This window comes from Vigna unguiculata, chromosome 10 (assembly GCF_037176805.1).
Source record: "Vigna unguiculata cultivar grain cowpea cultivar isolate G323 ecotype 2 chromosome 10, ASM3717680v1, whole genome shotgun sequence".
NCBI classification, from domain to species: Eukaryota; Viridiplantae; Streptophyta; class Magnoliopsida; order Fabales; family Fabaceae; genus Vigna; species Vigna unguiculata.
Window position 1 is genome coordinate 33,997,309 of NC_140801.1, and position 72,089 is coordinate 34,069,397.

The 72,089-nt window shown below is 33.2% G+C and overlaps 3 protein-coding genes and 2 non-coding genes across 5 annotated transcripts in view; 3 read left to right on the plus strand and 2 right to left on the minus strand.

Moving 5' to 3' along the window:
- Positions 1-2,072: 2,072 nt before the first annotated feature.
- Positions 2,073-5,051, minus strand: LOC114167372 (omega-3 fatty acid desaturase, chloroplastic). The gene is made up of 8 exons (XM_028052444.2): positions 4,258-5,051; positions 4,043-4,132; positions 3,859-3,925; positions 3,662-3,754; positions 3,374-3,559; positions 3,208-3,288; positions 2,613-2,750; positions 2,073-2,518 (listed from the first exon to the last, which is right to left on the minus strand). Exons 1-8 carry the CDS (start codon positions 4,770-4,772, stop codon positions 2,333-2,335), a joined length of 1,356 nt encoding a protein of 451 aa, XP_027908245.2. The 5' UTR covers positions 4,773-5,051; the 3' UTR covers positions 2,073-2,332.
- Positions 5,052-40,068: 35,017 nt separating this feature from the next.
- Positions 40,069-40,150, plus strand: LOC114167997 (small nucleolar RNA R160). The gene has a single exon (XR_003600595.2). It is a non-coding gene; the product is annotated as a small nucleolar RNA R160 (small nucleolar RNA).
- Positions 40,151-40,364: 214 nt separating this feature from the next.
- Positions 40,365-40,443, plus strand: LOC114167996 (small nucleolar RNA R160). Its single transcript, XR_003600594.1, has one exon. It is a non-coding gene; the product is annotated as a small nucleolar RNA R160 (small nucleolar RNA).
- A 12,000-nt stretch (positions 40,444-52,443) lies between these two features.
- On the plus strand, positions 52,444-55,231 carry LOC114165834 (selT-like protein). Its single transcript, XM_028050429.2, has 4 exons — positions 52,444-52,718; positions 52,833-52,906; positions 54,471-54,786; positions 54,883-55,231. Exons 1-4 carry the CDS (start codon positions 52,563-52,565, stop codon positions 55,018-55,020), a joined length of 684 nt encoding a protein of 227 aa, XP_027906230.2. The 5' UTR covers positions 52,444-52,562; the 3' UTR covers positions 55,021-55,231.
- Positions 55,232-70,516: 15,285 nt separating this feature from the next.
- LOC114165948 (beta-conglycinin beta subunit 1-like) overlaps positions 70,517-72,089 on the minus strand; it is a 2,012-nt gene continuing 439 nt past the window's right edge. Inside the window, exons 2-6 of the mRNA XM_028050590.2 lie at positions 71,880-72,055; positions 71,715-71,795; positions 71,328-71,621; positions 70,947-71,241; positions 70,517-70,855 (exon numbers count right to left, since the gene is read on the minus strand). Of these exons, the coding sequence (XP_027906391.2) occupies positions 70,653-70,855; positions 70,947-71,241; positions 71,328-71,621; positions 71,715-71,795; positions 71,880-72,055 (1,049 nt within the window). The 3' untranslated portion in view covers positions 70,517-70,652. The remainder of the gene's footprint in view (positions 70,856-70,946; positions 71,242-71,327; positions 71,622-71,714; positions 71,796-71,879; positions 72,056-72,089) is intronic.

The window sequence follows — 72,089 nt, forward strand, 5'->3', positions numbered from 1 at the left end:
ATAATAATAAAGAATTACATGAAAAGAGTAATATAATAATAAAGAATTTAGATTCTTGGTTGGATTTTTTTTATTATTTTTTCTATTATATCTTTAAAATACATCAGTGGTTACTGATTTTAAAAGTTTGAAATATATTAAAATAATTTTTAATATATCAATATAATATATTTTTAATGTTCCAGAAGATAACATAAAAAAAAATCAATAAAAAAATTGAACTTATCAAGTATTCCAATTTATTTTAGGTATTAATAGTAATGCATAACGACTCACTTATAATAATGATCCTCCTTAACATTCACATCAATATGTTAGAAGGTTAATCTTTCAAATGGTGATACTTAATTTTTCCTTTTTTATGTCGGGTTCCTATGACACTTTTTTACGAGATTTAATATATTTGGTAAACAACGACATTTTTTATGTACGCATGTCGACAAAGGTTCGATTCTTTGACTATGAAAAATACTTTATTATTAGAAGTAAAACTCATTTTGATAATCTCTAATACATCTTGAAATATTAGCCTCATTGTTATCTTATTAGTGTCGTGAGTATTAGATAGAAATACTATTACATTCATATGTTAATATTTCTTATAACAAAATATAATTTAACCAAATATTCAATAAAGATTGTGATGGATTTTTCATAATATATTGGTATACAAAAACTTTTGGGAAATCGAATACATAAAATATATTAACATTAAAAAATATATATTTTTATTTATATACTAATTTTTATATATTTAAAAGAAATTGGTGGGACCAATTTAAGAAGATAACTGTAATTAACACATCAATGTAAATTAACAACCTTTTATTTCATTTTAAGCGAAGATACATAGTCTATATAGTCTGTTCAGTATAATAAATATTGAAATATTTCATTTTTAAAACAATAAAACACACAATCTTAATATAAAAACTTTAATTGTATTAATTTTGTTTGAACTTTATAAATTAATGAGATAATTAAGCGTATATTAAATCTTTAAAAGTTGACACATTTATTAAAGAAAATTTAACATTAATAGGTACAATTTTGATTGCATATTAACATAAACACAGCTGTAATTATTGTACTAAATTGACTATTCACCTTCAAGCAAACACTTTTTCTCAAAAATAAAACAAAATTCTGCATTTGTGTGGTAATTTGGTGGGTGCATATTGTGATGGAGATTATGATAGGGTTAAGATATGAATGGTGGAAATTTTTGAAATACAACTAAGTCTGGGTTGTGAGGTTGTGGTCCCATTTCTTCCACACAAGCATGTAGCATATGGGGAAATTGACTATTCTCAACCATACTTTTTCTATTATTGCTCACTACAAATTAAAATTAACACATGGACACTGATTCAACTTTCTCAGAAAAGAGACCCACAATTTGGGTTCTGTGGCTCTCAGCTATCACATTCTGAATAATCAAAACGTGAAAAATGTACCTTAGTAGAAAATTATTCCCTTTAGTTTTAGGATTTCAAGACACTTATCTTAATTGGCCTATTCTCAATCCACAAAAAATTAGTGCATCTTCTTTCCTTTAGGAATCCAAAATTTCTATTTTGAAACATCCTTTTCAGAATGAAAATGAATGTTAGATCTTCTTTTCAGGACGTGTGGTTCTACAATAGTAAAACTACAAGCTTGTTTGGTTTTGTCACTGTTTAACTTTAAAAACTCTCCTTAACAATTTCACAGTACTAAATAATGAACTTCTCATTCTAAATCTATTAATAATTTTGATGTCTTGATCAAAATAAATGTTTCAAAAACTAGGAAACAAACAATTCAAAGATGTTTTCTCATTTTCTTCTGTCTTCATCTCGTTCAATCTCTTTCAGTTTCAGACTTTTCGCCCATACAATTCACAAACTCAACTTTATTAAAATTATCACATATAATATATTGTATAACTGGACCAAAATAAAAACAACCTTCAATATAGTGTATAAGAAGATTACATGATTTGAGACACTATCTAAAGAAATATCAACAACCACTAAACGAAGAGGAATACAAAAAGAAGTGATAAGCAAAAGACAGTGACATGACATCTGTTGATACAATTCTATTCAATTATCATTCATCATTGGTGTTTGAGTTTGAGCAAAAAATATTAATTAAATCGATGAAGACAGCATACCCTTCATCAAGAATTAGCAATTTACAGATTCCTTGTTCTTCAAGGAAGAAGTTCATGTAGACTCACTGAGAGCATAAGCTCTCAGACAAAATCTTCAGAGTTCAGAAATTGTCATATGCAGCAGCAACATATTCAGTGACTTCTCTCAGTCTTCAAGAGGGAAAAATGGAAGTTTCACTGTGATGTGGAAGTGTTACTAATTGTAGGATCTGTTTGATAGTACACAATATCCCCAGTGTCACTCACAAAATGGTCTTTCTTCATGCTTCTTAGCAATTCTCCAATGAGGTAAAATGGAAGAGGGCTAGATTTCTTTGGCTCCCGGTAATATTGACCAAGAACTGGTTTAGCTGCCTCAGTCTGTAATGAAGCAAAGACAAATCCAAAAGGGTATGCAATTAATGAAAATTACCATTCCTTTAATTCATCAAAAAATGTGCAGAAGAATACTTACTGCTTCTATTAAGTGATAGTGTGGTATTTGAGGGAAAAGGTGATGAATGACATGGGTTCCAATGTCATGGTGAATGTTATTGATCCATCCATAGTCACGATCAATAGTTGTTAGGCCACCCCTAAGGTAGCTCCATTCCTGTTCAACACAGTGAAGAATGAAGCTTAGAAGAAAAATTGAATTTAAGTCACTTCCAATTCTAAGTCATCACAAATAAAGTCAATTCATAATATACAAGTGAGTGCAAACCTCATCTTACAAGCTGATTTTTTAAGGTTAAACTAGATTTAAAATCCACTTATTAACATTTATCTATGAACAAAACATAGACACAACTTCTTATGTGTCTTTGGTGTTGTTCTTAAATCAAAATTAGAGGTTTCCAACTTGGAAACCTGTGCCAACCTTTGATGCAAACATATATTATGCAGATGAAGAAGGTAAAATTTCAACTTTAACTGGATAGCATAGCAGAATCAGAATACATAAGGAACTACTACATCTAAGTCTTGTTCTTGATTCTAAAGGTGAAATGAAATGACCAAGTTGGACGAAAATTTTCTTGAAAATGAAAGAAAAGGGAAAGAAATGATACCTCTCCACGATACCAAGGTAATTTGTCTTCGTGGCCATGGTGATGCAAATAAGTCACCAAATCCAACCACATAACAAAAAGCTGCAATTACAGAAGTCAAATTAGGATTTGGTTGTTAGTGAGAAAGAAAGAAAGACTCATAGTTAAAAAAAGATAAGGAATTTACCACATAGGGAATGCCATAAAGCTTAAGCAATTGAATTGGACCCATCACAAATCCCAAACCTACAAGCAAGGCAGCCATAGCAGTCCAACAAATTGTTGAAGTTATAACATCTTTTCTCTCACTTGGGACAAACAAATCACTGTTTGGATCAAAGTGAGAACCAGTCTTCCCAGGACTCCTATTCCACTGAAATTGAAAGATCATAACAAAGGTCAATAATTCCCACACCAGCACCACTAGCAATAAATGTTTAAAGTTATGCCGAAACTGTTAGGTACTGCAACTTACAAGGTAGATGGGATACGCAAGCAATGGAAAAGGTACTTTAAATCTTAAAGTACGTGTTACATTGTCCATGCTGTTGAAAATTTTCTCTGGCAACTACAAGATTGACATTGAATATTTTGAATTAGACCCTTTGATATAAACTATTGGAGCCAAAAGCAGATTTCCCACAAGAACCCCAACAAAGATGATCATCTTACCGGGTGCCAGGATTCATCATTTTCAACATGGCCATGATTTTGGTGATGTGTTCTATGACTGATTCTCCTGTACAATTCATGAAACTATCAGTTTCAAAACATAGGCTTAAAATAATGAATTTTAGGATATAAGCAAAGAACAAAAGACAAAAGGGGGACTAGAAGAACAGCTCATCAAGCATACCATCCATGATATGGAACTAGAATTGATGAATGCAGCAAGTGCCCAGCAACACTGTTCAGCTTGGGATCGTTTGAAAAGCTTCCATGACCACTGAAAGATCCAAAACACCAACCATGGTTATTATAACAAGCTTTTGAAATCCAACTTTGCCACAATCAAATCTAGATCTGCATTAGTAAAACAAAATGGATACATAAACAGGAAATTGCTATTACCAATCATGACCAAGAACAAAGAGGGCCCAGAACATTGTTCCCTGAGCAGCCCAATAGAGAGGCCAAACTATCCAGTTGTTGAGATAAGCTGCAGCAGCAGCCAAACCAAAAACCACAATGACATCCCTCACTACATAACTCATGGATTTCCAAGGGTCCTTCACCCAACAGTGTTTAGGAATGGCAGCTCTTATATCTGCCAAATTGAAGGGTGGTGGTGCACTAGGGTCAAATTCAGGTACTTCCTCTCCAACCCCATTAACGCCATTCACACTTTCTTCTTCTCCCTCGCTGGTGGCAACCCTCACCGGTGCACTCACTCCCAATTCCCACCTTCTCTCCCTATAGTTGCAACTTGAAAATCCTCTTGGTTGGAGCTTCAGATCTGCCACTCCCTTATTTGTGCTAAAAAATCTAAACTTTGAAGGCTTTTGGCACAAAATGGGCCTTGTTGGCCGTGGAAATACAGGAGGAAGAGGCCTTAAACCACATTCTGATAAAACCCAAGTTGCCATTGGAGAAAAGGAGGAAGCTTTGGTTTGTTTTTAGGTCTGTGGCTGATTATTTCCTTACCACTTCATAATCCCAGAGGATAGAAAGGTAAAGTTATAAGAGAGAGAGAGAGAAATATGTGTGAACCAAAATTTATGCATGCAACTGAATCTACAACTAGGACAAACAAAAGCACAAAGTTGAGAAAAACAAAACACTTGTGTGTTTCAACAAGAGCCTCACATTTGTGCTTTAACTTTCTCTCTCCTAGGTTTCTCCCTGTTCTATCCCTTCCCCCACCTCCTTCTTCACAAATCTGAGAGAAGCAAGGTCTTGGCTATAACAAAAGGGTATGCAAAGGCAAAGTTGCAAATGGTGGGGTTCTGGTTTTATGTCATAACCATAAGAAATTATTCTTATCTCAAATATAATGCTGTTGTTATAGGAATTTGGACATGTTTTTCCTCTAGTGATCACTTTTAAATTCCACGTTCTTATGTTGGGTTCACATTCTTCAATGGAAAGAAACTCCAATAACTCTTTGTTGCCTTTCCCTTCGGGTTTTGACCCCTTTGGTTGCAATTTGGGAAGTGGAGACTCCTATTTTCTTGCCTTTGCTTTTGGTGACACCTTATTACGCATCACTGTAACCAACGCCGGATAATAGTGAAGAAATATTAAAAAGAGTTTATGAAATCTTGATGAGAAAATATATGATATCATTAAATTAATTACATGAGTAAATTAATTACAAAACAGGCCCAAGCCCAAAAGAAGAAGAGAGAAGAAGAAAAAATTACTAAAGTGTATGAAAGGAGAAAGTGGAAACCCATTAGCTTGGATCCACTGGCACATATAAAGGCGGTGAGGTTGATAATGGTATTAGATGAGCTCGCAAGAAGAGAAAGAGAAAATAGAATTATGTAGATCTTTTTGTTGATGCAGGAGATGAAAGAATATAGGGGGAAGACGGATGAGCAGAGAGGGGGGGCTTTTGGTTGGTTTGGACTGAGGTGGTAGTATGCTCTCTCTCTCGAGAGTCATTGTTATGTTTATCTTTCTTTACAGACTAATAAAACAATATTCTCTATATCCCTGTTGTCCTTTTTTTCTTCTTAATTTTCTATTACTTCTAGGGTGTAGTATCAATTGGTATCACAACACAAGGCTTTAGGGTGCATGGTTCTTACACGGAACACCATTGAAAGACGCATCGAAGGAATTAAACTCCAAATTTTAGAGTTAAAGAATCTGATACTAGCCAGAAGCCTTTCTCGTAGGGGACGTTCCCACAAGCGACACTCACTCAGAAGAAGGGGTATGAAGGCGACCAAAGACGGTGAGGTGGAGAACATAGACGACGATAGTGATACGACCTACTCGAGTAGTAGGGAATCTTCACGGGATTTTGGGGGACAAAAACTGCGAATCCCCATTTTCAGTGGAGAAAATGCTTATGTATGAATAATCAAAGTGGATCAGTATTTTAAGTTAAACATGCTCGAAGAGGAGGACAAGTTGGACGCGCTGGTAATAGCGTTAAAGGATCAAGCCCTCAATGGTACCAATGATGGAAGGAGCAAAACTCAGAGATAAACTGGAAAGCTTTCAAAGGTGCTCTGGTGCGACGATTTCAACTTTGGGTAATCCAAAACCTCTTTGGACCATTATTGCGCATCAAACAGATGACAACAATGATGAAGTATCGAGAAAAATTCGAAAGAGAATCAACCCCCTTTAAAAAAAGAAGAAAGGATCATGTCGAAGGGCATTTTCCTAAACGGGTTGAAGGAGGAAATCCAAGCCGAGCTTAAACTAGATGAACTAATGGACTGTGCATTACTAATAGAAGAGAAGAATCAAGTGCTTCGACGAGTGGGGTTGCTAAGTCTAGAAAAAAAAAACGCTGGAATAACTACTAACGAAACCAAATAGAGGGTTTACTAGGTGGGAACAAGGAGAAGGGAAAGAAGGGAACTCTAGTAGGAGATTGGAGGTCGAAGGAGGGGATAAGAAAATCAATGGAGGGGGCGGTTATCCCAAGCTGAGCTTAGAGAAAGGAGTCCTAAAGGGTTATGTTTTAAATGTGGTGAATTGTGGGGTGGTGAACATGTCTACAAGATGAAATACTTACAACTTGTGCTGACGGAAAGGACAGAAGGTGCGAAATCAAAAGATAGCAGAGAGGAGGAAGTGAAATCGGAGATGCTCTCAATGAAAGTCTTACAAATCTCCTTGTAGAGTAAGGAGGTCCTGACCTCTAACCATTCGTTCAAGGTGAAAGGAACAATTAATGATGTCGAAGTGGTTGTACTGGTAGATTTCAGAGCTACAACAAATTTTATATCCCGAAAATTGACACGACTTCTTAATTTGGAGGTCCAAAATACTCTAGAGTTTGAAGTGGAAGTGGGCATGGGGGAAAAGGTGAAAAACAGGGGAATTTGCCCGCAATTGCGATTAGAGGTGCTGCGTATTACTATACAACAACGTTTTTTCCTCATGGAGTTAGGAGGATCAGATGTAGCATTGAGACTGGAGTGGCTGGCGGGTTTTGGAGAAGTGAGAGCTAACTTTAAAAATTTGAAGTTAGCATGGGGCCACGGGAGAGAGAAAAAGAAACTAAGCGGTGATCCCTCTTTGTGCAAGTCACAAACATCACGGAAGGCATTGCTGAAGGCTCTTGAAGAAGAGGGGTTCATATTTTCGTATCAAGTCTTAGAAGCCATACAATAGGAGGAAGAAGGCGTCTATGATGGTTATATTAGAAGAATTTGCTGAATTATTCCAGGAACCACATGGATTACCTCCCCCGAGAACTTGCGATCATGCAATAACATTAAAGGCAAGATCGACGGTTCCGAACATCAGGCCCTACAGATATCCTTACTATCAAAAAAATGAAATTGAGAGATTTGTGAAGGAATATTGACTATCGGTATTATAAGACCCAACAATGTAAGACTCGAGGAATTTAAATAATTAATTAAATAATTATTTAATAAATGCGTATAAGTCTTTATGATGTAGAGAAATACTAACTTAAATGGTTGAGAGTACTTGGTTGTGTTGAGAGGACTTGGGTTCGAGTCCTATGTATGCTAAATTTTGTTTGAAGTGTTACTTCAATTGCTTGTTATTTTAGTGATATATTTTATCATGATGCGTGATATTAGATTCCTAGAGGTGTAGGAATTATCACAAAACATGAATTGGTTGAATTGGTTGTGCACTTGCTTTGCAATTGAATGGCTATGTGTTCGAACCTTGCTAAGAGTGAAGTAAGCTTTCTTTTTGCCAAAATTTCTTTTGGCATGAATGTGAAAGGGCAGAGAAACCCTAGCTGCAAAAAGGGGTAGCCTAGTGGGCTGGGAAGACAACCAATAATGGTCTTTGAATGGCCATTAACACAAAACTTAAAGCCATTTTCGTTTTCCTATCATTAACAAGCATTAAGGCTTAGTTAATGGCCTAATTAAGGTGGTTTTTAGAGAAGAAAGAGAGAGAACATGAAGGAACAAAGGAGAAAACGAATTAGTAGCGTGGAAAGGAGGTTTTGAGGATTGTTTTGAGTGAAAATCCAGGATATAGAGTGCATTACAGAGGAAACAATGGCTGGATTGGTTGTGGTGTAATAAAAGTTCCATTTATTTAAATTGAGCAAGGATTGTCCAGGTAAGGGGAGCTATTCTTATCTGTTTTGATTCGTGAATAATGTATTTAGCATTGCCATGACCCAATTGCATGAAATCCCATCCCTTTCAAGCTATTTTTCGTAGTTTCTGGGCTTTGCCCAGAAATTGCCTGGCGGTAAGGAATGAGCAGCCAGGCAATGCATCAGTTTTGACCTAGTTTTTTGGGTTCTACTATGAATCGCCTAATGACGATGAACTACCGCCAAGCGGTGCGAAGCTGTTAATTTGGTTGTTTTTGTGTTGATTGGTGCAGGAGTCATTACGACTTCTGGAATTTGGTTGTTGTACTACGTGGTTGATGAGTAATGCTATAAATTAAATGGAATTAGGTTGCACGATAAATCTTTTTGAGCAATGGTGAGTGGGTGATCTTTGGATTAGGAGAAAGCTTGAAATAGGTAAACTAGGAACCTGATTCTAGTGTTTAATTGCCATTGGTTGTAGTAGTGTTTTGAGTGTTGTAGTTCCTAGATTGCTTTTGAATTTGGTCTAATCGTATGGTGGGACTATGTAGTAGAAGATTGGAGATTTTCGCATAGAGAAGGAAACTGGGAATTTACCAGAACCTGATATGTCGCCTAGCGGTGCGTAACCTATCGCTAGGCGATAGTCCTAATTTTACAATAGTGCATTCTGGTTGTGTTGGACGCGTGGGTGAGTTTTTGGGGTATTAATATAAATTCATGTGGACAAGAATATGGCACTTAAACTTTGGTGGTTTAGAATGAGCAATGAAGACTATATGAGGGTATGTTTATTTTAATGTGTAGTTTGGTAGTGATGTGGGAATGGTAATTTAAAAGAGAGAAATGATTATTCTAATTGAGAGTGTGGGTTATGGAAAACATAGTTTTCTTTAAGTATGTACTGTTGGATATTGCGTGATTACGTAATATTGGGTTAAGGTATCAATTATGATTTGTGTAAATGTAATTTAAGGATATTTGAGGGGAAGGTTTAGTGCTATTGTAGTGTATCAGAAGCAGGTGTCTAATGGGGAGACCATTCATCATTTATATAGATCAAAGAAGCATGAAATTCTTTCAAATCAGAGATTGATGGGGGAAGGCCAGTAGAAGTAGATTTCCAAATTAATTGGGTTTGATTTTGAGATAAAATTCAAACTGGGAATCGAAAACAATGTGGCTGATGCACTATCTCGACGAATGCAATTCGCTGCCATTAACACGATTCAAATAGCTGAGTGGGATGACTTGGAGACCGAGATTGACCAAGATGCTACTTTGAAAAAAATATTACAAGATCTTTTAACCTATAAAGATTAGCAAAATGGTTACAAGGTAGCTAGGGGAAGTTGTATTATCAGGATATATTGGTAATTCCCAAAGGTTCCTTGAAAGTGGATTATATATTAAAAGAGTTTAATTACTTAGCGATAAGAGGCCACTCTGGTTTCTTCAAAACTTACAAGAGAATCACTCAATTATTTCATTTGGAAGGCATGAAAAAAAAGATACAGGAATATGTGACCAACTATGAAGTGTGCCAGCGAAGTAAGTACCAGACCCTAAGCCCAACAGGGTTGCTTTAGCCACTTCCTATTCCTAAACAGATATGGTCGGACATTTCTATGTATTTTATAGGGGGCTTACCTAAACCGGGAGGCTATGATACCATTCTGGTCGTGGTAGATAGACTTGCCAGGTATGCCCACTTTGTGGCTTTGGCACACCCCTATAGTGCTAAGGAAGTTGCAGAAGTGTTCTTGAATGGGGTTGTGAAATTGTACAACTTTCCAGAATCAATTGTATCAAATACATATAGGATCTTCATGAGCAAATTTTGGATCGAGCTATTTAAGTTGGCGGGGAGAGGGTTGAAATTCAGTTCAGCATACCACCCTCAATCTGATGGACAAACTGAGGTGGTCAACAAGTGTTTGGAAACATATCTGAGGTGCATGACAGGAAAGAAACCAAGACAATGGCATAAGTGGTTGAGTTTGGCAGAGTTGTGGTACAATACCAACTATCATGAGTCTATTAAACTAACCCCTTTTAAAGGCCTTTATGTGAGGGACCCTCCACCGATCATCCGAGGAGATGTGCCAGCGACACCAATAGATGAGGTGTCAACCATGTTAAAGGACATAAATGAGATGTTAAGAGTGATGAAGGAACATCTAGAGCAAGCCCAAAACCATATGAAACACTAGGCGGATAAGCACAAAAGGATGGTGGAATTAAAGGTCGGTAAAATCCAACCCTACAAACTCAAGAAGTTGGCTAAAAGGATCAACCAAAGGCTCAACCCTAGATATTATAGGCCATATGAGGTCGTGGCACGTGTAAGGGAGGTTTTTTACAAACTGAAATTACCTGAAGGAAGCAAAGTACATCTGGTTTTTCATATATCCTTGCCTAAACCCATGATCTCAACTCAAGTTAAGGTGCAACCATTTCCCCATGTGTGACAGAAAATTGTGAGTTGATGCTCAACCTCAAGAGATATTGGCTGGAAGACAAAGGGAAGATCATGAGTGAGAAATCTTGGTGCAATGAAAAGATATATCACCCTGTGAATATTCTTGGGAATCTTGGTCTAAGTTGGAGGAATCATTTCCCAACCTTCACCTTGAGGACAAGGTGAGTTTTGGGGGAGGAGGTATTGTTATAAAACAGTCCCAACCCAAAAGAAGAAGAGAGAAGAGGAAAAGATTACTAAAGTGTATGAAAGAAAAAAGTGGAAACCCAATCAGTCTTTTAGTGTTTTCATAGAAAACTTTATGAACCCCTCAAAAACTAAATAATACCTAAATACATTTATTCAGAAAGGAAAATGATATAAATATTATAAGTGATATTAATCGATAATGATTAAGGGTTGGAATTATTATTATTATTATTATTATTATTATTATTATTATTATTATTTTCATATTACACGTATGTTTGTGTTTTATGATATTTTATAATAATTTTTTTTATGTGAATACATACGTTAATATGTTTCAAACCATTAAAAGGGACACCGTTATTATGTTACTAAAATAGTTAAGAGTTACTTTTACGTATTAGAGAGAAAAAAAAAGGAAAAAAGACAAAAACATGAAAACATGGCTTAAAAGTGAAAAGTCAAAATAAATAAATGTTTTAAGTTGTTCGATTCTTGGGAAAATCTTCAAATAAATTTCACCAAACTTTATTTACTAGATTAGATTTGTTTATGATTCAAAATTAAAACCTATATCGATTGTTTGGATCTTACCATAGTTTGAACCTAAATTCAAATATCGATAAATTGTCACACAACTCCCCAAATACATGTGATATTTACTTTGAGTTTATCAGAAAGTTTCAAAATATAACAAAGTTATTAACCCTAAAAATTGGGTCAAAGACTTAGGAGCTTTTTATTTTATTAAGATATGGTATCTTATAACCATTATGTTTTTGGGTAGTTATTATATTTTTGGACTTAAAGATATATATAATATTACATTTTCGAGACTATAAATTAAAAAAGATAGTTTTAAGGTTTAAGGACTTGAACTTTCTAACTTAAAATATAGTTAACTTTAAATCAGATAATCAAATTATTTCTTCTTTGTTTCTTGATTTAGAGCCTCAAACTCTGGTGGCATACCTCCTAACACGGTCAAGCACTTTCATGAAGAGATAGAGTAATCTTTTCAAGGTGATACAAATCTCTTTTCTTTTAGGCCAGAATGGAGTATCTTTAGTAGATTAGGAAAATTTAGGCCTTGTATTATGAGCCAAGTAATGTAGGTTTCTTTTAGGCCTCGCATTAAAGGACAAGTAGTGTATGGTTTAAAAAACAATCTTGCTTAAGTAAGGAGCATCATATGCGCCTTCTTAAGCAACTCTTTGATGTTTAATTATGTTAATCAAGCTAGCTTAAGAAGGGCGTCCCACATGTGTCACATGACAAGGTCTTAGTGAAGAGTTCTCTTACATTGGTAGTGGTCATGTGTCATTTTCCTATTGGAGAGACTTTTAATAAAGTATCTTTTCATATGGCAACACATGAGTGGTTTTTTTGTGAGAGTGGGGATTACCATATGTCAAACTCTCCTTCATCAAGATAGCATTTTTAGGGTTTTGGTGCATGTTAGCATTATAGGGTTTTAGACCATTTTGGAGACACCTTACTCTTTAAATAGAGGTGTCTCCCCATGTATTTTTGATTTTTGAGAATGATAATGTTATGCTGTCAAAATTATTTTTGAGTCATACTTCTTTTCTTAATCACTTGCTAGAGCATCCCAAGAGGTCCCTTTAGAACTATTTTTTCTAGAGTTGGCCTAACCTCTCTTAGAGCTCCACAAACAACCTTCATATCACCCTTAAATCACCAAAATCGAGAGTCATTTTCTCTCAACACTATGCTTCTACGAATCCACCATCCACCATAGTCACTATTTCAAGCTTTGGCCCAACCTAGCTTGAGGAGGAGGCTATCATTTAGTATCAAGAGCTTTGGTTCTACAAGAACTAAGTTTCTTGGTCCTTACCTATGTTATTGTTATTCTTTGTGTTCATGTGTTTTTCTTTCTTGTCTTGTTTCCAAATCAACTCTTCCACACCAAAACAATGTTGGTAATAACGTGGGCAATTTAAAAAAACAAAATACTGCAGCTAGCTCAGTGGTCCAAAAATTACGTTCTTTATATCAAAAGAAAGCCCTTTGAGTCTAGTTTCCAACAAAAAGGAAGGAATGCATTTGGACTTTTATGGAGAGAGATATGAGTAAAATAGTCAGCAAAGGTCAGATCTTCCAACATCAGCGTTTTTTATGGTTCTATCTTCTACTACATCTTGAACCATTCAGTTTTTGTGCTTAATTTTCCATAGTTTGTGTTGTTTGTGTGTTTTTATGTTTTTTTAGTCTTGTTTAATGTTACCATTTGGTCATCTCATGTGTGCTGTGTTATTTTTATTTTTAAATCCATCCATGATGTCTAGAGTCATGTTTAGTCCTTTTAATGTCATTTTCTCCTAGTTTTGAGCTTACAAAAATCACAAAATATATATTCTTATTTATTTTCAAAAGTGCACCATATACCACCTTTTTAGTAATTTTTCTTTACATATTTGAGTTCATATTTGTCATTAAACCATAGGTAAATTCCTAAAGTTAAGTTTCCTTTTATATTTGTTTGAGTTTCATGCCCTATTTTGATTATAGTAGGTTTTTCTTCTATTTTGTGCGTCTTGAACCTTTGAGCTACCAAAAGTATTTTCAAAATTAGATTTGGTGTGGTAGTGATGTGTGTTGTTGCTGGAAAACGTGAAAAGAAAGAAAAAAAATCACAACAATGAGTACATGAAAAAAAGCAAGAAAAAGTACAAAAGCAAAAGTAAAAAGTGAAAAGTAAAAATAGAAAAGGAGACCACTACCGCCAAAAGTCGTGCAAGCACTATCATATTGATTTGGTGGGCTGATTTACTTGATATATGTTCAACGTCCGGGCTTCATGCATTTGATGCAAACAAAAAAGTGTCCATAGTACACCTTTGACTTAAGGCTTTTAAAGACAAAAAGCATCATTTTCTACTATAGTATTTTTTTGTTTTTGTGATCTAGTCTAGAGCTTTTCTTTAGGTATTTCTTTTGTGTGTCTAACCTTTGTTCTTAGCTTTTATTTTCTTGCTTGTCTCCTTAAACATTCTCGGTTTTGTCTACATAAAATTCCTTTTAAAGAGCTTTGTTCATTTTTTGGCCTTTCTTTGCTTTCTCCTTGGATTCTACCATCTGGTTTTGGTTTGGATTTGTGGTGTAGAATCTTTGAGGCTTTGTCGAGACTAGAGGAAGATCTTTGGAGGCATTGGAGACCTCTTTGGACCTTAAAGCTTGAGTTGGAGACAAGAAGTAAAAGGAGTGAAATACTTGGAGAGGAATACGCAAGATTTTGTTTATATTATTTTTGGACTTGTAATTTGTATTTATTTGTACTTATAACTCATGGCCAAGTTAGATGTCTTGGGGGGATCTTAGGTACTCAATCTCATCTCCTAACTTGAACCTCAAATATTTTTTTAAAATTGTTTTAGTTGGTGACGTTTGAAGGTTCCAAGGTGCCTTCTAACTCCACCATTAGGCTACATAATTTAGTTTAAATTGCTTTCCTTAATTGTTTTCTTTTTTGTGGTAGTTTAGTGTGAGTCTACTTGCTTTTCAAACCTAATTCCCTTTGAGAAGTTAGGTGTAAGAAGGTTTGAGATTGCTTTGGCAAGAAAATGCTTGGATTTTAAGTAATCCTTAGTGATTCTTCTCCCTTTCTTGGAAGTGAACTCAAAATCCTTTTACTTACTTAAAATCTCTTAAGGAATTTGAATTTGGAATACAAGTTTATTTGTTGCATAACATCTTTTCGAAAACTTTAAGATGTCTAATGCTCCTTCTAAGGCTCCATCTTACCAAATTGTTAATGATTCTAGTGAAGTGCCTAGTTTACGACATTTGGCTAAATAACTAAAGTAACTAAAAATTTGGCAAAAGACAATCCATTTTAAAAGAAAAAGAAAGAGTTGAAAAGGATGAATATCTTACAACCTTAGAATAGGAGCTTAGGATACTTAATGCAAAACAAGCTAAAGTCCAAGAAGAGTTGAGACAAACCAAAAGTAGGAGTAAGAGTAGGAGCAACTCAAGGAGGAGCTCCCAACACAATGCACAACTCACACACTATGAGGGGGATTGTAGAATTTTGAAGCAATACTATAAACTTCCTCCACTTAGAAGGCCAAGAAGGGAGCGTGAACATCAAGAGCTTGGAGAAGTTAGGATTGACCTTCCTTATATACATAGGAAAGAGAATGTAGAGGCCTATTTAGATTGGGAAATGAAAGTTGAGCAACTTTTTGAGTGCCACCAAGTGAGTGAGGAAAGAAAAGTCTCCTTAGCCACATTAAGCTTCCAAGGGAATGCCATGTATTGGTGGACTTCCCTAGTGAAAGAAAGAAAACTCTCCAACTCTCCCCAAGTTGAGTATTGGAATGGTTTACAGAGTGCCCTAAGAAGGAAACACATACCTTCCTACTACAATAGGGAGCTTATGGACAATATCCAAAGGCTCTAGCAAAAGATGGATCTTTATATGATGAGGGCAAGCATTAGGGAAGGAGAGGAAACAACCATTTTTAGGTTTTTAAGTAGACTCAATCTTGACATTAGAGACAAAGCGAAATTGTTGTCATACCAAGACTTAAATGATTTGGTACAAATTTGCATCAAGGTGTAGCAACAACATTTGAGAAAAGGTAAGGGAGACTACAAAAGGGAGGGTAAGCAAGTGTTAGAAGAAGAACCCCCTAAGAACTTAGGGAAGGAGAAAAACCTAGAGAAACTAAGGGAAGGAACATCATCACACACCCACACTAGAGAAATTAAGTGTTTTAAATGTCAAGGGAGAGGTCATATCTCATCCCAATGGCCTTCCAAAAGGACCATAATCTTAAGGGGTGTCAAATCCTATAGTAGTCAAGATGAAGAGAGCTATAGTGAAAGTGTGGATGAAATTAAGAGCAAAAGTGAGGATGTCTACCCTTGCAATAGGATCTTCTTATGATAAGAAGAACTCTCTAGAATCAACCTAGTCACCAAGAACTAACCCAAAGAGAGAACATCTTTCAGAAAAGATGTAAATTTAGAAAACACGTGCTTTCTCATTGTGGATAATGACTCATGTTGAAATTGTTGTAGCACAAGGTTGGTTGAAAAGTTAGCTTTGCCTATCTTGCATCATCCTAACCCTTATAAACTTCAATGGATTAATGATGATGAAGGCATGGTAGTTAATCAACAAGTGGAAGTTAAGTTTTACATAGGGAATTTTGAAGATAGGGTGCTATGTGAGATAGTACCTGTAAGACCCGTGAAATTTAATTAATTAAATAATTAATTAATTAATAAATGCGGGTAGGAGAAGCCTTTATGGAATTAAATGTAAACCCTCATGACGTGGAAAAGTACTAGCTCAAGTGGTTGAGAGTACTTTGATTATGTGGGAGGACTTGGGTTCGAGTCCTATGTGTCTTATTTAATTTGTTTTATTTTAAGAGACGGTTGGGCGTGATGTGTAGATAGTTATAGATGCATAAATATTGGCATGAAAGATGACTTGGTTGAGTTGGTTGTGCACTTGAATTTCTATTGTGGGGTGATGGGTTCAAACCTTGGCTTGAACAAAATGATTTTTCTTTTTGTTAAAATCTACACTAGCATAGAAGTGAAGAGGCACGTAAACCCTAAGGCATATGGCAGCAAGGGTGGCTGAAAACAGAAGGTAGTAGGCCATTAAGTGAAGATTAATTATGGATTAATGCTATTTTCATTTTGGTGCAATCAAACCATATTAAGAGAAGCTAATTAAGGGTAAAAGAAAGGGTTTTGTGAAGCTGTCTTTGAGGTGAGAGCAAAAAGGACGAAATTGGGAGTGTATTGAGTGAATTGAGTGAAGCAAAGGGGTGAGTGGGAAGAGAAAGATAAAGGAGGCCACTGGTGATCAAGGAAAAAGCTTGCAATCTTCAATTGGCAGAGGAAACTAGGTTAGGGGAGTTCGTATTGCTTATTTTATTTCGCAATGATATGAATGTATGATCTGAACCATATTGAGACCGTGGAACCTGTCTTCTCTCGTTATATTCGTGTTTCTGGATTTTTCCAAAAACCGCCTGGCGGTAGGACATGAACCGCCAGTTGGCTTATGTGTTTTCAGCCTATTTTCTGGGTTTGCCTATGAACCGCCTGGCAGCTGAGGGTGGCCCGCCAGGCGACGCAACGTGCGTCTTCTTATTTTTTTCATTTTGGTTGGTTTGTCAGCGATGCCGTGGTGTTGGGGTTGTATTTCTATTGTACATATTTAATTGGCATGACGAATTATGGGATTGTAGTTACTAAATTGATTGGACATTACATGAACTTGAAAATTTCATGAATATCAATTGGTGGGTTGATGAATTGGGGATTTCATAGTCGCACTAAATTAAAGGAAAAAGGTTAATGGAATTTTACTTATTGGAAGTTTTAGAAATGGATCACGAACCTAAACATGTGAGTACAACCTTTTGAGTCATAAATTGAATGAAATCAGAGTTGTTGTGAAGGAGGCAAGGTTCGCAGGTGTAGGAACCGCCTGACGGCACCATATTGGCCGCCAGGCGCCACACCAGAGGTGCGTGGTGTGTTGATTCACGAAAAACGCTGTTTTTGTACTTTTCGCGTAACAGTAACCGCCGGGCGGTATTTTAGTCCCGCTGGGCGCCAGTCGTCTGATTCTGGGCGCTAGGCGCCACCAATTTTTCTAGTTCGCGCAGTTTTCGTAAAACTGCATTTCCCAGTTCGTTAACCATCCGATTTAGGTCATATTTTGACAGGTGGTCCATAACATGTGGTTCTTACCTTTGAACGGTGGAGATTGGATTTGGAGGTCAGTAGCTATAGATATACATTACTTAATATTTCTGATTTTGGAGTTTGTAAAATACATGAATAAGCCTTTGATGAGTTCAAGTAACTTCTAATGAAGCATAATTGGGTGCATGTCGTAAGTTAAATTCAGAATGTATGTTAGTTGGGTACGAGTGAGATAATTATGTGAGATATGGTATGGATGGTGAAACTTTACCCTAGTCTGTGTTGTAAATTGTTATGACTGGAAAATCAGGCTGTGTTGTAAATTGTTATGTTGTATGATTGGGATCCCTTGGGATTTGTTTAAGTGCCAAGGAACCAGTAACAGTGCGCTACTGGTATGGCGCCTGGTGGCGCGAGCGAGCCGCTAGGCGGACGGAACGCAATCAGCAACAATGGTCATAGTGCTTAGCGGTAGGGAGGGTTCCGCCAGGCGGAATGGTGCAGCAGAGACTCTGATGGTGCGGTGGCGCCTGGCGGCGCGAGGCAGGTGCGCCAGGCGGTGACGGTGAGTGGCGCCTGACGGCATGGTGGGTCCGCCCGGCGGTGACGATGCAGTGATGATGCTGCAGGCGCGTGGCGCCTGGCGGTGTGTGATGCCCGCCAGGCGGTCTGAACCTAGTGTGTGCCTGGCGACGTGAGATGTGCGCCAAGCGGTTTTGGTTCAGTGATGGTGCGCGAGGAAAGGTTTCTACACAGCTTTAGGTGATGTTCATGATGCGAGGCTTTGGCTGGTGGTCCAGTTACGAGTGTAACCCGTATTGGAGTAACACGTGACCACTCTAGGTTGTAGCCTGGTGGTTTAGGAAGTCCAGTGGAGTGTGCGAGTTGTGATTCGTACGACGAAGTTAGGATGATTGCCCTGTTCAGAGTATTCTGATAGAGTTTTGGTAGTCTGGAACAGCTACAAACTTTATGTTTGTTTCGGGGAGCTCCACTTGGTGTCACGGTGAGATGCTGTGGCAAGGTTATTCCCACGCGTGGACTATCAGGTGGTGGCCTGTAGTCGGAGGGGCGAGTAGACACTCGTGCAACAAAGATCGATCATTGTTCTCACCTAAAGGGTATAGAAATGATAGATGTCTAAATGCAAGTACTGGAAGTGGAGAGTAAAGAAAAAAGGGAGAAGAATACTAACCCAGGGTTTTACTATCGCGACGTTGAATTTAATATTATATTTGTTTGGTTTTATTTAAATGAGCTCACCTTATCTGTGTGTGTGTGGCGATGATCATGTAACTTGTTACATGGGAGCAGATGTTAATGAAGGTGAGCAGGCGGATACGTAGAGATAGAGTGGGGATCACGACGGGATTATTTACTCAGTTTTATTATGATTTTCTTTTGTATTTTTTATGGTTTGGTTTTGTAATAACTGAATAGTACGATATTAATTACTACGGAAGCGATGTTGAACTTTTAATTTTCCTGCGTTTTTAGGAAATTGCGAGAATAAATGTGATGTTTTATAAATCTGATTTCTTATTTATTTTTAAATAGTAATTTCCGGCTAGGACGTTACAGTACCTATGGAAGCTTGTCACATCTTGTTGGGCAAGCCTTGACTTTTTGAAAGAGAAACCATATACCATGACCATACCAATGAGATAACCTTCACCCACCAAGAGGAAAAAATTGTACTTCATCCTCTCACACATTCTCAAGTGGAAGAGGACCAAGTGCAAATGAGAAAAAAAAGGAAAAAGAAAGAGAGCACATTTGCACACACAAGAGTGAGATAAATTGTTTTAAGTGTCAAAGTAGTACATACAAGTCCAAAGAGTGCATTAACAAAAGAGTGCCCATGTTAAGGGCCAAAAAGCTTGTGTGAAGATTCAAAAGAGGTATTCTTTCCACCTAGTAGAATGGAAAGATAAGACCAAATAAGACCTTGTGTTGGAAAAGGAAGTCACTTCAAACACATGCTCCCCAACTCAAGGCACACAAAAGTTTAAAGAGAAAGGCTCCCTAACTCCAAGGCGTATAATCTTTGGGAGCTACATGCTTTGTATGATTATTGCACTTACCTTGTCTCTTATTTTTTGAAGAAGGATATTTGACCCTTGTGGGAAGAAAACCAAACATCTCCAAGAGAAGGAAGAATGTGAACTTAACAATTTGAAGATTTGAGGACAAATCCTTTTGAAGAGGAAGGGGATGAAAGCATACCCCCTAGCATGGCCATGCACTTTCGTGAAGAGATAGAGTCATCTTTGCAAGGTGGAGCAAAGCTCTTTTCTTTAGGCCACAATGGAGTACTTTAGTAGATTATGAATATTTAGGTCTTGTATTAAGGGCCAAGTAGTGTAGGTTTCTTTTAGGCCTTATATTAAGGGTCAAATAGTGTAGGTTTCTTTTAGGCCTTGTATTAAGGGTCAAGTGTGTAGGGTTTTAAAAAACAATCTTGCTTACGTAAGGAGCATTATATGCGCCTACTTAAGCAATTCTTTGATGTTTAATTATGTTAATCAAGCTAGCTTAGGAAGGGCATCCCACATGTGTCACATGGCAAGCTCTTAGTGAAAAGTTCTCTTACATAGGTAGTGTCATGCATCATTATCCTATTGGAAAGACTTTTCATAAAATAGCTTTCCACATGGCAACACATGAGTGGTTTGTTTTGTGAGAGTGGGGATTGCCACATGTCAAACTCCCCTTCATCAAGATAGCATTTTTAGAGTTTTGGTAAATGTTAACATTATAGGGTTTTAGACCATTTTGGAGACACCTTACCCTGTAAATAGAGGTGTCTCTCCCATGTATTTTTGACTTTTGAGAATGATAATGTTATACTGCCAAAATTATTTTTAAGTCATACCTCTTCTTTTAGTCACTTGTTAGAGCATCATAAGAGGTCCCTCTAGCACTCCTTTCTCTAGAGTTGGCTTAACCTCTCTTAGAGTTCCACGAACAACCTTCATATCACCAATTAAATCACCAAAATCGAGAGTCATTTTCTCTTAACACCAAGCTTCTGCGAATCCACCATCCACCATAGTCTCCATTTCAAGCTTTGGCTCAACTTAGCTAGAGGGTGAGACTATCAAACTCTTGACCATAACAATAGTCATAATAAACTTCCGACAACTACAAATCATGAGAAGATAGTGAATTTCTCCTCGATCTCTAATTACAACTCTACAATTAGTTCTCGTGCTTGAATCTTATCAAAGTCTTGAGTGTCTCTCTATATTTTTTTTTTAATTTCAAGCAAAAGGTAAGGATAAAATTATTTGCTAAAATAACAAAAGATCAATATAAGTAATTTCATAACTTCACTAATTTACAAACTTAATAAAAAAAATTCTTATGTATAAAAAAATTTTACTTAAAAGAAAGTTAACAACGAAAAGATTGATCTCATGGTAATAAAAATCTATATTTTATAAAATATAAATTCATTGTTATACTAAAATGTTATCTTAAATACATGTAAAGTGCTACTCCTTTTGAAATTATTTGTTTTAAAATTAATATTTTCAGTTATGTAAAAAAGAATAATGTCATTAATTATGTGTAACTAATTAATAAGATTATTTTTGCTTCTTTAAAAATTATATATATATATATATATATATATATATATATATATATATATTCTTATACTAAAAGGGTAATATTATATACATTGTTACTAAAATAAATGTTGTTAATTATAATTTTTTAGATTGTTTGTTTTACCTATTGTTTTGAAATTATTTTTAAATTTAAACTTGATGGATAAACTTTAAATATAGATACAAAATCAAATCAGTAATCCACATTTTTAGTATAACAATGAAAATAATAATTACTAATATTTATCTATATATATATATATATATATATATATATATATATATATATATATATATATATAAAACATTACATTGTAGTATAACAATGATATTTTAAAAGAATAGAGAAAAAAATCTTTTTTAATTACAAATTACTAACATTATATTTTAATATACAATGAAAATATATTTAATTTTTAAAGAAGAAAGGAAAAAAATTTATAATTAATGATATTATTGTTATGAATTAATGGTTGTCTATTTGATAGAGTTACTCATATGATTGATATGATTGATATTCATATAATTCCTTGCTCTTTATGTGAATATTTGTATTAACTAGATGATTTGTTTCTTTTATGGGTTACATGTTGTATCTATAAATAAGACTCTTCTTATCAATAATAACACACAGAAAAGATGTTCCCTATTCTCTCCTTCTCTATTCTTCCTTCTATTATTCTCTTTGTTATTAGCTTTAATTTATAACATGGTATCTCCACGATGCTCCGGCCAACTAAGGATTAGTGAAAGTTTTTTCTCTCTAATGATAATGTTATGCATGTCTCAATCTAGGCTCTTTCTAATTCTTTCTTCATTTGTAATTTTACCTTATATTCTTATTCTTATGATAAGAATTGTTTGACTTTATCAATTTTTCCCTCATCTTATCATTTTTATTTTTATCATAACGGTAATTATTATTGTTATTTTTATGATTATTATTATTATTTTTATTTTATGTGCTAGTTCTAAACATGTTAAATGTTGCAAAATTTGAATTTGTGACCCTTGATATTACAAGGAAAAATCACTTATATTTAATATTAAATGTTGAAATACATTTTCGATGCAATGGTTCTTGGTGATACCATTAAAGAAAGAAATAAAACATCTAAGCAACTAATTTGCTCCTACAATTAGAGTTGTCAATTTGGTTCGGCCTACAAGGCTTGGCTCTAGTCCACGTGGGTTGGGGCCAAAAAAGCCCAAAGGGCCAAAAAGCTCCCCATTAGAAAAGCCCACAAGTCTAAAAAGCCCTACGGGCCAAGGCCAGCCCATGGGCTTTTTCTAAACATGAAAAAAAATATTTTTTTTAAATTAGACATATGAAAACAATTCATCACAATATTATAATTATGTCAACCCGCAAAAAAAAATATGAAAACAAAATCACAAACTATTTTGTTCCCTTGATAAAATATTTGAATGTCTTAAGTGGATCCTTGAATCAAGTTTAGATATTGCTACAAGCAGTCAATAATATTTCAAAACTAATCGTATTCATAAACATGGTAACAAATCCATTATTCTCAAATTATCTACAGAACAGAGAACAACAGAATAAATGTGCTACTGCTCAAAGAGGGACATCATATCCCATGCAAGTGCCATTGAACACAAATTGTTCAATATATTTCCACATTCCATTGTTCTGCCTTTTTCAATTGCTTCTTATAATCAAAGAAATCAATAACTGCACCAACAAAACCAACGAATACCCAAAAAGTTTCAATGAATCAAACTGAACAGTGATTTTCAATACAGTTCCTCATCATGTTTCAGTTCAGTCTCAAACTCAATGAATTATGATGTGACTTAACTATGATTAAAAGGAAAGTTTTATATTTTACCATCTTTTGCTCTATCAAATGGATAAAAAAGCAATGTACTTGTATTTTTCCATTATCCCAACTTCATTCACCAAGAACCATTTTCGTTCTTGGCATACAAAATATAATTACAATTGTTGGCAAAAGCAATACAAGTCTAAATGCTGAAGCAAGATTTTGATGATGATAAAAGAAGCCATGAAAGCCATCTGGAAGCCAATATGAAGACCATGTGCTGTAGTGTTTAAAGCTATCTTGTAAAATGTAATTAGATTAGTTAGAATCAGTATTGTATAAGAAAATTCTGGTGTTTCTCGAAAAATCAAAGTGATAATCGATTATCACTTAGAATAATCGATTATCCTGAGCTGAACCATTTTTTTCAAGAAAACACTGGAATAATCGATTATCACCTCTGATAATCGATTATCTGCTCAAAAGTTTGTTTTTCATAAACCACACTGGAATAATCGATTATCACTTGTGATAATCGATTATCCTGGTCAGTTGGGCGTGACTGTTCAGTTTTTTGACCTAATTTCTGAAACCCCAATTTAAGGAACCTCAGAGTTACTTCTCACTTACCTTTTTGAGAAGCTAGAGTACTAGTGTTGTGACTGCAAGAGAGTTCTCTGAGTGTCTTTTACTTCAATTACAAATTCAATTACAAATTCAGAGATGGTGTTAGGTTCACAAAAGTGAAAGGTGTCGACATCATTTTAGATGATGATATTTGGGAAAATGTTGCACAATTTCCCATTCATGATGGCACATCTCCCATTCTCACGGCTGGCATAGAAGGGTTCAACAGAATTTTTGCATATAGATCCTTTATGCGACGCCCAGATCAAGAAATCGGCCGCCAATTGCTAGCCGGACCTCTCAAAATCGATGAGCGTCTACTTCACTATCTCATTGTTTGGATTCTATGTCCACATGGTACAAACCACGCACAGTGCAGTGAAGCAGATCTTATGATCATATATGCCATGCTCAACCACATCCCCATCTATTGGCCAAGCATCATTCTTGACACCATGCTCAAAGCCAAGAGATTGCCTCAATATCCTCTTCCATATTCCTTGCTCATCTCTCGTATTTGTTAGTATAAAGGGGTAAATGTCTCTGATGAACAGTCTCATAAGACAACTGCAGCAAACAAAATTGCGGAAAACTCCTTGAATAATCGATTGTACAAGAAAATTCTGGTGTTTCTCGAAAAATCAAAGTGATAATCGATTATCACTTAGAATAATCGATTATCCTAAGCTGAACCATTTTTTTCAAGAAAACACTGGAATAATCGATTATCACCTCTGATAATCGATTATCTGCTCAAAAGTTTGTTTTTCATAAACCACACTGGAATAATCGATTATCACTTGTGATAATCGATTATCCTGGTCAGTTGGGCGCGACTGTTCAATTTTTTGACCTAATTTGTGAAACCCCTATTTAAGGAACCTCGGAGTTACTTCTCACTTACCTTTTTGAGAAGCTAGAGTACTAGTGTTGTGACTACAAGAGAGTTCTCTGAGTGTTCTCAATAGAAGCTTTGAAAAACCTAGTGTGGGTAGAGCGATAACTTTTCCTGAGAGGTGTTCTAGGAGATTGAGTGTTGCTGCTGTTGCTAGGAAAGCTAAGGTCAAGGTTCTCTGTGTGATTCAGAGAAGTGTTCATCTCTTGTGTGACTCAAGAGAGGTGTTTTCTTTCCTTACACTCTTAATATCTGATTTTAAATCTATTACTTGTTAGTGATTTAGTTAATCTCGTTTTTAAGAGATTAACAACTGGACGTAGGGTCTTTTGATCCGAACCAGTATAAATACTTGTGTTCAATCTTCTTCTCTATCTCTTTATTTTATCTATTATTGTGTTATAAAGAAATTATTTATTGATCTAATTGATAAATTTTGGAAAAATTTTAAAGTATTAATTTTATTATTTAAAAACCAATTCACCCCCCTCTTGGTTTTGTCCGCACGCTCTAACATTCCGCTGCGCGATACCAACAACAATCACATTTTTAAAAACATAAAAACCTTGTTGATTCTAATTGAGGATTACTAAACCAACCTGTTATATACCTTTTGTGTTATTGTGCTAGATATAGTAATCAAACAATGAACTAAAAGAGAAAAAGTTCAACAACAAAAAAAACCTATCAATCTTCAATAAGTTTAGACTCCTCAACGATTCCCTCGTGGCCAAAGATATCATGCACAACTTCATCTATCTCATAAACAATTGAAAGACAATCAAACTATTAGTCTAAAGTTAATTATTTAAAGTAAAGTATTTTAAAAACAATAATATTTAAACTTACCACTAGGATTTTCAGAAAATTCATATAACCAACTTTGAGTACAAATTAAAATTTGCATATGATCAGGAAGAATAAAGCTTCTATATTTGGAAATCACACGCCCACCTTTACTAAAAGTTGACTCTGATGTCATAGTAGTAATGGGAATACTAAGAACATCTCTAGCAATTATAGACAACATAGGGAACTTTTTCTCATTAGTCTTCCAATATTTGAGTACATCAAAATCTTCACTTTCTTCATCATCTATTGTTGGTTCATCTAGGTAAACATCTACCTTGCTCTTGCCAATTATAGATTTTGATTCATTTTGATACATTTTAAAATCCTACAATGTATTACATATTAATTATCAAAACAAAACAAGAAAAAAAAAGAAAACAATGAACACTAAGTATAAAATACTTACCGAAATAATCCTTGATCTTTTGGCCTTACTCTATTTGATATTGGATTGAGACATGAAGACAAATTCCTTAGGAGATTTGGAAAGAGAATCACAAGACATAGAGGAGTTCTTTGCATATTCTCCAAACAACATCTTGAACTTTTCTAACACTTTCTTAGTTTTCTCTTCATAAGTTAGAAGATCCAACTTTTTATAATAATACATTATAAAATCAACTTTTAGTCGTGGGTCAAGAATAGCTATAAAAGCTAACACAATACTATACTCCTTCCAATACTTTTGAAATTTCTCCTTCATATTCAAAGCCATTACCTTTACAATGACATCTTCATTCAACAAATTCTCTTCAATGAATAATTGAATCTTCCAAATTTCCATAAAATACAAATTTGAAGTGGGATAAGATGAACCAGACATCATGTTTGTGATCTCATAAAATGGTTCTAGAAATTGACACATTTCTCTCCTCTATTCCATTCCTCAGAAGATGGACAATTTTTATAACTTCTATCAACCACTTTGAGAATTTCAAAAGCTTTTTTGTATCTTATTGCACTTTCAAGCATCAAATAAGTCGAATTCCATCTTGTAGTCACATCTAATCTCAAATCAATGCTCATATTCATGCCAACATCACTAATACATTCTTTGAATTTGAGAGTTCTTCCATCCGATGATTTAACATACTTAACTCTCTCTCTCTCTCTAATGTTATGAAGTGCTTTGTCAACCAACTTTAATTCATCTTGAACTATCAAATTAAGAGTATGAACACAACATCGAATATGAAAAAACTCACCATTAGATAATAAATTTCTTTGAACACAAAGATGACTTCTTAAAATATCTTGCAAGGTATTATTAGCATAAGAATTGTCCAAGGTAATGCAGAAAAGTTTAGCACTCGTGTGTGGTGGTTTCATTTGACAAAAGTTCAGAATCTTACTTATCAATTTCCAGTTTTCATCAACAAAATGTGCAGTTAGGCAAATATAACCCTAAAAAGTATTTGCAATCCAAATATCAGAAGTTAAACAAATTCTATTAGGAATCCTAGACATTATTTGCTGAACTTTATCCCTTTCTTCAATATATTCCTTCTCTACATCTAAAACAATGGTGTTCCCACATTTCATGTCAACATCTGGATTAATGTATTTTATCCACTCCCTAATTCCTTCGTACTCAACGAAATTATAAGGAAGACCATGTTTAATTATGGCTCTTGCAAGTAACTTACGATGAACCTTTTGATTTATTTTTTGTGTCCCAAATTTTCCTTCTTGATCAAAACTAAGATCCACATCTAAGTTTGCAATACTTTTACATGAATAAATATGGTGACATAAATGTGAAGTCCCATAACTATTTTTGGTTTTAGGGTTTTTGCCAACTTTGTAATGACGGCCACAATACTTACACGTAGCCTTTTCAATTCCATCCTTGTCTTTACCTATTCTTGTGAAAAAATTCCAAACATTTGATACTTCTTTTTTATTTGTGGTAGCACTTTCAGATGGACCAGGAGTTTCAAATACAAGATCATCATCCAAATTCAAAGGGTTACTCTTATAGTGATCCATATTTAAAGTTATTCCACACAACTCCCAAAATCTAATAAGCTAGTTGAATATAGCAATAGGCAACCTCTACACAGAAGTGGATATCAAATGGACAAAGACATGTAAATTCAATGGCAATAATAACAAACGAAACCTTGCCCATGCATTTGAAACAAAATATGAAAAAAAAATAAAGAAGACGAATATTGGACGTAAAAATTGATTATCGGGGTTCAATAGTAAGCAAATTTACAGAAAAGGTATACTAGACATAAAATAAGACCAAGAAACATTTCAGGAAAACAGAAATATAATAAAAACTAATGGAAATTTTTTTATCAAAGTCCTTTGGCATAAAAGTAACCCTTCAGCAAAAAATTGAGATTCCCACTATACTTCCCACAAGAACTTCCCCGAGAAGCTGGAACTAAGAGTTCTTTTCATCAAGAGATAACACAACCATCAAATTCTCAATTGCAGATGTGGATAGACCAACGCATGCAACTATTGTGAAAGGATTCCATAAGTATATAAGAGCACCAAAATTTCCTGAAGGAAGACGCTTTGGAAACAGTAAAGATACAATCAAAAGGGATGAAAAAGAATGCATCAAGATATTAGACATTACACATAAAATGTCTATAAAGAAAAATGAAAAATAGAAGAGTCCTTCTTACTAATGATCCGAAATGTTCACACATGTTATGATGTCAACATCTCATTGCAACAAAAGGTCTAACTTTGCATATCAGTCACGATTATCAAACCTATATAGCATTTAGCAACCAGCCCTAAAAAATTTATAAAAAGTCAGGCCCTAGTGAGATGACCACTACAGATAATAGGTTTGAGCTATAAAAAATCATTGCATTATACATATACAAATGCCAAAAAAAAATTAAAAATACTAGGACATGTAACTCTCATTGAAAGAATAGAATAACTTACATGTAATGTAGAAAATAGAAATAAAGCCAATGAGATAATAGACTTACATCTAGTTCGGGTAATCTCCAATCGATTATCATCATCTTGAATAAATTTTTGACAAAAAGGATATTTCAGCTTTAGTTTGAGCAAAGAAACAGTACTAGCAATGCATAAAAACAGAGAAGCTCTACCCTAAAGATTGATCAACAACTAACATAGTTCGTACTTCTTTACATGATCAAATGAAAAAAAAAATGCAAGTAGAGAATAGGAACATTTATTCTCTAAAGGACGCGATGGCAATAGTAGCAACTAATGAGTATTACTATTCCAAATCAAATTCAATTAATTGTGGTTTTTCTAACTTTAGTAAAATTATAATATAACCTATTGTCGCAACTGAGATCGCAACGGGACGACAAACCAAAAAGAAAATGAGTTTGAAAAGAGATTTGGAGTCGCCACCATAGTTATTATGGAAAACTATGGAAAACCATGAAAATAAGAAACAGTCTGCGAAAAACTAGATTTTAAATCCGGGAGTCGGTTACGCATAGGGAAGGTGTTAGCACCCTACCACGCTCGCCCGAGGGCGATACCTTTAATTAAAAATGCAAAGTTGATGTGGTTTTCAAAATGTTAATTTTTCCCAAAAATAATGAGACAAATAATACTACAAAGAAACAAAAATATTTTTTTTTTTATTTTTGGGCCCGACAAGGATTGACTTTGGTCCTACGTATTCTCATTTAAAGTGAGAAATCAAGGTTACGTAGTTACTTAAAAGATATTTGAAAACAAGTATTTGGAAAATGATTTAATTTTCTAGAGGTAAACCTGACAAGGACTGGCCTTGTTCCTACGTATCTCACAACGAAGAATCAAGGATCACGTAGTTCTTAAAAAGATATTTGAAAAATGGTTGATATTTTATATTTTGAAAATTTTATATATTTTTATGTTTTTGAACTATTTGAAAATAAGTGTGTCACATGACGCGAATGGTCAATCAAACATTAAAACAAAAAGAAAAAAAAGATTATTTTTTGTATTTTTTAAAATGAGTGTCACATGGTGCGGGCGACCGGACAGACCTAATAAAGTGAAAAAGAACATTTTTTATTTTTAGATTTTTTTCTATTTTTTGTAATTTTGTATAATTTTCAAATATAGTCTTTTTAAAAAAAACGTGTACAAAAGATGGGACAAAAATAAAATGTAGGTAAAAAACAATAAACAACAAAAAAAATGCATGAAAGGTGTAAGCATAAAATACAATGGGGTGCAATGAGTAAAAATCTGAAAATAGAGTAAAAATACAAGAAGGGTGTAAACTGTGAAAATTTGGGGTGCAATCAGCAAACATAATCAAACCCAAAACAAGACCAACATAAACAGGGGTGCAAGGTTATCAATTATGGTGGTGCACGAAGTAAAACATGAAACAAGTGTGGCAGGGGTGTGAGGTTAGTAAACATCAAGGGGTACTCGCAGCATAAAATTAAAATAGGGGTGCGAGATAAAGGAAAAGAGGGGTGCGTAGAGATAAAAATTGGGGGTGCGCAGAGATTAAATATGGGTGCGCGCGGAGGAGACAGATCCAATACACAGAAGGGTGAGAATAATGTGACCAGAGTTAAACCCAACTCCAAAATAACTCTCATAATATGAAAACCCTAAAAAGGGTTTCTTCCTTATCTACGTTGCACAGCACCAACCCTCACCTACCCATGGCCGGCCAGGGCCAATGTTGACGACGCTGACCATCGTTGACGGCCACAACGCTCCCATCATTGTTTCTCATTCTTTCTTCATTGCGTGCACGCTTCTTCAATCGCATCTTCCCTTCCAAACACGAGCCACCACCAACGACCACAGCCTTTGCCAAAGGCCTCACCGGCGACGCCATCGCCCTTTAATCCAATGTGAAGCGCTCTTGCACCAGCGTCAACAATGTCTCCTCCTTCGTTTCCCCAGCGCTTTCAAGATAGTGCCACAACCACCACCACCAGAGTAACACCATCGACACCGCTCTTCACCGATGGTTTCGTCGATGTCAAGGCCTCCTTCTCCATCTACATCGCGTTCGGGACACCAACTCTAGGGCCAACTGCCACGACTCCACCTCTGTTTGGAGCTTCTACTCATCGTCGGCGATACCGCCGGTGATTTTCTTTCTTCTCTTGGTTTTTCTATTTTCGATGGCATTGAATGGAAGGGAATTGGGTTTTAGTTCTTAGTTGGGGCGTGATGGTTGTTCATAGGGTTGAGGAAAGGGATTAAGGCTTTGAATGTTGTTTGGTGATGGAGGTCTGTTAATGGCTGTTTGGAAGAAGATTGGAGAAGGTGAATGTAGGCGTGATGGGTTCGTTTTGGGTGTTCCTTTTGGATCTTTGTTTTTGGGTCTCTATTTTTTTGGTTTTTACACAGGTGAGCAATGAAGACGAGAAGGAGAGTGGTTCAGGTTGAATGCAGGAAGATGAGAAATGGGGATTGCGTGGCATTGATAATGGTTTCGTGCGTGTGGGATGAAGATGATGATATTGATTCAAATGAGTTGGAGAATGAAAAATGGTGACGAAGGAATTGGTGAGGAGGTGAAGGTTATGAATGGATGATGATGTGCGAGAGCGTAGAAGAGAGTAAACATAATAACAGTAATGCTAAATTCAAATAAATTCAACACATACGTTCACAAGCATCATTATTAGATAAAGCCAACAGAAGTTAAGCCGCTAAAGACCGTTACCTTGTTGTAAAATCTCTTTCACTATATCCTCCTTCTGGATGCAATTTTTCGTCAAGGGTGTGTTCTCCTTTCCTATTGTGTCCCCCTCAATCTTAGTTTTTTTTCTATTATGTAGTTCTTTCTTTTTGTTCTGTTCTCTTTCCCCCTGCCCATTCCAATCTTGAGATGTGAGATAAAGCTCAGAGCATATGTTGCTTCCTGCTCCTTCAACCATCATGACCATGGCCAACTAGCTATTACATGTAATTCTCAATATAAAAACAATGATAGCATAGTTGATGCACATATGAACCTCATTCAACTAGTCAATAGTAAAAAGGCATAGGTCTGCCCTAAAAAGCATAGGTCTGCTGATAACAGAGACTTTACGTTACCTCTAGCTCTCTTTCTTTTTTTCTTTTTCCTTCTCTTTTTTGTTGTTTTTTCCTTTTGTTTTGTTTTGTTTTTTATTAAACTAGAATGAAAGACATAAAACAAAATGGAACTATAATAAAAAGAAAGAAAAATAATATAATAATAAAATAATAGTAATAATAAAAATAAAAAAAAAATTAAAAACAAAATTAAATTAAATTAAATAAAACAAAAAAAAACAAAATTAAATTAAATTAAAAATAAAATAAATAATAATAATAATAAATAAATAAAATAAACATAGATATTTATTCTTTCTCAAATTAAAACATACTTTTTTACCTTTTTTATTTTATTAATTATTTATTTATTTTTCTCAATTGAACTTTAATTAACTTTTTTTTATTTTTATTATTGTTACTCAGACGAAATTGAGTGTTGATAGTTACCCCTCTTTACATAGATTTTATTTGATAATATGAAATTTTAACTTTCATAGGTTATGAAAGTAAAAGATGAGTAAAGATAAAAACACTAATTTCGTTTGGGTTTCAAAGAAAAAGAGGGAAAAAACAAATCAAGTATATACCAATTCTAAGAAGAGGGTCGTGACCCAAAGAAGAAAATAGACTTGACCATTCCTAAGGAGAGAGAGTCTTGATGTAACAAAGAAATTAATGACCATTCCATTGGAGAGAGCCTTGATGTGAAGAAAGAAATAAATGACCATTCCATTAGAGAGGGTCTTGTTGTAACAAAAAAATCAACGACCATTCCATTGGAGAGGGCCTTGATGTGAAGGAAGAAATAAATGACCATTCCATTGGAGAGGGTCTTGTTGTAACAAAGAAATCAATGACCATTCCATTGGAGAGGACCTTGATGTAAACATAAAAATATCAATGACCATTCCATTGGAGAGGGTCTTAATGTGACAAAGAAATCAATGACCGTTGTCTTGCAGAGGTCCTTGATGTAAACATAAGGATATCAATGACCATTCCATTGAAGAAAGCCTTGATGTAAACATAAGGATATCAATGACCATTCCATTGGAGAGGGTCTATATTTGAAAGGATTTGGTGACCATTATTAAGTAAAGGATCTCGATCCGTCAAACAATTTGGCCAATCCTAAGGAGAGGGTCGTTATCTGAATGGAGAACCTCGACTTGACCATTCCCAAGGAGAGGGTCATTGTCCGAACAGAGAAACTCGAGGTTTGATTTTGATGTATTGGCAAACATCACGTTAATGCTTAACATTGGTGAAGCTTGTATAAAATATTTGTACTGATTCAATTTTTCAAATTTTCTCTTTTTGAACGGTCTTTTTTTCTTGAATGACTTTCATTGATTTTTATGACGTATGATGGATGATGTGATATGATGAAAGTGCATGATAGTGATGAAATATTTTGAAAATACTTCCTTGCATTTTAATTTTTGCATTTTTTTTGCCAGAAAAACTAGACTTAGGAGGTCAAGTGAGTTGAGCTTTATGGGCCAGATAAAACTAGGCTTGCATGCAATTTCAATGCACTAACTCAAATACAAATAAGAAACATATTAATAATAAGTACTTTTAGTAATTATGTTTTTTATATACGTAGCTAATGAATTTTTAAATTATTAATCATTAATGTGCAACTAATGAGAATAGGAACAACACACTGTCACTTTGTTACAAATAAAATAAAGTGCATTCATGAAAAGCAATTTTACAACCACTACAACTACTCTTTAGTAGGCAATTGCCTCCTATTTCAGTGATGTTAGATCAAATTACAATGAACAACACTAATTTTTATCTAATCTTAGAAGCCAATAAACTAGTTCACATTTCAAAGAAATTCACAAATATGAGTAAGGTCCACCGCAAACCCTATTGGTTCAAGCCCACAATTTCCATCAGATATCTCACTTTTTTCCCCTTAAATTTTGAGCTTGTAAACAACCATATTGACACGTAAACAATTGAATATTGACATGTAAGCAACCACCTTATAAAAATAATTGAATACACAAAACACACACATATTGATGGAGGTGATGATATGATATGGGAACTAGGAGAAGAAGTGGATTAACCACCGGTGCTGGACATAATAAAGAAATGAAGCAACCATATAAAATAAATCCCTCAATAAAAAGAACGGTACCTCAGGTGCTTCTCTTTGGACACAAAAGGGTGAATTCTGCTATCACTCTTTCATCGATTCTCGATTCTCCTCTTTTATTAGTCGATCTTCGTCGTTGTCACCACTGCCCTGTATTGTTGTGTGTTGTCGTCGAGCTCCACCGTAGACGGTGGCAGTTGGGAGACATGAGGCATGGTTTGCGTGAAGAATGTGTGGGGAGAAGAATTATTCAAGGAATTGTTTGAACTGTGAAGAATTTTTAAGACAGAGAAGAATTTTTTAGCTAGGGTAGAGAAGTATTTTTGACCTATTGGAGACGTGATCGGAAACGTGAGGCCTAACCCAACCCTAATATGTACCAACCCACAAATTGGGGGGCTTTGGGGGGGCTTTGAAAAACCCTTTGATACGTGGGCCAAAAAAATAGGGCCTAGCTTCACAAGGGGCCAAGGATGACCCAAGGGCTAAAAAAAATTGACAGTTCTACCTACAATGTTGTGTAAAGAGATTTCACAAATATTTGAATTTATTTCATGCCTTTGTATGGATGAACAAAGCAATGGAGCTTTTGATGATAAATCATGAGATTCGCCCAATCTGCTCCATTCCTAGAAGTAAATGTAGCAATAAATATTATGAATTTGTTTCATGTCTTTGTATGGCTGAACAAAGCAATGAGCTTTTGATAGAAGATAATCAAACATGTCCAATTGGTTCTGCTCCATTCTTAGAAATGAATGCAGCAACATTTGATTATTTTCATGATCGTGATATTGATTATGGACATGGTTATAAAGGAAATTTTAAAGACATATTTTGTCACAATAATGTGAAAAGGGGAAAAAGAAAAATGTGAAAATATTGATAAATAAGATGAAAGTATATATTATCATTACAGTAGTAAAGACCATTTGAATTGCACTTGTTGTACACCATAACATCTTACAAATAATGAGAAGAACGTAGAACCACACCTTGCTTATGAAGATGGTGATTCTGATTATGGCCATATGGATGCTACTCATCTTGATATTATTATTTTATTTGCTAAACCAAATGAAAGCATTGATCACTTTATTGGTTATGAGAGTATTAAAAAAATCTCATATGATATTTATGTTTATATGAAGAATGAATGTTGGCACTAATACTAATGATGAAGATATGTGTCTTATTGATAGTACAACAACTTATACAATTCTCAAGGGTAATAATTTTTTCTCTTCTTTGGTAATGTGAGACATCAATGTTAGTATTATTTATAGTACTACAAATATATTTGAAGGCTCCGGAAAAGCTATTATACTTCTACCAAGAAGTTGAATTGAAACTTATTAAGTTTCAAGGATATTTGTCTAAATGGATATCATATTGAGACAAACAATGAAAAAGATATGAAATATCTTTATATCTCTACGATTGAGTTGAAACAAAAAATGTGTATTAGAGAAGTTATCAATATTCTCTTATGGTTTGTACTACATGTATATTAGTGCAATTGAAATGCATATCATGGTAAACCAATATACCCACCATGTGGATCATATATATATATATATATATATATATATATATATATATATATATATATATATATATATATATATATATTTCATGGTTTTAATTGATGCATCAACTAGATTGTCACATATTTGTTTATTATAAATTCGCAATCAAGTATTTGCAAAGTTATTAGTGCAGTTAATAAGAGCTTATTTCCCAGATTATCCGATTAAGAAAATATGTTTTCATAATACTGATGAAATTACATCTCATGCTTTTCGTGAATATTGTATATCAATTGGAATTGAAGTTGAGCATCTAGTAGCATATGTTCATACTCAAAATAGACTTGCAGAATCATTACTAAAACATATAAAATTGGTTGCAAGACCATTATTTATGAGAGCTAATCTTCCAATGGCTACTTAGGAATATGCAATTTTGCATGTTGCATTATTGATTCGCATCAAATCAACAAGTTATTACAAATACTCTATTATACAATTGGTTTTTTGTCAATGACCTAATATTCTCATGTAAGAATTTTTAGGTGTGGTGTATAAGTTTTCCCCACCAAAAGGGACTATGATGGGTCCTTAGAGACAATTGAGAATATATGTTGGATATGATTCTCCCTCAATAATGAAATATCTTGAACTACCAACATGAAACTTATTTACAGTTCGACTTTACGATTGTCACTTTGATGAATAAGTTTTTCCAACATTAGGGGGAGAAAGAAAATAATTGGAAAAAGTATTGGTGGGAATGAATTATCATTATCTTGTCTTAATCCTTGTACAAAAGAATATGAACTAGAAGTTCAAAGGATAATTCATTTTCAAAATTAGTTAATCAATTACCTTATATTTTACTGACATAAAAAGGGTAATTAAATACCAACTGCTAATGCTCAGAAGATAATTGATATTAATTCATAACACGCCTGAAGCGTTGTAGGCCTGTTAGTTCCAAAGACACGTTTGAAGCGTGATAAGCCTATTGGATCCAAAGATAAAATCTCTTGAATGAGGAAGGGAGCTAAAAGGCAAGATGACCTAAACGAAAAGGTGGAAACCCAAAAGATTCATTTGACATAATTAATTATTTGGTTCCAGAAGAACCTCAGGTACGTGAAATTGTTTAAAATGATGAGATATTAATAAATTATGTCATGAATCATATAATATGGAACCAAAATGAAGTGAACATTGACGAAACTTTTACATATAATATAGTGATGAATGTTATGAATGACAATGAGGATCAATAACCAATGATCATTGAAGATTGTCGACAAAGAAATGATTGGCCAAAATGAAAATATGCAAAGAATCATAATTAGATTTGCTTGCTAAACGGAAGGTTTTTGGACCTATAGTTTGCACACTTGAATCTGTGAAACCCGTTTGGTACATATGGATTTTTGCACAAAAAGCAAATTAAGAATGATAAAATTTTTAGATACAAAGCATAATTGGTTACTCAAGGATTTTCACAAAACCTTATCTTGATTTGTAAAAAGACATATTCATTAGTATTGGATGCAACAACATTGCAATATTTAATTATCCTAGTTGCACAACAAGGTTTGTATTTACATATGATGATGTTACAATCTATTTGTACGGTTCTCTTGATAATCATAGTTTATATGAAAATCCCTAAAGGATTTTATTTGCCTAACAAGACAAATTCTAAAGAGGGTTATTTAATAAAATTGAACAAGCCCTTTTATTGATTAAAACAATCAGGACGTGTGTAGCATAACTATCTTATTGAGTACTTATTAAAAGAAGGATATAGAAATGATCATATTTGTTCTTATATTTATATGAAAAGATCCAAAAATGAATTTCCTTTAATTATTGTTTATGTAGATGACATAAACATCGTTGGAACACTTAATGAGCTCACAAAGGCAATTGATTGCTTAAAGAAAGAATTTGAGATAATGATCTTGAAAAGGCAAAATTTTTGTTTGAGATTACAAATTGAGTATTAAAATAAATGTGTTTTTTATACATCAAGAGGCTTATATAATTAAGGTGCATAAAATTTTCTAAATGGACAAGTCACATCCATTATGCACTGTAATAGTTGTGAGGTCATTAGATGTTGATAAATGCTCTTCTTAGACCTCAAAAAAATGATGAGATCTTCTTGGTCCAAAAGTACCATATCCTAGTGGTATAAGACCACTAACTAATGTATCTTACTAATCATATTTGATCTTATATTGCTATAAATTTGTTAAGCAAGATATAGTTCTTCACTTATAAGAAGACAATGGATTGGAGTAAAACATATACTTTGTTACCTTAAGGGTACTACGACTATGAAATTATTTTATCCAAATGATTCAAAATGAGATCTAATGGGTTATGCAGATGAATGTTATTTATTATATTCTCACAATGTCACAATGGTTGATCACAAACAAGATATTTGTTCACATGTGATAGCACAATGATTTCATGGCGATATGTGAAAGAGACCATAACAACAACGTCATCAAAATCATGCATAATTCTTAGCATTACATGAGGTAAGTCATGAATATGTTCAGTTAAGGTCTATAATTCAACATGTGCGACAAACTTGTGGTCTATCCCCGAGAAGAATGACATCAATAACCATATATGAAGACATAGTGCATTGTTCGATTGAAAGGATGATGTAGAGATCCAAAAGATTCGTTCATGTGAAAATCTAGCAGATTTATTTATAAAGTTTTTGCCAAGGAGAACTTTTGAGCAATTGGTTCACAAGATTAGACATCGTCATCTTAATTATTTAAGTTTACATGAGGGGGAGAAATAGAATATGTAAAAAAAATATTATATAGAATGATGTACTCTTTTTCCTTCACTAGATTTTTATGTCAAAGGATTTTTCCTAGTAAGGTTTTAACAAGACATTCTTTTATCAATGGATACCCAAGAGAGAGTGTTATGAATTAATAGTTGTCCATTGATTTGATAGAGTTACTCATATGATTGATACTCGTATAATTCATTACTCTTTATGTAAATATTTGTATTAACTAGATGATTTGTTTTTTTATGGATTACATGTTGTATCTATAAATAGGACTCTTCCTATCAATAATAACACATAGAGAAAAAAATTGCGCTCTATTATCTCATTCTCTATTTTTCCTTCTATTCTTCTGTATGTTATTAGCTTTAATTTATAACAATTATTATATTTGTTTAACATAACTAATCATATTAATTTTAAAACAAACAATTAATAACTAACGATATTTATCCCCTAGTAACAATTTATATGTATTTAAGATAGTATTTAGTATAATAATGAAAATATATTTTATAGAATACTTATTATTATTATTATTATGAAAATTGTTAAGTTTTTTTTAAATAGTATCTTTTTATACACAAGAAATTATTTTATTAAGTTTGTTATTTTATTAAATTTGTAAAGTAGTAATTTTAATATCAATAGACAAATTAGTTTAGATAATGAAAAAAAGAAAATGAGCGTATAAGAAACTATTTATGATCGTGAAATTGTTTCTATGGATCTTTTATATTGTTGGTTCTTCACAATATTATATTTTACTTGACGTAAAAGAATAGAGATATACTTGAAACTTTGATTCTTCACCAACATTTGAAAAGAGTGTTGATCTTCCAAAATATAGCGAATGACTCTCCAAGCAAAGATTCAATCACGAAAACTAATTGTCAATTTGTAATTGGATATCGAAGAGAAATACAACATCTTTTCATACTATTGTGGAGGCAAACAAATTTTTTACTTATCCAATAATGAACGCCAAATTATTTTGGTCAAGAGTCGAAGAAATATTTTAAGCCAAGTAAGATAAAAGTTAACGATGTTTATTTGTTGAACTTAGATTTAACAAAATTTATTAAATCGAAAAGTTTGGATCACTTCTTTTAAAGTATTAAAATAAAGTTTTTAAATATTTTGATAATTCTTAGTAGACTCAATAATTTTAGAGAAGAAAAATATAATAATATTTTTGAGATAAAAAAAATGACAAAAAAATTAGAAATAGAAGAAAATAAAACATATTTTATAATAAATTTAATTAAAATTTTGTATTATTGAACCCAATATAAAATAAAATTTGTGAAAAGTTTTAAAATATTAAAATTTCCATTAATATATTTTGGAAATTCATAATAAAGTCAATTATTTTTTGAGACAATAGTGCAAACTAAATATTTTAAAAATCCTAAAAGTAAAACAAAGTTATTATAAATAAGAGAAACATAACATACATAGAAAAAATATTTAATTGGAAAAAAAATTATTGAACCCAAATAAAATAAAATTAGTGATAAATTTTTTAAAATATTGAAAAAAATTAAGATATTTTGAAAATTCATGATAGATTTTTCATAAACAAAAATACAAAAAAAAAATGATTAGAAATAGAAGAAAATAAAAATATTTAAGTAAAATTTGTTTTGTTTAGGTCAAAACAAAACAAACAGAAAAAAAAAAAAAAAAAAAAACCTAAACCCTAATTGCCCAAGTGATCTCGTAGTATAAATGATGAAGACACCACCGTCACAAATCATAACCTTCTACTTTACCATTGCATTTCCACGGTGCCGCCATAGTACCTTTTTTCTCTGTAGTTCCATTTTACTCCATTGGGTTTTGGCAGTGATTGATAGCATGATGCACCATGTAGCCCTTTGCATCTCCAAGTTTAGATGCAAGGAAATTACGAGATAAGGTTTTTCAGGTGCAACATTTATCCACGGCAATCAAAATTCATGGTTTTGGGTGTTCTGTTTTTCGCCCAATTTGTATTTTTTTTGCCAAATAATTCGTTACAGTATTTGTTCAATTCAATGAGCGAAGCAAATGATGAATTCAAAACTTGTCTGATACTGGCATGAGGATATATTGTTTCATAAGGTCTTCAAAGTTCTCTGATTGCTTTGCTCTGTGTTTTTTTAATTAGATTGTTTGGTTCGATGGGTGTGACAATTAGGGTTTCAAGTCTTGCTATTTTTATTTGATGGATAGCACTTAGTACTTTTCAAAGTCTTTTTGGCTTTAGTTGTATATCATTCGAAGAATTTTATTTATTTTGTTGATATTGCAGTTGATGCTACATATTCTGATTTGGTTTCGGTTAATACTTCTAAGGCTAGCAAAGTGATGAGGTTTTAATATCTGAATATGATGTGGAATCATCATTCATAATGGTCTTCAAAGTTCTCTGATTGCTATGCCTGTGTTGCCATTGACATTTGTGGTTTTTTATTTTAATTGATGGTTTATTTTTCCCTTTATGATGATGTGAAGAGAAGAGGGATCAAATACATTCCCCTTCTCTTTTGAAATAAACCTCTAGACTTTGCATTTTGTCATCATTTTTTCATCCTGCTACCAATGAACATCTTGATGTTATTAGGAAATTTAATCGAGTTAGATAGTCATCGGATAAAATGTACATTTTCAGTCTTGCAACATTGCCTTGATAAATTGTTTGTGATTTAATGTTGGCATAATGTCATCTCACCTGATAGTGATTCTAAGGGAGTTAAACACAAGCACCAAAATTCTTAATCTGATGTGCAATAATCTGTCAGATTATACGAGCATGGTGCAACAAAAAAATATTTTCCCTGGTTTTTGTTTTGCTTTATTTGTCTTTATAATGACTTGTGAAGTATAACTGGGGAAGGACATGTGGGATTTCAATTCTGTCTTTTAATTTTCATTGGACTTGTATCTATATATATTTATCTCAAACACTAAAATAGCTTGTTCAAGAACATAACGAGCAATATCTTGAAACTGGTTCGAGTTAGTATGTTTAGTTATGGATTGGATTCACCGTTTTGGTGGGAAATTTTTTACTTTATTCCGGCAATGGATTATTATGATGGTCTGTATTTTGTCACTTGTTGACCCAAATTGAAAATAATAAAAATAAAATTGAAGCATCAGACGAAACAAGAGTTAAAGTAATGAAAGAGGTGGATGAAATAAATTGTGTTAAAACAACTTAACTATAAACAAAATCTGTACTAAAGAAGACACTTGAACATCATAACTACTTAACATTTTCTTAGCAAAACCAACTTGAACTTAACATTTTCTTAGCAAAACCAACTTGAACTTGGATGTTGGAAGCGATGACCAAATTTCTACTATAAACTATTTCAATTTTTTCGACCGAGAAAATCTTGTGAAGAAAGGAATTGTTTCCTACATACTATTTCAATTTTTTCGACCGAGAAAATCTTGTGAAGAAAGGAATTGTTTCCTACATAATTTAAATGTAGGAGACAAGTAGAACTCAACCCATAGAATGAAACATATTGGAAAAAAAAATCTACAATCCTCCGAACTTCATTTGTATGCACGTATATTTCAAACTTTTTTGACAGAGGATCATACAATTTCACCAGATTGTTAAAGGAAACCTCATGCTCACAAAATATTTGGAAGTGATCGAGCAAAGTTAACAATAACTATCACAAGCATCAAGAGGAAGCCAATATTAGCAACAATATGTATACATTTACACTACCAATAATAATAAAAATGGACAAGACTTCCATACGCCGTTTGGGATGAACTGCACCCTGAAGGCTTGGAAAAACCTTTGTGAGGACATAGGGTTATAGGCAAGAGCATTCTTTTGTCTACCAAGGTATTAAGTCTCATTCCAGTCCAAATCAAACACCCTTAAGCGAAAGTATCAATCTCCACAATAAAGAGTACACACATATCCCACATCGTCAAGATCGTAAAATCACATTATCTCCTGAACTGCACGGATCTGTCTCTCAACAAGAAGAGTTTCTTCAAACTCTATGTTGATGATGTTTCCTTTCGGATCATTGAAATAGTTCGTTCCCATGAGTAGTACTTTCCCCCATTCTTCATAAAATCCTTCTTCAAAAACGAGACACTCCTATCATATACAAAAGTCTGAAAGATTGACGTTCCATAAAAATAAAAAGTTTTGTTTAAAACTAAAATTCATTTCAAAGTAGAATATCACAGAAAAAAAAATCAAACTTTGGTCCAAAAACTACGTCTACACATAAAGCACAGAAAAATTAAAGACAATGGCATATGTAAAGAGATCATCACGGAGTTCTGGTAGAAATTGGTAAAGCTAAAATGCTTCGAAGTAGACATCTGATGGTTGGGATCCTGTAAGATGACTCTTTTCATTCTTCCTTTCTGAACAACCAGGATCACAATGATTAAACTTGAAATGACCGAAGGAAATGAAACACCCTAACGATATATATAAACCTCCTTCCCAATATCAGTCTCTAGATGTCTGGAAAAGACATATATTAACTCCTCATTTGCCGCCAACTCTTGGTATTCTCATCAAAATTTTACTTAAAATTTAATTATATTTATTCTACTCAATAAATATTGTTTATCATAGTATTTAAATTATATACTTTCACCTTCAATCCATAATTAAAAGCTTAATGACAACAAAATACCATTTCAGCCTAATTACGTAAAATTTAAATTTACTGCCAATTAAAAAACTTAAATACCAATAATATTAAAATATAACCAAAATTCAAAAAAACATAATATATAATAATAATAATTAATTCTACGTAATTAAATCAGTTATATATTTATTTAATCAATTTAATCATTACATATAACTAAATTAACAATTATAATCTTTGAAATTATTTATTTATAAATAATTGATTTATACATAATAATATTGAACTCTATTTTCAAAATAACAAAATTTAAAAATCAAAAAATACGAGTCGTGCGTATGCACCACTATCAATTTGATTCATGTTATGTGGGTTAGACCTAACCCACTCTTGAATAAGTCTCCTTTTATGGGTCACCAAATTAGTGGACCAACAAGAAGTCATAGCTTCCAAAACTCCATTTTAAAGTGGGTTAAGGTTAAGCTTGAGTTGTTTTAATCCCACTACAAGATTTTAATTACCTCTTAAATATAACACATTCAACCTCGACCAATGTTCAAACCAAGTTGTCTCTATTTGAAAGTCGACACGAGTCTATCTGAACCGATGTTTTAGCTGAGTCGACTTTAAAAACTTTCAAAGTCCTTTTGGACTTGACCAAACATTCTCTTTATTATTAACAAATAACCTTCAAATTGAGGTTTAATTTCATTATGAATAAATAGGTGATGCTTTATAAGAGTTGTTTGCATGATTAATTGAGTTATGTTCACTAATAGCTTTCCCTTCTTTAATGATCAGAGATATGATATTTTGTTAGAATAATTATATGGAATATAGCTAAATTCCAAATACGTAAAACAAAACATTTGATTTGGTATGTATTTTGAGGTGTAGTAGAAGAAGAGTGTGTAGAATTTCTATCCTTAGAAAAACCAATTTGTAAAGTAGATTCTTTATAAATTTGAAAGAATGTTTATCATTTTGAAAATTATTTTTATCTTTCTAAGAAGAATTATAGAAATCATCATTTTAAGCATCTTTTTTGTAAATATATTTTCTTTGAATTTGTTATTCAACTTTGATGGCTAGTTGAACCAATTCGTCTAGAGACGTGAACTCGTATAATTCTACAAATTAAATCTATTTGTTTTGGCCTCTTCATCATTCATATAAGCCTTAATTAAAGTAATTTCTAAGTTTGTGCAGTAATCATTTATATTGTAGATCCTTGTCGAAGTTGTTGAAACTTCAAAATGAGTTATTTCTATAATGAGGAGGAATGGAACATGCATGTATGTATACTCTTAAGTCCTCCCAAAAGATCATGCGCCTCTTGCTTAATCCAATATCCTTTATCATTTTTTTCTAATGAAATGTTGTTCAAACTCTAAAAAGGTTAACACATTGTTTAGGATATACATCATAAGTGTTATTATTGCACTCAATAATCCCACTTACTTAGAATTCGAGGTCTAGGACATTTTATCTCTTTCTCCTTGTATCATCCAAGGCGTCTTTTTGAAACAAAATCGTGACAGAATCGACACCCCTCCAAAGCGAATAATACCTCAGATGAGGAGTGATTGACCCTAATGATGTCTTGGGATTGAAACAATAAGGAATCAAAATTTTCTCTACTTTAACTCTTCACTCTATATATACACCGGGATGATAATTTTCATCGAATGTAGACAATTTTAAGTGATAATTATATGGCTTTGAGATTTGATAATCGAAGTCTTTCTTTATGATCTTCTTCTTCAAGGTATTTTAAGTATGTGAGTCTTCAATTTGTTCGATCTTTAAAACAAAAAGGTTATCACTTTTACAAAATCTTGTAATTGCATCAAAAGACTGATTAAGACTATAAATGTTGTTATATTTCCTTAATTGGTCTAATTTTTGGTTCAACTTCTCACAAATATTAAGTTCAAATAAACTTAAATTGATGCAAAAAATTCTTACATGTATTTTACATATGTATTTTACTGGATACATATAATCTGGTCAGATTTAGCAGATGCTTGCACTTGTGGTGGATACCTCTACTACCCCCGAGCTGCTCACCCCCGAGCTATGTGTTACAAGTGTTACAATGAATCAATTCCCTCACACACAAGGTTAACCCTTAATGAATTTTAGGCCTCTTGCTACTCTCACCACAGGAGTCAGTCCGCTCTAAGTGAGACTAACTGACTCCTTAGAGTGTCATGATGCAATCCTTACCTTGAATCTTTACCAAATTATATAGATGGGGCACCACCATGGGCACCCACTAATAGGGGCCATAGAATTACGTCCCAACCACTGAAGCACGACCTTGAAATCCCACCTAGAGATTTAAGGAATTACGCACTGACCACAGACCAATCATGTTCAATCAATCAAGTAATGTTTACCATACACAATATCTCATGCCAACCTTTACAACCCATTCTCATTCATAACCAAATGTTGAATCCATACCAACTCATCCTTCCCAAACAGTGAATATATATTTGTATTTCATATCAATACCATGTCTCCTTGATACCAACCATCTCATTTAAATCACATGCCAATTTCATACCAATCCCATCATCCACAATCCATGAATCACATCACTCATGCATAATCATTTATCACATGCTTTTAATATAACAATTAGATTCAAGCCAGTAATAACCATTCAAGATTAGAGAAACAACCAAACTACAGCGATCTTGCGATAAAAACTGCTCTCACTACAGAGCTCTGATTCAAGATCGGACCGGTCAAAGTCAAAAGCTATGTGTTAAGGATCAGCTGTTAAAATATTAGCTCGACCCAACGGTTAACGAAGTAGTAACTTTCATTTTATGAAAAGTTTGCAATGTTGTCAACAACACAAATTCAGTGACCTTGCGATAAAAACTTCTCTCACTATAGAGCTCCGATTAAAGATCCAACCGATCAAAGTCAAGAATTATGTGTTAAGGATCAATTGTTAAAATTTCAGCTCGATCCAACGGTTAACATAGTAGGAATTTCATTTTACAAAAAGTGTGTAATGTAGAAAAAAGAGTAGTGTCACATCAATCAAACATAATCACACAACATACATCTTTATTCGACCAACAACCTCATTCAAGCATCACAACCATACAAACAGACCAAAAATCGGCAAAATAACTTTAAATACATAAACCCTAGCTTCCCTTACCTGAAAAAAGCTAGTAGAGTATCCCCACACCCAAGCAAGTGAGTACTACCAACCACGGAGCATATTTACGATCTATAAAACAGTGGAATAGATTCAAAATGGGTTATCATGGTGAACCCTAGTTAGAATCATGATGACAGAGCTGGAAATGAAAAAGGTACGGTGGAGAATCAACTTACATGGATTGAAGAATGGGGTTGAGTTAACGCAAAGAAGGGTAAGACCCAAACCCTAGCAGAGCTTCTGTGGAGAGAAAAAGGAAGAGCGAGAGCACTGATTTTGGCAAGTGAGTGCAGAATGAGGGGCCTTGGCTGCTTTAGGGGCCTTGTCACCCTATGGGCCAGCCCTTAGGCCCATTAGATTAGGGGCATCCCTTTAAAATTAATGCAGGAAAAAAAAGAGGGTTTTACATTCTCCCCAACAACAAAAATTTTCGTCCTCGAAAATTCACCGATGGGATAGGAAGAAAACTACGTTTTCCTCACGCCCTTGGACATGATAGGTTTGATGACTCCAACACCTATAGCCACTGGAAACTTTGCCTTTGTGCTATGCGATATGTGTTCTACAATGTAGATTGATTTAGTCACTACACTCGAACTAACTTCCGACTTGCAACCTTAACACTGGAATGCTCCTTCATACCTGTCCAACTAACTTGTATCTGATATACCGACTCACCCACCATATGCTCTCCACTACCTCTCAAATCACTGTAAGTCTCAAACTAAAGCATGTTCGTTATCAGTTCTCGTCACCTTGTTCACTCCTTTATGCATCACTCTACTGACTTGATCACGATTGAGTTCTAGCCTACTGCCTCACCATTAACACTCTTGACCACTTTTATGCATAACGACACTCATAACATCTTACCTCCTTTACTAACTTTCACCAATGGTAACAAGGTCCACAACCAAGTCATTCCATTTCCAAATTAAACTTTCCCCTGTTACAATTACCAAATTATTTCAGCATCTCACCTTCATTTCTGATATACTAACTTGTAACCATTCTTCCCCAAAAGCTTTAGAACCATGTCTTTCCTCGACTTGAAATTTCTAGTGTGATTTATGCATATCAACTCTAAGATACTTCTCAAACTAAGATTTTTTTTTTTTGAATTGCTTTTTCCTCAACCTTGTTGAGAGACTCACTAGTTCTAGTCAGATGACTAGACCAATGAAATCTCTTCACATCTTTTCCTCCTAACCCAAACACTTACTTCTCCACCAACTCCTTACTCTCACCTCGTTAAACCCCGATCTTGAGTTCCCTTCTTTGGCTAAGCACCTACCCCTTCTCTCTTACTTTTAGGTTGGTACCCTAACTTGAAATCATAACTCAAACCATCTCTTACTTCTCTTGCCCATCGTTCTCTGAGTAACTCCATAAACTCAAACTTTAAATGATCACTGAACATCCTTACTTAATACTCATAAGAACGAAACTTTCACTGTTTATGAAGAACTGGTTGTCATAGAAATCACTAGGTCATGAGTAAGATAGTTCTTTCCACTCACCTCTTACCCTTCACAGGTATCACTTCCCACCATCCCGCTGCGCCACTATGATCAACACACAAGTCACTCATTCGTTCACTCAAAATGATGTTCCTTTCATATTAGCCGTGATAAGGACGCAATCATCGCTGAGAAGTCTTCCTCCAAAACCTCTATGGAACTTGCAAAATCCTTTGAACTCACCTTTTTATAGTCTTAACGTCCCATTTTCTCAACATTGTATCCACCCTTTTTAAACCATATGTCCTACTCACTCTAACCTTTGTCAATACCCTCCTTGCACATTCTAAAGACTCTGTTCGCACTTGGAAGCTCGCCGCTAAGCCTTGATCATGCCGCTACCCTGTTTGAAATTTCATACCTTCATCATGTTTCCACTCTTTACAACTATAGGCCTGAAAAGCCAATCTTCCATTATCCAACGTTTATCCTTGAACAATCTATCCTACCACTACCTCTCCTCTAAGGTTTACCAAACTTGCAGTCATCCTTGTGGTTATACTTAGTATAAGCCACTACTTCTCCAACATCTCCTTCACTTCCGTATTTACTTCAAATTCACAGTAGTAACCATTCCATTAGGAACTATTGTCACAGGTTCTTCCTCAGACACCAACGCATAAGTGAACTCCACCACACCAAGGTCAAAACTCTAGTATTTGTTTCAGAACACGTCTATAATTCGGCTCTTAGTCCAAGAATCACTTTGTAAGGTGCATCTCTGGAGGAGATTATTCGTGCTAACCACTTTAGCATCAACCATCGTAGACACCTTGTCAACCACTCAAAACTTTTCTTTCCACTCTCTCCATCATTGTGCTTCGACATCAGTTGGGTTGCCCTTCCTTACGAGAATAACCTTTAAAGGTGTGCCCCTCCTTCTGGTACGTGAAATCTTCCACTTTATACCCAAGGTCAAATGTCCTACTCATGGGACCTACTTTTCCTTGAAACATCCCACTATTAGTTTGAAAAGATCCATCCTCACCTGCTGACTATTAATCCTAGTATGAATCCCTTATGCCATTTCTTCCCTAACCATAAATTGTTCTTTTTCCCACTTAGGAACATCATCTTTCTTGACTGATTAGTGAACCCTTATCCATCTCAACCTCTCACTAGAGGTTTGCCATCTTTTCGCACTTCACGGTCTCCTCATATCTTAGCTTTCTGGTTGCCATGCAATCTCTCCACTCTTTGCAATCTAAAATTTGCCAATTGTTCCTCTTCCACTACTCCAAGAAGCACTAGGTGTGACCATATGACTATATTCAATGCCACTTCTCCTAACACTGTATGCATTTGCATGACTCTGAACTTCAACATTGTCAGGATGTAGAATCAGGTTGACTTTCCTCAAACAATGTGGCACTTGCATGCACTGATACCTTTCAGTGCTCTAAATCTTTGAATTCAATTTCTTTTAGAAAACTTGTAGTATTTGTTTCTGAGAGTCTATCCTTAAAGTTTCCTCTGACCAAACGTTATTTTGTGAACTCTAGCATCTCCTCCGGTTTATTAACCCAAAACTTAGCTTTCCTTGCTCAATTATATACATCATACATCAACTTCCTATCTCTCAGGTAAGACGTTGTCTCAGAGACCCCATCCAACACTTGTAAAGGTGAGCAAACCAAGTTGACATTCAATCTACATTCCCCTATCTCCGTAGACACTAGACACAAAGCACAAAGGCGCAACAAGGCAAACTACTTCATACAAAGCAACACTCTATCACTTACAGACAACCAACCCTTTTGTCTGTCACCCTTCTTTCTCGAAACCATTAGAATTAAGAAAGGAAAACAACCTTTAATCTAGTCATGAGTGTGCACCCTCATTACTTTATCAAGGCATTTTCTGTTCTTAAAACTTTTGGTTTCATTGACAAACTCGACTAGACATGACTACTTACGCCTACGAGGCATGACAAACCCACAACCTCAGGTCATCCTAAGGACGAACCAGGCTCTGATACCATAAATGTAACACCCCATTTAATTAATAACGCTAATTAAAGGAATGTCACGCAGGATAGTATTAGAAACAAAGTCCTGGAGTGTAGACACTACTCCTCATGATTATCCAAGAGAAAACCCGAATAAGAAAAGGGCACACTACGATGCCATAACAAAGTATAAAATATAAATCAACAACACTTAGAATTTTAAGCCTAAAGACCAGCAGTACACGGGCCATAGCCCTAAAGGAAAGTCCAAGTAAACTTAGATCCAATCCAAGCAGACTATGCAGCGGAACCTCCATCACCTTGATGATTACGGGGAGTTCTCACCTCTGCTCGCATCAACAAGTTGATGATCATTGCAAAAGAAAAGACCACACCACAGAACATACAACAAACAACAGAAGGGTAAGCTAGAGCCAAAATTAGTTTTTATCATGCAATCAAATATACTTTCACAGTCCAATATACATACATCATCCAAGCATGTTATGACCTTCCAATCAATACACTAAGACTCGACTCGACTCATCTGGATACATATAATCTGGTTAGATTCAGCGGATGCTTGCACTTGTGGTGGATACCTCTACTCACCCCCGAGCTGCTCACCCTCGAGCTATGTGTTACAAGTGTTACAATGAATCAATTCCCTTACACACAAGGTTAACCCTTAATGAATTGCAGGCCTCCTGCTACTCTCACCACAGGAGTCAGTTCGCTCTAAGTGAGACTAACTGACTCCTTAGAGTGTTAGGATGCAATCCTTACCTTGAATCCTTACCAAATTATTATGATGGGGCACCACCATGGACACCCACTAACATGGGCCATAGAATTACGTCCCGACCACTGAAGCACGACCCTGAAATCCCACCTAGAGATTTAAGGAATTACGCACTGACCACAGACCAATCATGTTCAATCAATCAAGTAATGTTTACCATACAAAATATCTCATGCCAACCTTTACAACCCATTCTCATTCATAACCAAATGTTGAATCCATACCAACTCATCCTTCCCAAACAGTGAATATATATTTGTATTTCATATCAATACCATGTCTCCTTGATACCAACCATCTCATTTAAATCACATGCCAATTTCATACCAACCCCATCATCCACAATCCATGAATAACATCACTCATGCATAATCATTTATCACATGCTTTTAATATAACAATTAGATTCAAGCCAGTAATAACCATTCAAGATTAGAGAAACAACCAAACTACAGCGATCTTGCGATAAAAACTGCTCTCACTACAGAGCTCTGATTCAAGATCCGACCAGTCAAAGTCAAAAGCTATGTGTTAAGGATCAACTGTTACAATATCAGCTCGATCCAACGGTTAACGAAGTAGTAACTTTCATTTTACGAAAAGTGTGCAGTGTTGTCAACAACACAAATTCAGTGACCTTGCGATAAAAACTTCTCTCACTACAGAGCTCCGATTAAAGATCCGACCGGTCAAAGTCAAGAATTATGTGTTAAGGATCAACTATTAAAATTTGAGCTCGATCCAACGGTTAACATAGTAGAAATCTTCATTTTACTAAAAGTGTGTAATGTAGAAAAAGAGTAGCGTCACATCAATCAAAATAATCGCACACCATACATCTTTATTCGACCAACAACCTCATTCAAGCATCACAACCATAAAAACAGACAAAAAATCGGCAAAATAACTTTAAATACATAAACCCTAACTTTCCTTACCTGGAAAAAGCTAGCAGAGTATCCCGACAGCCAAGCAAGTGAGTACTACCGACCACGGAGCCGAGAATGAAAAAGGTACGGTGGAGAATCAACTTACATGGATTAAGAATGGGCTTGAGTTAACGCAAGGAAGGGTAAGACCCAAACCCTAACAGAACTTCTATGGAGAGAAAAGGGAAGAGCGAGAGCACTCATTTTGGCAAGTGAGTGCAGAATGAGAGGCCTTGGCTGCTGTAGGAGCCTTGTCACCCTATAGGTCAGCCCTTAGGCCCATTAGATTAGGGGTATCCCATTAAAATTACAGTAAAAAAAGAGGGTTTTACAAAAATACATTCAATACGGACATGTGTATTTTTTTGTTCTTTTTATGTTACATGTATGTATATTTATTTTTGTTTTATAATAGTTATTCTTATAAAAAATGGGCCGATTAGATCCAAGGTGTAATATATTCTTTTGATAATATTTATTTATAGACTTTTGCAAATTTGATAGAGTGTGAAATAAAATAATCTCAATATATAACATAATATTTAACCGTTATAATTACTGAATTTAATTTATTATTGTCTGGATTTTGTTTATATTATCATAAATATAATTTTAGGGTGTTAATATTTTGTTACAGATCTCACATTCAAATTTTATATTTATCGGGTCATTTTGTCTGATAATAATAATATATTTTGGATGGACAAGTACAATAAAAAATAAATTGTTAAACTATAAAATGATTTTTAATTATTAAAATTAAAATATTAATATACTATTAAAAAAATATAAAAGAATAATTATAAAAATAAATTATTTTTATATTTTTTATTGTAGATTTTTTATCATGAATAATTATTTGAATCCGTGATTAAAATAACAAAACGGGAATTTTTTTTATCGTAGTAAATATTTAAATTCAAAAGGTAATTACTATAAAGGTAAAACTTAATTAAACTGGGAAAAAGATTATATAGATATAAAAAGTGAATCTAGATTAAGATTTATTTTGTTATTTTCTTTTCAAAATATTAATTCTAAACATTTATCTTTTGAATATGGATCAATTTGACTATTTCAAAATACTATATCAGTTTTTCAAATTTCCAATCAATCGTTAATCTTATTTCTCACATTATTTTTTTTATCATATGTTATTCTTTTGATAAAATGATTTTTATCACTATATTTGTTAGAATTAATATAGGCTATATTCTATACTTTTAGTATAAATTGCTATACTTTTATAATTTCACATCCTAAAATCGTAAAAAAAAAAATGATGTTTCAGAATTAAAAAGATAAACTATTTTAATAAGATTAAATTAATCTAAATTTAAAAGATATATAGGGTGAAACAGTTCCAACGAAATAAATATTAAAAGTAAGCGAAAACATCATAAAACATAAACTGTTTGACCGAATACTAGATCAAGTTTTCTTGTTCTGTTTCTCGAAAGCCACAGCCACACCTACATTACTTTCTTCTCTTTCTCTTTCGTTTTCTTGGAGTTTCTTCTTTCAATGGATCGAACCCAAATTCTTCTCGTTGGGTTACCACTCTTCCTTTTCTTCTCTGACATTCTCAACCTCTTCGTTCCTGCACCTCCTCCAAAAGATGGTTATCGCAATTTCCCCGACCCTAAACCGACTCCTCAACCCCTCGAGTTCCCTGCGCAGGTTTCTCAATTCCCCTCTTCCAAATTTATGATTTTGCGCCCTTTCCTTATGCAAAATCCATTTTTTTAATCTGGGATTCTTCTAATCGTTTTTTCTTTTTCAATTTTTCCACAGAAACAGAGCGGTATTGGCTCAATTGGAGCTGGCAACACTGTCAGCATTGACTTCTGCACTTCCTGCTCTTACAAGTTTTCCCAAATTCTTCCTTCTTTTCAATTCTGTTCTAATTGTTTAATTAAGTTCTAATCATGGGGTTCTTATTATATCTGTGATATGTTGTTATGTGGGGTTGTAATCTAGTTGGAAGAGTACGGTGTAATTGTTGTTAGTGTGAAGTTGGTGCAATATTGTTTTTGTTATTATTTGCGGTTCAGGATGAAAGCGAACGGTAGGTTATCACTTTTGCGTTATTCACACCATGAACGTGGTTTTTTCCTATGGAATGGGTTTAACACCCTTCGGTTTCTTAGAAGGCAAAAGCAAATAGGATGATTGAGAATGTTATCTGTGTGGCTGCTAAATTGAACAAATGTAATGCATAATGAACTGTATCTAGGGTTGGTTATTTGTTAGAATCACACAACATCTATTGGTATTTAATTATCTTGGTCTCAGGCTGAGTTAGGGTTATTTAGTCAATGATTACTTATAATAAATTAATAACCGATGAAATGTGTGTTTTGTTTCCCTTTTAGTATTGTTGACCTATATTCTAGTTCTTGCTTTTCATATTGTCAGAGTGTATCTTTTGGTACATGGTCAACTCCTCCATTAGTCCTTTTTGTACGTTTGAGTAATTTATTGTGTCTTCCCTTGAAGAAAGCTTGAGTTACTCTGCTCCTGCTTCTTAGTTTTAAAATTACTTAGCCCATCCTTAGGAGATTAGTGTGTACTACATGACAGTTTGTTTAGCTGTGAATGAGTCTTGTGGTGGTGGTGAACAACTACGAATGAGTCTGAAGGGGTATTTTTCTTCGCTATGTTGCTTCTAAAGTTATTCACAACTTATCTAATTAGTGAATTATTTGTTTTAGGACTTTTGTCGATGAAAATGATACACTGTGGTTGTAATCGTTATTTCATCTTTTGAAGTTTCAAAATCCATAGTAGAGGTTCAAAAACTGGTTGTCAATTATGCGAAGAAGTGTTACCAAGGATAACAATAATGAGAGTCTTATCCCTCTACAAAAGTTAGTTACATAGATGACACATACCAATCGGCTGGGTTAAAAGTCTAATTCTCAGACATATTGTTTACCATGATGTGATCCTTGTTTTTAACAACAATTTCAACGTCCTTTTTGGTCTCACCTTCCTTTCCATAGTGCTGAAACCATGCTCCTTCAGTCTCCATATTGGTCCTTCCAGTAGCAGTCTTTATGTGTTTAAACCACCCTAATGGATTTCTTTCATTTTTTCCTCAATTGGTGCTATACCAATAAGATAAAAAAAATTATCTTAAGATGCTTGTTCTCTACAGAATGAATTAACTTTACACATATTAATCTCTCTGGGAAGGGAGTGTAGCCCTTAGAATTGGAGGGAATGGCTTTATAGTTTTTAAGCTTTTGAAAATATTGATCTTTCTATAACATTATGAGAATTTAAGATGTGTTTAAACTAGTAAAGTTAAACAAATTGGGCTAGACTTTGCTTGTCGTAGCTGCATTCATCCTTTATTTGTTTCATTGTAGAATCCACATATTTACAAGTCGAACAAACAGTATCTAATTTTCGTGCCTTTTTCTGCAGGGGAAATGCAGTAACAGTTAAAAATATGCTGGAATCTGAATTTCCTGGGATTAATGTTGTTTTGGCTAACTACCCACCTCCACTTCCAAAGCGCATTCTGGGAAAAGTAGTTCCAGTGGTGCAAACTGGAGTTATTGTAGCTATAGTTGCTGGTGACCAAATATTCCCTAGATTGGGAATGACACCACCACTATGGTACTATTCATTGCGTGCCAATAAGTTTAGAAGTATTGCAAGCACTTGGCTTCTTACAAATTTTCTTCAATCCTTCCTTCAAAGCTCTGGTGCTTTTGAAGTATATTGCAATGGCGAATTGGTAAGTCTTTCAGAGCATATTATTGTACCTGGTTTACCTTTACATTTGAATACTTTTCATATTTTCGTGATCATCTTGTTCCTTTGAACATCACAGGTTTTCTCCAAACTGAAAGAGAACAGATTCCCTGGTGAAATTGAGTTGAGGGATCTTATTGGGAAAAGAGTAGTTGACACTATATTTGTCAGAGGTATTGAAGGTGCTGGTGGTGTTGGCTACAGAAACTTCCAATAGCTGATTGCAAGATTTACCAAATGATAATTTGAAGTTAGACCACGACGAAGATACATGAAACAAATTGAAGCCCTTTCAAATAGATGTTATAGAGAATCAAATTTTTATCTTTGGTATATTGTATACACTGTTAGGTTAAGCTAGTGAATCTTGAGCAAGCATTTCTCTTAAGTTATCACATTTGAAGCTTCTTTCCTTTTATACTTTTAAATTTGGCTTTCATAAACAAATATTCCTCTATTTGCAAACATTAACAAATTAAACAGTTGGTTCCCATGAGTTTAAAAAGAAAATGTTTAACCTGAGTTGAGAGATGTTGAAGATCACTTGTAAAGTTTATGTTAAGTTCTGAAAGATCCTCTTTTTCTTTGAACTATGTATTACATAGAATATAGAAAACATAAGTGTCTTGGTGAATTTGTTTCATTCAATATCATCTTTAATAGAGGCATCAGTTAAGAGTAATACTGAATAAGAATAACTCGTTTACATGTGAGTGATGCAGATTTGGGTAGCATTATTAAGGGTCTTTCTTCCTACACGTTCGAAGATTTCTTCTGCATCTCCAAAATTTTTAAAATTTCAAAACTACACTTTGACCATTTAAGTGAAGTCGCGTAGATCACGATCTCAAGATTGTCAAAATTATTTTCAGATGTCTATCTCGGTACAAGATACTTTTGGAAGTCGACATCCAGTTAAAATTTTAGACTTTCAGATGTCCAAGAAATATATATATATATATATATATATATATATATTTGCTTTTTATTTATTTTCTTAAATTTAAAATTTAATTACATTTAATTTTATTTACTTTTCAATACATTATAAATAAATTATATATATAAATATAAATATAAATATATTTAGATTTTATTTTATTTTTAAATACATATTAAAAATATTAAAAATTATAAAATATATAAATTTAAAACAAAAATTATTTTAAAAAATACAAAAATAAGTAAAAAAATGTTAAAGAAAAAACTAAAAATAAAATTAAAAATGCATTGAAATTAAATAATAAAAAAATAAATTAAAAAAAAGAAATATATATATGTATATATATATATATATATATATATATATTTAATTTAAAGTTTTAATATATTAATTTAAATTATTTTTTAATTTATTTATTTTATAGGTATTTTTATAATTATTTTATTTATATAATTATTGTATATAGTATTTTATATTTTATTTGAATTTTTTAATTCTATTTAGAGTTTAAATATTTAATTTTAATTATATTTTCTTAATTTTTATCATTACATACTTTTTATATTTTTAAATTCAATTTTATTTTAATATGGTTTGTCAAAAATTAATAAAATTAAAAATAAAAATAATTAAAAAAGAAAATTTTAAGTTTTTAAAAGAATGAAAATAATATATATATATATATATATATATTTTTTTTTTTTAATTTGAAGTTTTCTTATATTTTAATATAAATTATTTTTCAATATTATTTTTAATTTATTAATTTTGTAGGTATTTTTATAATTATTTATTTATATAATTAATGTATATAGTATTTTATATTTTATTTGAAATTTTTTAATTCTATTTAGAATTTAAATATTTAATTTAAATTATATTTTCTTAATTGTTTTCATTATATACTTGTTATATTTTTAAATTCAAATTTATTTTAATATAATTTGTTAAAAATTTAATAAAAGTAGAAATAAAAAAGTAATTAAAAAAAGTAAAATTTAAGTTTTTTGAAAAATGAATATATATATATATATATATATATATATATATATATATATATATATATATATATAATATAAAATAAAATGTAAAGAGGATTCCATCTTTTGTGTACACATTTCAAAATACCAATTTTACCCTTTAAAATATAATTATTTATCAAATTTTTGAAAATTAACCATGTTATGAAATAAAGCGAATAACATAGAGAATGACGACAAATAATAGAGAAGAGAAGAAACAAGAGAGAATAGAGAATGAGAGAATATGGAGCAACTCATAGTGTATTATTATTGATAGGAAGAGTCCTATTTATAGATACAATATGTAATCCATAAAGGAAACAAATCAACTTAGTTAATACAAATATTTACCATAAAGAGTAATGAATCATATGAGTAAATGTATCAAATCAATGGACAATCATTAATTCATAACACTCCCCCTTGAGTGTCCATTGATAAAGAATGTGCCTCGTTAAAACCTTACTAGAAAAAACCCATTGGGATAAAAAAACCTAGTGAAGGAAAAAGAGTACAACATTCTGTATTCTTTAATACAATATTGTTCATCACATATTCTATTTCTCCCCCTCATGTAAACTTACATCATTAAGGTGACAAAGTATGAATTTGTGAGTCATTTGCTCAAAAGTTTTTCTTGGCAAAAACTTTACAAATAGACTTGTCATATTTTCAGATGAACGAATTTTTGGATATCTATATCATCCTTTCAATTGAACAATACACTATTGTCTTCATATATGGTTGTTGATTCCATCTTTCTCGGGGATAGTCACAAGTTTCTTGCACATGTTGAATTATAAACCTTAACCAAACATATTCACAACTTTCCTCGTAATTTTGTATGATTAGACGATGTTGCTACTATGGTTTGTTTCATATACCTTCATGAAACCATTGTGCTACCACATGTGAACAAACATCTTGTTTGTGATTAACCATTGTGACATTGTAAGAATATGTAAAATAACATGCATATCCATAACCCATTGGTCTGAATCTGAATCATTTGGATGGAATAAGCTCATATTCGTAGTACCCTTAAAGTAACGAAGCATATGTTTTACTCCAAACCATTTTCTTCTTGTAGTTGAAGAACTATATCTTGCTTAACAAATTTATAGCAAATGCAATATTAGATCGAGTATAATTCGCAAGATACATTAGTGTTTCTATGACACTAAGATATGGTGCTTCTAGACCAAGAAGATCTTCATCATTTTCTTGAGGTCTAAGAAGAGTCTTTATCAAAATCTAACGACCTCACAACTATTAGAGTGCATAATGGACATGACTTGTCCATTTAGAACATTTTAAGCACCTTAATTATATAAGCTTCTTGACGTATAAAAACACATTTATTTAAATACTCAATTTCTAATTTCAAATAAGACTTTGCCCTTCAAAGATCATTCATCTCAAATGATTTATTTGAGTAATCAATTGTCTTTGTGAGCTCATTAGGAATTCCAACGATGTTTATGTCATCTACATGAACAATAATTATGGCAAATTCATTATTTGGATCTTTTCATATAAATACAAGAACAAATAGGATCATTTTTATATCCTTCTTTTAATAAGTATTCAAAAAGACGGTTATGCCACACACGTCTTGATCTCTTTAATCAATAAAAGAGCATGTTCAATTTTATTGAATAACCCTCTTTAGAATTTGTCTAGTTGGGCAAATAAAATCCTTCAGGATTTTCATATAAATATGATTCTCAAAAGAACCGTACGAATAGGTTGTAACATCATTCATTAGATGTAAATGCAAACATTGTTGTGCAACTAAGATAATCGAATATTGCAATGTTGTTGCATCCAATACTAGTGAATATGTTTTTTCATAAATCAATACAAGGTTTTGTGAACAACCTTGAGCAACCAATTGTGCTTTGTATCTAACAATTTTATCATTCTTAATTTGATTTTTGCGCAAAAATCCATATGTACCCAACGGGTTTCGCAACTTTAGGTGTGCGAACTATACGTTCAAAAACCTTTCATTTAGTAAGCAAATACAATTATGCTTCTTTGCATATTTTCATTTTGGCCAATCTTTTCTTCGCCAACAATCTTCAATGATCATTGCTTATTGATCCTCATTGTCATTCGTAGCATTCATCGCTATGTTATAAGTAAAAGTTTCGTCAATGTTAACTTCATTTTGGTTCCATATTATATGATTGATGACATAATTTATTGAGATCTCATCATTTTCAACCATTTCAGGTACCTGAGGTTCTTCTGGAACCGAACCATTAATTATGTCAAATGAATCTTTTTGGGATTTCAACCTTTTCGATTAGGTCATTTTGCATATTAGCTCCCTTTCTCATTCAAGATGTTTTATCTTTGGAACCAATAGGTCTACCACGCTTCAAACGTGTCCACATGAGTTTTTCAACCTTTTTTTTTTCGCATCATAATAACTGATCATGTCAAACAAGGCAATCATTTTGATTTGTAAACTTCTAGTTTACCATGACATGCATTTCAATTGTACTAATAAATTTGTAGTACAAACTATAAGAGAATGTTGATAATTTCTCCAATACACTTTCTTTTTCAACTCAATCATAGAGATATAAAGATATTCCATATCTTTTTCATTGTTTGTCTCAATTTAATATCCATTTAGACAAATATCATTGAAACTTAATAAGTTTCTATTCAACTTCTTGGTAGAAGTATAATAGCTCTTCTAGAGTCTTCAAATATATTTGTAGTACTATAAATAATACTAACATCGATGTCTCACATCATCAACTCATAGTGTATTATTATTGATAGGAAGAGTCCTATTTATAGATACAATATGTAATCCATAAAGGAAACAAATCAACTTAGTTAATACAAATATTTACCATAAAGAGTAATGAATCATATGAGTAAATGTATCAAATCAATGGACAATCATTAATTCATAACAAACCATTACTTTTACAAACTTTTTTTCTCTATTAATTATTATTTTTCTCTTCTTTTTTCTTATATATTTCACTTATTTTTAATAAATATAATGTTATTATATATTAACTTAATAATATTAATATATAAAGAGGATTCCATCTTTTGTGTCCACATTTCAAAATACCAATTTTTATCTTTTAAAATATAATTATTTATTAAATTTTTGAAAATTTGTAACACCCAATTTAAATAATAACTTTAATATAAATGAAATGCCACACAAATAGAAATTTAGAGACAAGTCTTGGAGTATAAACGCTACCCCTTACAATATCTAGAAAATACTAGGAGAGACCAAGGCACACCACGATGCCAGATACAAACGAAAACCAAAGACTTAACGATAGTTGATAGAGTATTAAAGAGTAAAGCAATATATGGGCCATAGCCCTAAAGAAAAGCCTAAAAGAAAACATGAAGTCCAGCCCAGGTAGACTATGCAGCAAAATCATCTCTTCCCTATTGGCCACAGGTGTTCCTCGCATCTGCTCACATCAACAAGTTGATGATCATTGCAAAAGAGAAAAATCACACCAGACAAACATACAACAAACACAAGAGTAAGCTAGAGCTAAAATAGTTTTATCATGCAATCATATACACTTTCACAGTCAATTATACATACATAACTCAAGCATGTTATGACCTTACACATAATACACTAAGACTCGACACGACTCATCCGGATACGTATAATTTAGTCGGATTCAGTAGATGTTTGAACTTGTGGTGGATTTCTCTGCTCACCCCCGAACTAAGTGGTACAAGTGTTACAATGTCTCAATCCCCCACACACAAGGTTAGCCATTAATGAGTTTCGGGCCTCTTGCTACTCTCACCACAAGAGTCAGTCCGTTCTATGTGAGACTAACTGACTCCTTAAAGCGTCAGGATGCAACCTTACCTTGAATCCTTACCAAAGTATATAGATGGGGCACCACCATGAACTCCCACTAACAGGTGTCATGGAATTATGTCCTAACCACTGAAGCACGACTCTGAAATCTTATCTAGAGATTTCAAGAAATTACGTACTGACCACATACCAGTCATATTCAAACAATCAAGTAATATTTATCATGCATATGCATCTCATGTCAACCTTTATAACCAACCTCTTTTATATGCCAGGTCAAACCCATACCAACTCATCATCCTCCATCCATGAATATAGAATTTTATCTCATATCAATACCATGTCACTTTTATAACCAACCATTTCATGTTCATTACATGCCAAGGATTATCCAAGTTCATCATTCACAACTCATACACCCTCCCACTCATGCATATTCATTCACCTCATGCCATTGTATAATAATCCAATCAAATACATGCCAAACATCCAAGAACAGAGAAAATATCAAACCAAAATGCACTCTCGCCCAGCCCTTCGCTCAGGCTGAAGGGTCTCGCTCAAGCGAGAGGGTCTCTCGCTCAAGCAAGCTCCCTTCACCTAGGTGAAAGCTCGACACACAAGAACAGTGGCTTCTGCGCATTCTCGCTTAGGCGAGACTCCCCTCGCCTGGGCGAGACGCTCTCTCGCTCAAAACAGAGTTGGTCGCCTGAGCGACAACTCGCGTGAAATAACCTGGGCGAGCCCCTATTACTCTCGCCTAGGCGAGACAGGCTCACTTGGACGAGAAAACTAGTGCTCACCACTATTCTCTCGTGCAACAGTCACCTACACACAACCAAGTAGTCCAAACAGGCATTCCCAACAGCTCATATTCGCACACATTTCATTCAATCACGAAAATAACGGAAAAGTAGTAGGTTTCACGGAATGTACAAAAGGATTTAGCTTCCCTTACTTGGAAATAAGCTAGCACAAGACTTCTAAACCAAAACTAGCAAGCACAGTAGCTCCGAAGTCAACTTAGTGAACTGGAGATTAGTGGAACAGAGGGGAAACAGATCAATAGGGGAACTTCAGTTGAAACCAAGACAACAAAGCTAGAATAGGGGAAAAATAGTTGGGAGGTTAACTTACGTGGAACAATGGAGTCCTTCTAGCTCAACGTAAAAGTGGAAGCAAGACCCTAGTAGAGGTTCGTAGTTGCTCAAGAGAGGAGTAGGGGGTTCTGTTTTTTCTGAAATGAGATAGATTGAGTGGGTTAGGTCAGATTTGAGTCATTTAGCTCACTATGGGTCAACCCTTAGGCCTATAAGATTTTGGGACAACCCTTAAAGATTGGGGTTGAAATAAGAGGGCCTTACAAAATTGACCATTACTTTACAAACTTTTTTTCTCTATTTATCAATAATTATTCTCTTTTTTTTTCTTATATATTTCACTTTATTTTTAATAAATATAATTTTATTATATATTAACTTAATAATATTATATTATCATCACCTATTAATATAATATCATTAAAAAATGTGTACACACAAGTACAATATACATGTATCTTTTCTCAAATTGTCAAAAATTAGTTTTAGGTTTTAAAAAAATTTTAGAGGTGCAAACAAAATTTTGGAGGCGTAGGAAGAAATTCCCATCATTAAGTGGTTGTTTGATTTTGAAATTAAGATTCCATCTTGCGCTATAATAACTTAGAAGAATGGCAGGTAGAACTTCATCATTTTTAATGGTCGTACTTGAACCCAAATCTTACACCTAAAATTCAATTAGATTTAGTTATTTTTTTTATATGGTAAAATTAATGACCTGGTCCTCGTCAGAAAAAATTACCTTTAACTTACATTTAACGTTCATTCTTTTTAAATTTGTAGATAGACTGTTTTTATTCACTTTTAATCCAACGATTTTCGAAAAATTATTTAGATAAAGTATATTTAGATATTATAAATAAATAATTATTTTATTTTTTTAGGTCTAACAATATAAAAGAGCTTGTGTAAGATCCTAGAAAATGACGTTTTAAAAGTAATACTGGTTTAAAAATAGTGAGACTCGACTATTTTAATATTAAAATATTTTAGTATAAATAGAATCGTTATAAACGAGTTTCATTATTTTAAAACACACAATCTCTTTAGAAACTACTTTTCTAGAGTTCTCTAACTTCTCTCTAGAGGTTCCGTCTCTTTGATCGTCTGATTGAAGAACCGAGACCGTAGGATTGATCCTCTCGGTGAGCTCTTCAAATTGGACCGATTAGTTTCTCGGTTCGTGTAAGTTGAGTTTTCGCTCTCCTTTTAGTCTTTTCTGTTTTCTGTTACATGCGAGCTCTCTTCCGCTTGCATGTGATGTTTTAATCATCAATATGAGTCTTTGCTGATCAATGATCATAATGGTAGGTCCTGATCGTTCTTGTGATGTTTCTGTGTGTAGATAAAGCATCCTGTGGAGTTAGATGCGTTTTGGTGTTCTTTGAGCGGTTTGAGTCTGCATAGTCGCTTTGTCAGGTAAAGGAAGATGATAATTGAATTTAATTAGAGGATACAACGAATGTAATTATGTGTAATTAGAATTGATTGTTTGAAGTGTGATGGAATGTGAATTGTTTGATGTTTGGTATAGGTGAAATTTTGATTACATTGTGTGTATTGAGGTTGAATTGGAAAATGAACACTTGAATCAGGGCTCTAGTTGGTATCATCTCACTTTGCTTGAAAACCATTTTGAAAACTATACAACACTGTCATGAAGGTGTCAATTTTGGTCATGAAATCAAGTGAAACATCTCCCAACGAAAACCATAATATGTGTTGTTTTTTGGTGCAAGGATGAGCCTTAGAATTCAAGGCTGAGCCTTGAAAAATGCAAGAGGATCAACGCTGAGCGCCAGCCCAGCGGTGCCCAGCGTTGAAAAATGTGAGAAGAATGAGGCTGTGCGCCAGCCGAGCGATGCCCCAACGCTGGGACCCCTGCAGGTCTGGAATGAAAATTTAATTCTGAGGCTGAGCGTTGGAATCTGAGGCTGAGCGCTGAACTACCAGATTTCATGTGTTTGCTGTTTTGATGTGTTTCATTGCATTAACTGATCTGAAATGAATTATTTTGACTGTCTTGGTATGCTTTGAGTGAGATTGGGTGAATATGGATCTGTTGTATGTGAATTATGGAGGAATTTCGTGGAGAAATTCTAAGTGTGGATGAGGTAGGGTATGCAAAGACATAAGGACTCAATTTTGGTTGGTATCTTGACGCTCCAATAACCATTAAGGCTCATATAGAGTATAATGGGTTATGTCGTGAGGAGTAGCAGAAGGTCTTAGCCACTAGACTCGATCAAGTCTTTGGTGCGAAGGAGACTTGCCTAGTGTGATGATTGGGTGATAACCCCTTGAGGCCAAACTCTACAGAGTTTGGGAATCATACACGGTGCAAGCCACCAAGAGGTCCGATGTTAATTGCATATATCTGGATAATTGAGTTTAGAGTTGAATGACGTGTGAGTATTGGAATATTCCTGTGTGAATTTGTGATAATTGATTGTTATTACGCTCTTACTCTAATGTAACCTTCTTTAAATCATTATTAGCTTACCCTTGCTTTCTGTGTTTCTGTCTCGTGTTGTATGTTTCTTTTTGCGATGATCACCTTAATGGTGGGAGCAGATGTGGTTGCAATGTCAGAGGCACTTCTGGAGGATGAGGAGCCATCATTTTAGGTGGAAGCTTTAGTGGTGGTCAGTTTAGGTATATTTTTATTAATTTAGTGTAAGTGTATAAGTGATATATTTTTATAGTGATATCTTTTGTAAGAATGTATTAATATATTGTGTACTCTGAATTACTTGTTTTGGAACTATGATGAAACTTCCTATTTTTATTAGTCTTAAGCTGCTAAAAATTGGGATGTTACAACTTTCTCTTATTTTTTTTTATGGATAAAAAATAATATAATAAAAGTAGAACATTTGGTATAGTCAAAAACCCTTTCACAAAAAAAAAATTACAAGATATCACCATCTCACACACGTTTTATGGGTACCAAAATTACATAGACTTGTAACAAAACAAGGTAAACCAATAAAAGAGCTTATCTAACTAGAAACAATATTAAGAAAACATAACTTGAATCGTGTTTCTAGGTTGAAACCGAACATAGAAGGGATACAATCAATGTAAAGAAGGTGACGCTTAAAGCATGTAATTACCGTGTACTGTACTTGGCTTATTTGCAATAACAATATATGCTTTGAGCAGAAGCTGTCCAATAGCCTTTAGAGTAGCTTCAACAAATAAGAAGGCTTTTTCTACATGCTGTGTCACTATTGAAGTTGCAAGAACATTCTTGTTCCCTTGCATTTGGGGACATGTACCTAGAAATACTTTGCGTTCGCAGCAATATCAACAATCTTCACCACTGATTTATGAGATAATATAGAAAAAAAAATAAGAACACTTTTGAGAGAAATTTAGTGTTTGTTGTGTCTTTCTCAATACACCTAAGTGGTATTTAAAGGTAGAAAAGGGAGACACAATAGTCAATTGTAATAAATAAATATATATCCCTTAACCATAAATAACATTAACCTATCAAATTAAAAGTCCATAAAAATATTAGTAACTATAGGATAATACTTTAATTATATATATTTTTAAATTATATTAAAATATTTCTAACAATCCTCCACATAATTTTAAAAAATAAAATAAAACAAATATACTATCTTTTAAAACAAAATATTGTAGTTCAATATAAGGAACCTTCCGGGTTTGAGCCTTACTCCTAGTACTTATAAACTTCCATATGAAAAAATGCAGAGACTTAATTGTCTTGAGCTACACCACCTGTGACCGGGTTTTAATAAATAACACATACAATATTAGTGTTCATTTTAGGTTTTAATCAGTGATTGCACGTTACAGTCTTATGCATGTATCTTGTTTCATGAGTGTCACTTAGAGACTTGCCCATGTCTCACAATGGCGACCCTACCATCACACTCACTCGGTAAACCCTCAAAGGGTGGTTTTGTGACTCACACCCCTACAATAATTGTCATTGGGTTTATTAAGAGGTATTTTAAAAAATTTAAACATGATAATGCATATACCTCAACCTAATTATTGCCAATATTTATAGTACATCTCGTCATAGGAATGAGACATAACATTTAATCAAATTAGTTGGTGTACTTTAGTCAACAACAACTTCGTTGTTACCCATTTAACTATCCATTCCACGGGATCACTATTCACGTGGAGATGGGTGTTTGTCGTTGCAACTAATTTATGGATTTTAGTCTCATTCTCCTCGACAAATCAAATACTTCTTTATATTTTTTGCAATATTTTTTTCTGTCCTGACAAAGTCAAAAGAGATAGTAATTAAGTTTTTAATGAATTTGTCTCTCATTCCCGTATGTCAATTTTTCATTGACATTTTTACTAGAAACATTAAATATTTCATTGACATTTTTACTAGAAACTTTAAATATAACAATTTAATTGTCAGAATGCATTGAAAATAGGAATAATTTATGCTTGCGTAGCAGATCATGATAGAACAACAACTTTTAAACATATTTCAATGATAATGCACCTCCATCCAAAGTTAAAACATAACCATAACCAGTAATTGATTTTGTGTCACTAGAATCAATATCCAATTTACATTATATATCCTTCAATGATCTCAAGAAATTAGACATATTGAATGTCATAACTTGAAGAAACACAAATAATATTATTACTAGATGGAAAAATAGTATTAGAGGTATATTTTCACTCACTTTAGAATATATAACCAATAATTTTTATTTATTTTTATTAAGAGGTATATTAACCATTGCAACATATGCCTCTCACTTTGAAATATTTTAGATGTGTTTTTTTTTTAACTCGTAAGAGTTTTATCACAACCTTTTGCAAGGAAATATATTTGAAGACATGACAAACATAATATAAAGTTTCATTGATACAATGTTAGGCAAGCTAGAACATGAAGCATAACATTTATCATATCAAACAAGAACATTTTTTATCTTTCGCTGCACCATTAGATTAACACTTTATGAAGATATTATTTAATGAATAATATTATGAGTTTCACACAAAAACACTCATTTATAAAGATGTGTATTCTCATTTCTAATATATTCATCACTTTCCCTTTTAATTAATTTTGTACCTCAAAATTTTATAATTTTAATGGTTTCTAACCAAACTTTTCAAGAATTATAATAATAGTATGTCATATAATGAATTCAAATAAGCCATCACAAATATATCATTTACCAATCAAAACACATGTATATAATTAACAATTTATTGTAATAAAAAACTACTTTATAACCTTGTTCAATAACGAGGAATTTTATAAATCCAGAAACATGAAAAATTCAGTTTTAAACAAATAAGATAGTTTCTAGAAGAGAAGTTTCATTTTACTTGGTCATTCCCCCACTTTTTAATATGAACATTAACCATAAATAAAAAAAGACACAGCGGTTAACCATAAATAACATTAACCCATCAAATTAAAAGTCCACAAAAATATTAAAATTAGTAACCGTAGGATAATATTTTAATTATATATTTTTTAAATTATATTAAAATATTTTGAAAAAATATTTTAGTCATAAGTTTGATCTACAATTTTTCAAATTAAGCAATCCTAGTTTATCGTTAATATATCATTCAATTGGTAATAAAAAAAATATTAACATAACATGGATTAAAAGTAATTGTGAAAGTGATAGAACATTGAAATCTTAAGTAGAAGCATAATAAAATTAGATCAAATGTAGAATAATCGTTGTCTTAAGTCATGCTCATGAGATATTTGAATTACCGATTCCATCAATATAATAATGACATGGATTAAAAGTAATATAAGGAGCTAAGAATATAAGAGAAATTGAAGGTTTTTAGAGCATTGTCTAATGTGAGAATGACTTTTCTGTATTTTATATATTTTATGATTCAAGTGATGATTGTCCTATACAATAATTTTAGAGATGAGTTCTCAACTTTACATGACACATTTTATAACCATCTCCATTTCTTTAACAATCTTGATGTACTTGTTCTTGTTTTGTGTTATGTTTGCTTCATTTTGTCTTCTAAACTATTCACTTCAAGTGTTCTTTTATTGATCTTATTCTAATTCTCTTTTCCTTTTATTGTTCTTAATTTATATATATATTCTTTTGTGTTTACCAAAAGATTGATTATGTTAGGCAAGCTTAATATGAAGTTGTTTTTAATAATGGTAGTCTAATAGAAATCTACATATCATAATTTTTTTTTTTAAAGAAAAGTGTAGAGAATTAGAAAGTAAAATCATGTTGTCTAATGATACGTCTATCGAGAACAACAGTACTCTAAATAACATAAAGTTAGGCCTGGAAGAGAAGCTAGAAGAACAAATTGTCAAAAATAATGAATTCAGAAAGGAATTACTTCTTGTTAGATAAGTAGAAAATAGTGTAGAAAATAGTGAATTAAAAAAGTTAGAAGCCAATAATAGCGAAAAATAGAGATAGGATATGAAAAGAAAATGAATCTAAATCCGAGCAAAGAATTGAATACAACCTTAATCGAAGAGCTTTATGAAGGAAAAGTAACCAAAGGATCCATAGAATGTTGGGTACCTAAAATACAAATAATTCCTTGCAAAAATCTCCAACTCTAAAAAAAGACCCCTATCATGGTTCCATTGGCGCTCGCATAACGGACGAAAGATCTATATTTCTAAACCTAAGAGAGGAGAAAAGATAATATTTGGAGTAGCTGGCATAAGAGAATAATAGGAACTGATTAGGTAAGTCTCAAATAATCTCTATTTATTAATAGTTTGTGATGTAGTTTTCAATAAAGATATTTGAATCATAAATAAAAGCGATGGAATACATCTATTCATCACAAATAGACAAAATAATTTGTATAAGATTGATATGGATGATTTTTTGTCATTATAAAAGAATATCATAGTCATTGTTGATGATTAGAGCAAATGAAATTCATTTCAAAATGAAAATCTTGGAAGAAAAAATAGAGCTTTATTACAGGGAAATGACAAGAACAATATTAAATGTTAATTCCACGACTAAGTGCTTTTGGGGAGAGGAGATTAATCGCCTTTTTATTTACAAACTATAAATTATGGAGAGACAGTAAACACAACATTTTATACTTTCATTCATCCTTTTGTATTAAATGTTTTATTTTAGGAAAATTTGATTCTCTAAGTGACGAAGGTATTTTACTTTGCTATTCAATGTTTAAATCTTATAGAGGATCTGCATCACGGAGGCTATTTGGGGCACCTTGATACGTTCTTAGTGTTGTTGGCTTAACTTAGAAAGGTTGTACAGGGACAACAGTTGTATTGGGATCAAGATTTTAGATCCATAGTCTGATTCTCCCCGACCACCTCGTTACATATATTTGATATATTTCAAGATTTTATAAGAACAAGATATATTTGATATTAAAGCCTTTACTTATTTAATCAACGAGTCATACATAACTCAGATATTTCACTTAATAGTAAACTAGATAAGTATTCCTATCTGAACTAAAAATAAAAATAACTGAACTATTAATAATAAAACTCATACATAACTCAGATATTTCACTTAATAGTAAACTAGATAAGTATTCCTTGAACTAAAAATAACTGAACTATTAATAATAAAACTGAACTGTTTTAAAAAACTGTAAGTTAACTGTTTATATTAATAGTTAATTATTGTATTATTCATGATTAAGTTTATTTTTCCTTAGTTAGCTAATAGAGTTTACTATAAGATCTATAAGATTGATTTCACTTGGTAGACAAAAATTTTAAATAAATTTTTTATTTTCTTAGTTTAATATAATTAAATTTTAATTTTAATATTTCAAGAAAGATAATAAATTTCTTTAAGAAATTAGTATTTGGAAATAATAATATTTTTTTACATTTTTGGAATACATGGTTTAGCTTAAAAATAGTTGATGTTGTGAATAATTAATTAAGTTGCAAAGAATGACATATAAAGTAATTATAAAACAATATAAATATGAATATACTCTGACTAAAAATAAATAGACTAAAAATAAATAAATGTAGCAACAGTAACCATAAATAAGTAATATAGTATTATATTTTTAAAAGTATTATATTTTTAAAAGGTTGCTTATAAAAGAATTATAACGATCAATGAAAATTTAAATTTATTTATAAAATAAATATAATAAATTAATTTTTATTTATATAAAATTAATAATATACTTATAAATATTTAAATATGTTATATTTAGAAACTAAAATTGAGAAAATATATTATATTTTTAAGAAAACAAAATGTAAAATTTAAATTTAAGTCATATTTTTACTGATTTGTAGTTAATAATTAATTTTAGTTACATAAACATATATGTATTAAGATATAAATCATTGTATTAACACATAAGTAAATACATAAGTAAATTTGGTTGTACAGTTCAATTCAAAAAATTAGTGCATTTGGTTTCAAATTAGTGGATTTGGTTTCAAATTATTGGATTTCGATTAAAAAATAATATATTTTGGTTCAAAATAATATATTTTGGTTCAAAATAAAAGCAATTTGGTTTAAAAATATTTTGGTTCAAAATAAAAACAATTTAGTTTAATTCAGTACAGTTCAATTTCAATTCAGTACAGTTCAATTTCAGTTTGAATTTGAATTCAGTACAGTTAAATTTCAGTTTGAATTTGAATTCAGTATACAGTTCAATTTCAATACAATTTTTAATACAATATAATACAATTTTTAATTTTAATACAGTATAGTATAGTTTCTTGTACTTCAGTACATTTTGCCCGACCTTAATTCCGATACACAAACCAGACAGTTGAAGGACGTAAAACAGAAGCATCATATAAAGGCTCAATTTATGCATTATTCATAGTAGAAAAAACCATGTGGAGGTCTACTTATTTGTTACAGTGTCGGACACGTTAATTCCACGCTCACTGTGAGCTCTCTCACATGTATCTTACTAGAAACTTTTTCAGTAGAAACTGCCCAAAATTGAAGATAATGAACCCTTTCTTCCCTTATGCCTCTCCTCCCTCTGCTGTTGCTCAGGCTGTGCATCCACAAAGTAGGATTCACTCTGTTCGTTTATCAACTTCTCAACCCTCTCACCAGACTCAGGGAAGGTAACATCCAACACCTCTGTAGGTATCTCGCTCATCACATTGTCTTCCTCACCTTCAAATTTTCAATCACGCATTACCAATTGTAAATAAACAACCCCATCAACCATAAAACAAACAACACCACTATAATGTAATATCTATACCTGCAAGGAAGTTCCTCTGGTTGTTCTCGGCATTGATACCGAAAGCAAAGAAATTTAGATCCGAGATTGCGTTGATGGCAACTGGATATGCTGCTGGGATAACAAGCACATCGTTTTCAGACAACTCAGCTCTGTACCTCTGCACTTCCAAGCGTTCCTCCTGTTCTTCCTGCTGTTCTTGCTGCTGCTGTTGCTGCTGTTCTCTTAGACCAACAAGTTCAATGTTTGCTTCTCCCTTGTTAATCACCAGTATCACCATCGCCTTAGAATTGTAGTGTGGCATAAGAAGGCCTCCCTGAATTTGTTAAGAAAGAGAATTATTAATCACGGTCTCAGTACTACGATTGTTGAGTTTGTTCATATGGTTTTCCTTTGTATTACCTCTTTCATATCCACATTACTAATGAACACGTCCAAGTCCTTAAGTTGGGGGTTCTTCTCCGGGGTGATCTCATACCACCTTCCAAATTTGTTGGAGTAGATGGGTTTGCGGTTTCTCAGGTTGAATGGTTCATCTTCGGAGGAAAGGTCTTTCCTTGAACTAGAAGATTTGGCATGTTTCATCAGTTCCCGAATCTGTTCCCTTTTAAGTTCCACAATCACTCCCTCTTCCTCATTCTCCTCCTGAGTCTGATCCTCTCCAAACAGAACCCTGTTTATCTCCTTGAAGTCGGTCTATAAAAACCGTGCAAATATAGATCATGATATCGTTCAATAAATGTGAAATTTAGACAAACTAGTGTGGTTAGATGTTGTGTTCTTGCTTACATCGAAGGAGGCCTCTAGAATATTCTTGCTGAATCCTTGCAAGTAGGATTGTTGGGCTTCTGTGCTAGAAAGGAAAAAGTCCTACAGAACAAGCATTTAATTTAGAGAGAAATTGCAAGTTAGAATAAAAAAAGTTATAGTTCAGGATCAGAAAAAAGCCGCTACTTGAAATCTGTGAGGGTTGTTAACAGGTATGGCGAGTTTGATTATTCTGAGATTCTCGTTTTCATTAGGGTTAACCAAAAAGAAAGTGGTTCCTGCAGGGATCTTCTGAGCATGGCCTTGCTCAAGAATGAAGGAGTCTCTGCCGTCAGGGTTCACCAAGGTGAGTATGGCTTTCCCTGTAATTAACAAATTGATTACCATTAGGAGAAG

What these genes read in the sequence shown, in the direction of transcription:
- LOC114165834 (XM_028050429.2), top strand. Translation starts at nt 52,563, where the DNA reads ATGGATCGAACCCAAATTCTTCTCGTTGGGTTACCACTCTTCCTTTTC. An exon ending in TGCACTTCCTGCTCTTACAA is followed by an intron (nt 52,907 to 54,470) that starts GTTTTCCCAAAT and finishes CTTTTTCTGCAG; the next exon opens with GGGAAATGCAGTAACAGTTA. An exon ending in TATATTGCAATGGCGAATTG is followed by an intron (nt 54,787 to 54,882) that starts GTAAGTCTTTCA and finishes TGAACATCACAG; the next exon opens with GTTTTCTCCAAACTGAAAGA.
- LOC114167372 (XM_028052444.2), bottom strand. Translation starts at nt 4,772, where the DNA reads ATGGCAACTTGGGTTTTATCAGAATGTGGTTTAAGGCCTCTTCCTCCT. An exon ending in ATGATGAATCCTGGCACCCG is followed by an intron (nt 3,755 to 3,858) that starts GTAAGATGATCA and finishes TCAATCTTGTAG; the next exon opens with TTGCCAGAGAAAATTTTCAA. An exon ending in TTTATGGCATTCCCTATGTG is followed by an intron (nt 3,289 to 3,373) that starts GTAAATTCCTTA and finishes CTGTAATTGCAG; the next exon opens with CTTTTTGTTATGTGGTTGGA.